The 68,269-nt window shown below is 34.4% G+C and overlaps 10 protein-coding genes and 1 non-coding gene across 18 annotated transcripts in view; 9 read left to right on the forward strand and 2 right to left on the reverse strand.

Annotated features, from left to right (window-relative positions):
- Nucleotides 1-2,556: 2,556 nt before the first annotated feature.
- LOC18044187 (receptor-like cytoplasmic kinase 176) lies at nt 2,557-5,472 on the forward strand. Of its 2 annotated transcripts, none has more exons than XM_024185463.1 (6): nt 2,557-2,955; nt 3,382-3,701; nt 3,857-3,992; nt 4,121-4,266; nt 4,365-4,488; nt 4,943-5,472. In XM_024185463.1, exons 1-6 carry the CDS (start codon nt 2,910-2,912, stop codon nt 5,374-5,376), a joined length of 1,206 nt encoding a protein of 401 aa, XP_024041231.1. In that variant the 5' UTR covers nt 2,557-2,909; the 3' UTR covers nt 5,377-5,472. The 2 variants fall into 2 exon arrangements, with proteins under 2 accessions (XP_024041231.1, XP_006435539.1); XM_006435476.2 differs by having other exon boundaries at nt 2,563-2,955; nt 4,124-4,266.
- Nucleotides 5,473-5,774: 302 nt separating this feature from the next.
- Nucleotides 5,775-9,837, forward strand: LOC18043570 (probable dual-specificity RNA methyltransferase RlmN). The gene is given in 11 exon segments (XM_006435478.2): nt 5,775-6,067; nt 6,163-6,238; nt 6,345-6,442; nt 6,606-6,707; nt 6,809-6,895; nt 7,061-7,177; nt 7,305-7,408; nt 7,965-8,104; nt 9,006-9,091; nt 9,093-9,143; nt 9,251-9,837. Coding segments are annotated over 11 exon segments (1,236 nt in total). The 5' UTR covers nt 5,775-5,869; the 3' UTR covers nt 9,428-9,837.
- Nucleotides 9,838-13,355: 3,518 nt separating this feature from the next.
- LOC18043325 (serine/arginine-rich SC35-like splicing factor SCL30) lies at nt 13,356-18,783 on the forward strand. 2 transcript variants are annotated; one of them, XM_024185719.1, is made up of 8 exons: nt 13,356-13,478; nt 13,821-13,995; nt 14,072-14,149; nt 15,591-15,755; nt 15,887-15,927; nt 17,918-17,996; nt 18,084-18,276; nt 18,401-18,783. In XM_024185719.1, exons 2-7 carry the CDS (start codon nt 13,829-13,831, stop codon nt 18,274-18,276), a joined length of 723 nt encoding a protein of 240 aa, XP_024041487.1. In that variant the 5' UTR covers nt 13,356-13,478; nt 13,821-13,828; the 3' UTR covers nt 18,401-18,783. The 2 variants fall into 2 exon arrangements, with proteins under 2 accessions (XP_024041487.1, XP_006435542.1); XM_006435479.2 differs by having other exon boundaries at nt 18,084-18,272.
- Nucleotides 18,784-19,426: 643 nt separating this feature from the next.
- On the forward strand, nt 19,427-22,395 carry LOC18045250 (elicitor-responsive protein 1). Its single transcript, XM_006435481.2, has 6 exons — nt 19,427-19,560; nt 19,654-19,904; nt 20,216-20,281; nt 20,570-20,708; nt 21,647-21,782; nt 22,125-22,395. The coding sequence occupies exons 2-6, from the start codon at nt 19,838-19,840 to the stop codon at nt 22,176-22,178; spliced, it is 462 nt and encodes a 153-aa protein (XP_006435544.1). The 5' UTR covers nt 19,427-19,560; nt 19,654-19,837; the 3' UTR covers nt 22,179-22,395.
- Nucleotides 22,396-22,686: 291 nt separating this feature from the next.
- LOC18044281 lies at nt 22,687-26,038 on the forward strand. Its single transcript, XM_006435482.2, has 9 exons — nt 22,687-23,612; nt 23,718-23,834; nt 23,907-24,228; nt 24,336-24,717; nt 24,820-24,919; nt 25,016-25,075; nt 25,165-25,248; nt 25,364-25,471; nt 25,570-26,038. The coding sequence occupies exons 1-9, from the start codon at nt 23,541-23,543 to the stop codon at nt 25,906-25,908; spliced, it is 1,584 nt and encodes a 527-aa protein (XP_006435545.2). The 5' UTR covers nt 22,687-23,540; the 3' UTR covers nt 25,909-26,038.
- Nucleotides 26,039-26,148: 110 nt separating this feature from the next.
- On the reverse strand, nt 26,149-33,274 carry LOC18044282 (AP3-complex subunit beta-A). Of its 2 annotated transcripts, none has more exons than XM_024185734.1 (11): nt 32,925-33,274; nt 32,739-32,815; nt 32,375-32,624; nt 31,326-31,949; nt 30,491-30,664; nt 30,082-30,208; nt 29,892-30,001; nt 29,459-29,647; nt 27,915-28,918; nt 26,856-27,125; nt 26,149-26,707 (listed from the first exon to the last, which is right to left on the reverse strand). In XM_024185734.1, exons 1-11 carry the CDS (start codon nt 33,141-33,143, stop codon nt 26,341-26,343), a joined length of 3,411 nt encoding a protein of 1,136 aa, XP_024041502.1. In that variant the 5' UTR covers nt 33,144-33,274; the 3' UTR covers nt 26,149-26,340. The 2 variants fall into 2 exon arrangements, with proteins under 2 accessions (XP_024041502.1, XP_006435546.1); XM_006435483.2 differs by having other exon boundaries at nt 29,459-29,659.
- A 3,954-nt stretch (nt 33,275-37,228) lies between these two features.
- On the forward strand, nt 37,229-42,592 carry LOC18044283 (protein INVOLVED IN DE NOVO 2). 2 transcript variants are annotated; one of them, XM_006435485.2, is made up of 8 exons: nt 37,229-37,572; nt 38,605-39,543; nt 39,769-39,950; nt 40,051-40,140; nt 40,245-40,532; nt 41,081-41,290; nt 41,925-42,166; nt 42,253-42,591. In XM_006435485.2, the coding sequence occupies exons 2-7, from the start codon at nt 38,634-38,636 to the stop codon at nt 42,162-42,164; spliced, it is 1,920 nt and encodes a 639-aa protein (XP_006435548.1). In that variant the 5' UTR covers nt 37,229-37,572; nt 38,605-38,633; the 3' UTR covers nt 42,165-42,166; nt 42,253-42,591. The 2 variants fall into 2 exon arrangements, with proteins under 2 accessions (XP_006435548.1, XP_024041523.1); XM_024185755.1 differs by having other exon boundaries at nt 41,925-42,592.
- A 597-nt stretch (nt 42,593-43,189) lies between these two features.
- LOC18044284 (factor of DNA methylation 5) lies at nt 43,190-48,602 on the forward strand. Of its 2 annotated transcripts, none has more exons than XM_024185756.1 (8): nt 43,190-43,311; nt 43,963-44,098; nt 44,283-44,587; nt 44,957-45,096; nt 45,490-45,684; nt 45,827-46,039; nt 47,284-47,532; nt 48,207-48,602. In XM_024185756.1, exons 1-7 carry the CDS (start codon nt 43,242-43,244, stop codon nt 47,509-47,511), a joined length of 1,287 nt encoding a protein of 428 aa, XP_024041524.1. In that variant the 5' UTR covers nt 43,190-43,241; the 3' UTR covers nt 47,512-47,532; nt 48,207-48,602. The 2 variants fall into 2 exon arrangements, with proteins under 2 accessions (XP_024041524.1, XP_024041525.1); XM_024185757.1 differs by having other exon boundaries at nt 43,231-43,311; nt 43,943-44,098.
- Nucleotides 48,603-51,554: 2,952 nt separating this feature from the next.
- On the forward strand, nt 51,555-51,687 carry LOC112099413. Its single transcript, XR_002906217.1, has one exon. It is a non-coding gene; the product is annotated as a small nucleolar RNA snoR143 (small nucleolar RNA).
- Nucleotides 51,688-52,650: 963 nt separating this feature from the next.
- On the reverse strand, nt 52,651-53,908 carry LOC18044285 (expansin-A4). The gene is made up of 2 exons (XM_006435487.2): nt 53,647-53,908; nt 52,651-53,522 (listed from the first exon to the last, which is right to left on the reverse strand). The coding sequence occupies exons 1-2, from the start codon at nt 53,798-53,800 to the stop codon at nt 52,894-52,896; spliced, it is 783 nt and encodes a 260-aa protein (XP_006435550.1). The 5' UTR covers nt 53,801-53,908; the 3' UTR covers nt 52,651-52,893.
- An 11,071-nt stretch (nt 53,909-64,979) lies between these two features.
- LOC18044612 (telomere repeat-binding protein 4) overlaps nt 64,980-68,269 on the forward strand; it is a 4,972-nt gene continuing 1,682 nt past the window's right edge. The window contains exons 1-6 of one of the 3 annotated variants that reach the window (XM_024185520.1): nt 64,980-65,118; nt 66,393-66,562; nt 66,661-67,477; nt 67,635-67,829; nt 67,907-67,969; nt 68,076-68,155. In XM_024185520.1, coding sequence (XP_024041288.1) covers nt 66,482-66,562; nt 66,661-67,477; nt 67,635-67,829; nt 67,907-67,969; nt 68,076-68,155 — 1,236 coding nt within the window. In that variant the 5' untranslated portion in view covers nt 64,980-65,118; nt 66,393-66,481. The remainder of the gene's footprint in view (nt 65,119-66,392; nt 66,563-66,660; nt 67,478-67,634; nt 67,830-67,906; nt 67,970-68,075; nt 68,156-68,269) is intronic. The other 2 variants (XM_024185521.1, XM_006435488.2) reach the window with 2 other exon arrangements.

The raw sequence follows: 68,269 nt of genomic DNA on the forward strand, positions 1-68,269 counted from the left end.
AACAATAAAATTATAATGTTAGTCAATAACTTTTTGGTTAGGTCAATGAAATACATTCTCTCCTTAATTTTAAGGTGGGGAAATTAAATTTTCCTAATGACAGTGGAAGTGCTGGGCTTTAATTCCATTAGATTTTATACTTAGAGTTGATTGTACATTACTTTAATTATATTGTATATAATGTTAAAGCCATCCCCCTCCCCCCACCCCCACCACCCCAAAAAAAAGGACCTAAGTACTGAAAGGGATAAATATTAATAAGGGCTTTCAAAGAGCATAAGGAGATTCATTTGTCCTTTTCGGTAGGAAAAAAAGAAGAAGAAGAAGAGAGAGAGAGAGAGAGATTCAATTGTCCAGCTATTAATTTACCTTTTATTTTATAATTATTAATGATTCATTTCAAAGAAAATTATCCGGAGATACTAAAATGTGAATTTGAAGATTGACAATTGGTTTAAGCTGTAACTCAGTATTAAATTAAGGGTGGGTTCGAAACTTTTTTTTTTTTTTTGGGAGTGAGTAGGGAGTTGAAATTTTTATTTAAATTTTGTCCACTCCTCTACCTTTTTTAAAAAGAAAATTAAACTAAATAAGTAATATTTTCAAGGTCCAAATTAATATTTTTAAAATGAGTAATGATACAGCCACAAACTCTTGTACAAACTTATTTTGTACAAACTGACGTGACATTAATTCATTGGTTGAATGAAAATATAAATTAATAAAAACAAATCATGTGAGCCAAGTGATATTTAATTCAACCAATCTTATCATGCCACATCAGTTTGTACAAAATAAGTTTGTACAAGAGTTTGTGGCTGTATCATTACTCTTTTAAAATTTACTAATGTAGATAAGACATGGGACAAAGAGATTTTATTTCAACATGTATAAAATATGTATGTATGTAGGTATTGCCACTCTGATCTCTTGATTTCTTTATTGTTTTCTAAAATCTAAATTGATGGGCGGAAAAACAAATAAACAAATCGAATTCAAATCAAATCATGAATGAATTAGGTAAAAACTCTATTGATTTGGATTCGATTCATTTATTAAACAAACTGAAATCTCAGAATTCATATTCGAATAGTTTATTAAATGAATATTTCGGTTCAATTCTTTTAATTCATTTAGTAGAATTAATAAACGAATCAAGTCGAATCTGGATTCTTTTACTAATTATTTATCATATAATGAATCGAATTAAATATGAATTCATTTATAAATATATAACTAATAAACAAAAATTAAGAAAATAAAATATAAAAAAACCACAAATTTGACATCCAACAAAATACAAATTTATTATTATTTATAATTACTATATCAACCTTTAGACATTAAAATTTTTCACACATAGTTAATGATAAGTAAGTAATTTAATTAAACGAATACTAAATGAATGGAGCATATTTGATTCGTTTATGATCCATATATTACACGAATTCTAAACGAATAAACGAATCAATGTCCTTAAACCCGGATTCAATTCATTTAATTAGCAAATCGAATCAAATTCGCCCATTTATTAAATGATTCAATTTTTTCAAATCCAAATTGAATTGAATCATTTATTTGATTCAAACTAGTGGCACTCATGTACTCAGCATATATTGAGAAAATAAGTTCAATCTCTATCGGTCTCCTTCCCTTAAAATAAGGATAGATTTCTTCTTACATATTTCTAGGATTAAATTTTAAGTTTAATGTTCGGTAGACCTCTAGATTACAGTAAAATATTTAAGGGTAATTTTTTCAAACCTCCCCTGAGGTTTGAGGCTGTTGCAAGTAGATGGTGAAAATCATTTTATTTGTAAAAGGCCCCCTACCGTTAGTTAAAATTTTTATTGACTAACTGTTGACTTTGAAAAGACAATATTACTCCCAATATTTACAATTCTAAATATTTACAATTTCATAAGTAATTAAAATAATTATTTTCACCATGATCAAGTTATTGATATTTCCTTAAAATCTTAAAAAAATAAAATTACAAATCTTAAAATAATTTTTTTAAGTTTGTAATAAAATTACAAATCTTAATTATTTGATATAAAAATGTAATTTTTTAAAGTTTGTAATAAAATTACAAATCTTAATTATTTGATATAAAAATATAATTTTTTTTAAGTTTGTAATTTTTTTTTTAAGATTTTAAGGAAATTTTAACTGACGTAAACTATTATTGGGGGTAATATTGCCTTTTTAAAGTCAACAGTTAGTCAATGAAAATTTTAACTAACGGTAAGGGGTCTTTTATAAATAAAATAATTTTCACCGTCTACTTGCAACAGCCTCAAACCTCAGGGGAGGTTTTTAAAAATTACCCAAATATTTAAACCTAGAGTCTAGTAAATTTCAGATTGGAATAAGTTTATTTTTTCAAAAAAAAAAATTCTAAGCAATAGTATTTCTCTGTAATTTCAACTTGCATAAACAACGAACAAGTCAACTGTTCACCTAGTTTTGTCCAAAGCCGAAGCTCTAGAAAAAAGAAGTTTCCCAGAATCCAACCACACACGTAACTCCAAAATCTACCCACCTTTTGTTTTGCCATTTTATTAACGCCTTCTTTCCTTTTGCTTACCCTTTTTCTTGCCATGCTAGTTTAGGCTAGGTTAGCTTGTTTGTAATATTAAAATAATCAGTCAAAATATGCAATTGGACAGTCTTGGTCCTGCCTGACAGCTAACACCTTCTACGTACGTATAAAAGTTTTGGTTTCACACTTGACAATTCTTCTTTTTTTCATTTCACCAGCTATGTATACCTTTCAGCTATGCATACCTTCAATTAAATTAAAAGCTTGCTTCTTCTTCCTCTATTTCTATAACTAAATAACAGTTACTGGGTTCTGTTGGAGGAGCTAGTTACTAAGAAACTTGAGCGAGCTAGCTTTTGCATTCATGGGTTCTTGCTTCAGCGCTGAAACTGACAGTCCTCTTCCCAATGGTATCAATACGATCATCTCTCTCCTCTCTCTTAATGCTTATTTGAGCTTGTTATGCGCTTGTTACCCTTTCTTTAATGTGTAATATATATATACACACACACATACATATTTTAGCTACTTTTGATTGTTGATTTTGTCTTCTTTAGCTTTCTTTCTTTCAACGGGAACTTGTGACTTTGATTGATGCTATGTTATGTTGGTTGCCAAGAAAAAGGAGGAATTAGTTTAAATGAACATTTGGGATTTTGATTTTTGGATTATGGTCATGGATCATTATTGAACCCAGAAAAAATTATGTCTGGAACATTTAATCAGCTTAAGTGCAATATGAATCTATTTTACAAAATTGGCTTTGTTTTTTTAAAAAAAAACTTCAATTGACTATTTTGTTTATAAATAGCTATATATGGCTTTGATATCTATAGGGGCAAATTCAAAATGCAGCAGAAAAGACGGAAATGGTACTAGTGGGTCAAGCAGCAGGGTCTCATCTGTCTCAGTGGTTCCTCGGACAGAGGGTGAGATCTTGCTAGGCTCTAACATAAAGAGTTTCAGCTTCAATGGACTCAAAACAGCCACCAGGAACTTCCGTCCAGATAGTGTTTTGGGTGAAGGTGGATTTGGTTGTGTCTTTAAGGGGTGGATTGATGAGCATACATATGCACCGGCCAGGCCTGGGACTGGCATGGTTATAGCTGTGAAGAGGCTTAATCAAGAGAGTCTGCAGGGTCATCTGGAATGGTTGGTGAGCATCACACTTCTACCCCCTTGCAATGCAATTTTAGTTTTCTTAGGACCTTACTTCAGTGTTTGGACTTTATATTTCCCTTGTTAGTTGAGTGATGTTCCCTCTTCCTATTGATAGTAGTAACTAATTTCTTAGCTCCACTTGTTCTACAGACAGAAATCAAACACCTGGGACAATTGTATCATCCTAATCTTGTAAAATTGATCGGCTATTGCTTAGAGGATGACCACCGGCTTCTGGTGTATGAATTTATGCCCAAGGGCAGCTTAGAAAATCATCTATTTAGAAGTGAGTCTATTAAGATCACCTCTGTTTAGTAATGTAGTCTTTTAATTCAACTTCTCATTGTCTATGAACTAACTTGTCTCTCTTCTAATTGAATCATTACTTATTAGATATCTAAATTGTCATTGAAGCAGGAGCCTCTTACATTCAACCGCTTTCGTGGACCATTCGCATGAAGGTTGCCCTTGGTGCTGCCAAGGGTCTAGCCTATCTTCATAGTGATAAAGCAAAAGTGATATATCGAGACTTCAAAACTTCCAACATCCTGCTTGATTTAGTGAGTGAAGCATATTTAGCTTTTGAATTCTGTGGCTTTTGCTAGTGTCTCATTATGCTTACAGGTGTCTCATACTGTTTCTTACCATAAAATGACAGAACTACAATGCTAAACTCTCTGATTTTGGGTTGGCCAAGGATGGACCGACAGGGAGCCAAAGCCATGTCTCCACAAGAGTCATGGGTACTTATGGGTATGCAGCTCCAGAATATATGGCCACAGGTATCTTTCAACTTGCGCTGCTGTTATTCACATTTGAGTGCAGTTTGTTCCACTTTTTCCTTCAACTTCCAATGTGTGTGCTTTATTTGACTTATGCCCTAACCATATACAAAACATGAAGCTTCCAAATGGGGTAATTAATGTCATTAGCTAAAAACTTTATCATAGTGGCATCATGCGTAAGCTCTATTAAGCCACCCCTCAAGTCATTTTCGAGATTCTTAAATTGGTCATTATTATTGCTTTCTCCTTGGAAAATTCTTTGATTATCAAATTCCAACTCATACAGTTCTCACTTGATTTTAAGCTTTAAACTCTGTCTCTATTAGAACGTTACTCCTTTTTCCTCTGTGCTTATGTGTAAATGTTTATTTTCTGGAATTAGCTTTCTGAATTTATCAGTATGCAGGCATTCTCAACTTCTTCCAATCCTCACTCTTTTCCTTTTTTGAAGGACATCTAACCGCGAAAAGCGATGTGTACAGTTTTGGGGTTGTTCTCCTCGAAATGTTAAGCGGTAGACGAGTAATTGACAAGAACAGACCATCTAGAGAACATAATTTAATTGAATGGGCCAAACCTTACCTTCAAAGCAAACGCAGAATTTTCCAAGTTATGGATGCTCGTATTGAAGGCCAGTACTCACTTGGTGCAGCACTAAAAACAGCTGTACTAGCAATCAAATGCCTATCAAATGAACCAAAGTTCAGGCCTACCATGGATGAGGTGGTAAAAGCATTGGAACAAATTCAAGATACCAATGATGCAGGTGTCTCTCGAGATGAATCCCTCCAGAATTCTGATCGCAGTACATACAAAAGAAAAGGTCTCAATGAAAATGGCCAAGGCAAAGCTAGCGTTCATCATAGGCCATCTGAGAGGAGATAGATAATATATTTGATGCATGCTTTATTTTTTCTATTTGCTTTATGTATGAAACATTGATGTATCTTGGACCAGCATTGTAATAACAAGTCACAATCTATGTACAGTTTTTCTACAGAATCTTAAATTGATATTTGCTTCTTTTGTATTTTCTTGTTTCTCCTCGTATTGTTGTAAGCATTCGTGTCTGTTTGTGCTATTTTACAGCAGCCTGCATGGTAGCAGAAACTTAAAATCACTGTCTGCCGCCGCAACCTGATACTGAATGTACCTTGATGTCACAATGCAAAACAAGTTGGACATTACAGTATATAGTAAAAACAATAAGGACTGAATTGTATTTTTCACCAAGAAAGAAATTCGAAACTGGAGGGTTATTTTTGTCTTTGCAACGGAGCGTGAGGTGCGGAGGTTTTAGCAGGAGAGGAGATAGACGTCGAAGCAGGGGTTTTAGTGAAAACAGAGAGAGGAGAAGGAAAGGATAATTGCCGTTTCAATGACTCTGCTTCGGCAAGTGATCTCTGCTCCCGTAGCACATGCGGTGGTGCTTTCTCGCTCCTGCCTTGCAGTTTCTGTGACCCCGCGGCGCAAGTTATCTGTTTCTTCTTCTTCACGTGCCCCTCGCGTGGACGCCAACGTGCTCCTTGGCATGTCCGAGCAGGAGCTTCAAAAACTCGCCGTCGACCTCGGCCAGGTACAATCCAACCAAATTAAAAGGAAAAACGGAAACATTTTTTGTTTTTATTATTAAATAAAAATTCTTCTTTTTTTTGGAAATTTATAATTTAGCAAAGTTACAGAGGGAAGCAGCTTCATCATCTAATTTACAAAAGAAAGGTCAAAGAAATTGAAAATTTTATTCAACGTGAGTACATTACGTTGTTGCCTTTTTTGTTAATTTTTATTTTATTAATGCGTATTTGGTGTCTAAATTTCGGTTTTTTTTTTTTGGCTATAATTTGTAATGAAAGTGCCTCAGTCCTTCAGAAATGATCTCCAAGAAGCTGGATGGACGGTTGGTCGCTTGCCGATTTTTCGCACGGTCACTGCAGCTGATGGAACTGTTAAAGTACTTATAAATACATCAAATTTACATAATTACATTAGCTGTTTTTTATTTCATCTTTTTGTCCTTGCATGTGTTTTCAGGTAGTTATTATATAAATGTTAATGTATGATGTACATTGAGAAAGATTTTACTTAATTATTTATGCATGGTGCTGATTTTGCAGTTGCTAATAAAGCTGGAAGACAACAGATTGATTGAAACTGTTGGCATACCAGTTGAAGACGAGAAAGGTCCCATGCGTCTTACCGCTTGTGTGTCATCGCAGGTGTTTTTCATGCATCATTACTGACAAATGAAAAATTTTCTTCTTCGAAAGATTATTCCTTGATTGAGCATAAGAAATTGTCTTATCCTTTGGGTATTCAGGTAGGTTGCCCATTGCGTTGTTCGTTTTGTGCCACTGGAAAGGGAGGATTTTCAAGAAATCTTTCAAGCCATGAAATTGTTGGGCAGGTTCATTTCTTCTTTTTTAAGTTTTTAAATGTTGACACATCAAAATCCATATAATCTCATTGGCTACATTATTTGACAATAAAGTGGTTTTAGTGTGATGAGATTTATCCTGTCTTTTTATCCAAGCTAGTATCTGTTTCTTCAGCATGATGCAGTTTGTTTCAGGTGTTAGCAATTGAAGAGATCTTCAAGCATAGGGTGACAAACGTAGTGTTCATGGGAATGGGCGAGCCAATGTTGAACCTAAAGTCTGTGCTTGAAGCACATCGATGTTTGAATAAGGTGCTTCTACAACTATTTGTTCATGTCATCTTGTCGTTCTGTTAATTCTTTTTCATAGTGTGTGCATGTCTTTATGTGTGTTTTGAAGTTAAGCTTATGTGTATTCGATTGCTCTTGTTTTTTGTAGGATGTGCAAATTGGACAAAGGATGATTACAATTTCCACTGTGGGGGTTCCGAACACAATTAAAAAGTTGGCCTCTTACAAACTTCAGTCAACATTGGCTATCAGGTCTGGTAATCTTGTATAGAATTTGTTAACTGATACTGTGGTGTTCATGAGTATTTAGGCTACTTCTGTAGAACTGATTGTTCTTAAACTCATTGAATTTGACTCAACATCTGGCACTTGGCCAGTAGCATGAAACTGACCTCAACTTTTCTCAAATTCATAAGTGTTGAACCCTTTGACTAGCCCATGTATCTAAATGTTCTCTTTCCGCTAAAAAGTAGCTTTTGTCTTTTCACAAGAAAGATTCAGCATCCTGAATATGCGGAAATCTCATCTCAAATAGCCGATGAAAACTTGTGTCCCAGTGTCTGTGGCATTCAGTCTTATGATTCAATAACTCAATAAGTTTCTGAATTATTCACATCTTTCTTCACTAAAGTATAGATATCTTTGTTCTGATGACTCGGCAATTGTTTGTATGGAATATTCTCTCCTCCTTGCTCTGTTCTCATGTTTTACTAGTTTGCCCTTTAGTTTTCTTGAGCTTTTGAAGCAGACCATATTTTCAGTTGATGAGAACTTTATTTTTATTCATATATTTTCTCCTATGCTCCAGCTTACATGCTCCAAACCAGAAACTGAGGGAATCAATTGTGCCAAGTGCAAAGTCCTATCCTCTTGAAGCAATCATGAAGGATTGCAGGGATTACTTCCAAGAAACGAGTCGACGGGTGTCCTTTGAGTATGCACTATTAGGTACAGTGGTTTTATGATGTGTTTATTTCTCGGATTGGGGAATCGGACTCTGGAATGGAAATGATTGATGATGTTTACTTGTTTAAAGAAATGAGATGTGGAATGAAGCATGTGGGGTCCACAAGTTTTGGGGATTAAGGAATGGAACTTGATTTCCATGGGGGGTTGGGAATTGAGTTCTCATTCCTTAAGCTCCTCCTTCTACCCCACCCTCATTTCATAATTCCACTTTTGTCCTCAATTGAAATATTATTATTGTTGTTATTCTTATTTTTATAATGGTTGTTTTTAATAATAATAATAAGAAGAAGAAGAAGAAGAAGAAGAAGAATAACGGCAACAACAATAATAATAATACTATTATGATGATAAAATTAATAACAACAACAACAACAACAATAATGATAATGTTGATATTAATTAAATAATAATAATAGTAATAATAATTTTAACAATAATAATAATGTTAATATTAATTAAATTATTATTATTGTTAAAATAATAATAATAGTAATAATAATTTTAACAATAATAATAATGTTAATATTAATTAAATTATTATTATTGTTAAAATTATAATTATTGTTTTCATTATTATTATTGTTGTTGTTGTTGTTGTTTTTATTCTTGTTTACTTTGACTTGAAACCAGAATGGATTGTTGCAAAATACTAAAATGACCTTCTGTCATTATTTATAATAATAATTGTGATTATTATTATTCAATTAGTGTATGATTGAACGCCTTCCTGTTTGCTTGAGCTCTCCGCTTTCTTGATTAGTAAGCACACCATTACTTGATATGAACTTATTTCCCCTTCCTTCTCTGTTGGACTTACATAAAGGCTGAAAACATGAAAAGTAATGCAAATTGACCCTTTTCTATTATATTTTATTGGCAGCTGGAGTCAATGATCAAGTAGAACATGCAGTAGAACTTGCAGAGCTACTTCATGAGTGGGGACGTGGTCATCATGTGAACCTCATACCCTTTCAATCCAATAGAAGGATCTGATTATCAACGCCCTTACAAAAAGGCGGTTTGTTCATGACCATGCCATATCCCTCGCATTTTCAACTATAATCCTCATCTCCTGATTCAGTCTGTTGTCTATTTTACATAAATTTTTTATATTTCATCTTCCAGGTGCTAGCATTTGCAGGTGCTCTGGAGTCCCATAAAATTACCACTAGCATACGTCAGACAAGGGGACTGGATGCTAGTGCAGCATGTGGTCAGCTAAGAAATGAATTTCAGAAGAGTCCTTTGCGCATTGACTCTAGTAATTCAAGTTCTGAATCAGACATTGCTGTAGCTTCTTGATGGCAAATGTGGATTCTTTCATACCATACACCTCGATTCTCTCTTCCCTATCAACAACAGAGCTTTTCCCCCACCCTCCCGAAAGATGCTTGTTGGTGAAGCTGATTGTGGCACAGCTAGTTTTAGAATGGTCGGTACTCATTGTGTTGGCTGCGAGTCTCTGTGCTTACTTTGTACAGGACATATGCTAGGGCAAAGATAAGAGTGAGGATTATTAATCTTGTCTCATTGGTTCACTTTCTTACGATGACAAATGTATGTTTACCATTGAATGAGTGAAGATTATTGATCTCTCTATAGACACGTCAACAATTGTATTATTCGGTTTGTGTGACTGAATTACTTCTAGTAATTTAGCTTTACAGATGTTGTGAATTATTGCCACTGTAATTGATATGCTTCTTTCTTGAGATGAATTTGAAGTATTTATCTAAATTTGAGGGTGGTTGTAGCCTTTGTTGAAAATTTGACAAATGTTCTTATCTATTTGTAATATTTGAAGATAAAGGTGTATGGAATAAAATTGCATTATGGTAATTATTTGACTTTACAAGGTAGTTTTTTATAGGGATGTTTGCGGATTGGATTTTGCAGATTAGACATCAATCTTTATCCAATCCACGATTTTGGGGATTATAAATTTTTAATCCAATCCAATCTACGGGTTGATGAAATTCAATTCAAATCCAATCCAGTCGTCTGCGGATCAGATGCGGATTTGACTTAATTCATATGCAATTCACTATTTTACGGATTGATTTGTGGGCTAAAAATTTTTAATCATGTCCTATTCGTGAACTAGTTAAATAAAAAAATAATATAAAAATAATTTTACTACTGATTAAATTTAAAATTAAATAAGATTTAAATAAATATTATTATCAGATAAGACATAATATGGTGTTAATGTAACTATATTTTAACTTATTTATTTATTAGTAAGTATAATATCATATTTATAAGTTTAATTTTTTTTATTAAATAAATATTTTTTTATTTTTTTGCGGATTCGTGGATTTTTGTGAATTCACAGAAGTAAATCCATATCCAATCCATCAACTCTAGATTTTTAAATTTTCAATCCAATCCAATCCACCAATTCACGGATCGGATTTCTACGAATTAGACGGATTGAACAGATCGGTCCAACACCCCTAGTTTTTCAATATTTACAAGGAGAATGACCATGAGATCCATAATGTTTTTTCATTTTCTATTTTATACCAATTGGGATTTTTATTTATTTTTTTCTTACCATCTCAATATATTTTAAAACTTGTGATGTCGCATAATGTTAGGACTTAGGGTTGGCAATGGGATGAGGTGGAACGAGATTTATGAACCGTAGTCATGTCCCGTATATGCAATTGGGAAAAAAAATGATTAATTGTCGTCGCTTTACTTTTTTGGGGTAAAAATATATTCTAATCCCGTTCCAAATTATTGAATCTTATCCTAATAGAAAAAATTGTCATATCTACCAACAACTAGGGTTGGTAATGAAAAGGGATAGAACAAGATTTGTCAATCACAATCATGTCTCGTATATGCAAATGAGACAAAAAAAAGTTTTATTCCTGTCTTTTTATTATTTTTTTTAAGGCAAAAATATATCTCAATCTCATCTCAAATGGGAGGGATCCCGTAGAATCTCATCCCAACAAAAAAAATTATCATTCTTATTAGGACTCTTTATGTTCCGGCATTGCAATTTAACGTTTAAAACTACTTATTTTATATATTTTAATAAAAAATAACGCTGGGTAAATATTTTGAAAATGGTTTATTCTATAATTTGTTTTTGTACTATAACTTTAAAAAGCAATATGGGATTGCTTTTTAAAAGTAGTAATAATAACGGGGGAGATTATTTGAATCAAATTATTTTTTAACCCACTTATTAATCATCTTTTATATTACTAAATTATCTTTAAAGTAAATTACAATAAAGGACAAACTAAAATTTATAAATAAAAGACATTTACTCTTTAAACCCATTTAATCTAAATTTATTACATGTAAGTAAAATCTTTTTTTTTTCCTCCAATTAATGTCAAACATAGCTTTTACACTGTGTCATTATTGTTAAATTATCAATCAAATGTCATACTGCACAAATTTTGTTTTTGCAAATTTAGAAAATAAAAACTTGGTCTTGTTTTTTTGGACAGCATATATGCAGTCCAAAAAACAAATTTGGATTTAAAGAATCGGAGAGTAACAACATCACATATGAACGCAAACTCATAATCTTTCAATAAAAAGGTTGTTATATTGGATTTTGATTTAATTTCTCTCTTGTTTGTGAACCAAAATACCGAGCAATGAAGCACTTTGAAGTCTGCATTGTATTCTTTTCATGATACAGTTGAAATAATTTTATATTGATGTTAAACCTTCCAGTTGTATCATAATTAATTAGCTCTTATTCACTTAACATGGATCTATGATTTCCTAGGGCAACAGACGCAGAGAAATGATAGTGAGACAAAATAGTTGTGGGTGCAGATAATAGCTTAGCCAAAGAAAAAAATAAATAAATAAAATGAGAGGATATGTAACTATGGAAGGTTATTTTTGGGATTATGGAGGATATAAAGAGTAAAATTCAGCACTTTTAATTTCAATAATGAGTAAATCGAGTAAGTGGGTTCTAAGAGAGAAATTGTAAGTTTAAATAGTCTCACCTTTAAATACGTAACCATAAATTTTTAAAGTTATTATCATAAAATTTTTAAAGTTATTACTATAACTTTTTTCATAAATTCTACTCTATAAATCACCGGACTACATCATACTTTTTCTTTTACTTAGATTAGTTGATTTTACTTTGGATTTTAATTTTAATTTTTTTTAAAGGGGTGGACAAAACCTAAATTAATTTCCTAGGACTTGGCTAAGTGGTTTTTAAGCAACTTTATTTGGATGGTTATTCAAGTTCGAAAAATTAATTTTTTTTAATATCAAGGTTTTTAGATCCTAATAATATCTTCTTTTTCTCACTTATATTCTAAAAGCTTTTTCTAATCTCTCATTAAGTCCCTAAGGAAATTTTTGTTTAATACTAATATGTTTTTACAATCAGATGCCTGTAGACATAGGGGTGGATATATTTTAACCGAACCGATCCAAACCGACCATTTGGATCGGTTTGGATCGGTTTCATTAGTAAAAAAACTGGTTTCGGTTTATTGGATTGCAAACCGATATCACTCGGTTTGGATTTCGGTTTAGAAGGATTCCAAACCGATTCAAACCGATCCAATCTAGAAATATTAGATAATTACATTATATTTTAAGTTAAGCAATCTAACTAATTATATTTATCATTTTATGCAGATTTTGACAAATCAAAAGTAATTGGGCCATAAATTTTGACGGACAAGATGCACAATATTTTAATTGTCAAATGTTGTTCAAGTTTATTTTAATTCTGTGAGTTTGTTTTGAATGAACATGTTAAGAACTTGTTTATTATGATGTATTATGCTGTAAACTTAGATAGATGTATCTTTGAATTGTTATGTAGATATCAAAATAGATATGAATAATATAAAAAAGGTATCAATTTGGATTACGGACATAAAAAAATAACAAATAATTTAGGTAAAATAATATAAAAGAAGTGAAATTTTAACTAATAAGTTCAAACCGGATCCAAACCGATCCAGTCGGTTTGGATCGGTTTAGTTTAAAAAAAATTTAGGTTGATATCAATTTGAAAATATTTTAAACTGATTAGTTTGGATCGGTTTGAGAATATGTCCCAAACCGATCCAAACCGAATTTGCCCACCCCTATGTGGACATTTATAATGGACTAACCTGTCAAGACTTTTAAAAAAACTTGGGGTCATGTTGGGCTGGGCCTCGAATAATAGGTCCCACTTTCCAGGGCTGATGAAAGCTACGATTACGTAAGGTAAAATGATATTCCATCGGGGCGTAGGGTGCTAGTTCAGATCTAACAAGTTAAAAATCTTCATCTTCTGATCTAACCTAATCTAGTTGCAAAGTCTTCTCTCCTCTCCTCTCTTGTCTTTCTCGTACAGGTAATTAATTAATCAACTAAATTGTATCCGTTTGTCGCACGGTCATAAACATCTGAATCTGTTATTTTCTGTTTGGTTGCTGAGAAATCGCCGGAAAAATAAAAGAAACACAAAAGTAGCTTCTAATTTCTGGGTATCTTCTAGCGATTTTCTCGGATGCTGAACGAAAATTTCTTTATTGAACCACTATAAACTCCCTTCCATTAAGTCAACGAAGTAGTATAATTAGGTTTGTTTATCAATTAGATTTATTTTCTTTCGTTATACATCATGATTTTATAATTATAATTATTAGTTAATTTCTTAAGTTATTATTATTGTTATTATTGTGTGTGGAGGAAGGCTGTGCTATGAGAAGGTACAGTCCACCATACTACAGTCCTCCGAGGAGGGGATACGGAGGCCGAGGAAGAAGCCCTCCGAGAAGAGGATACGGTGGCGGTGGAGGAGGCTATGGAAGACGCAAGGAACAGAATCATGGTAGCCTTTTGGTTCGAAACATTCCGCTTGATTGCAGGTAACTTTATTTTATCTGTGTTGACTTCTGACCCGTGGTAGTGTGCTCAAATATCTGTTGTTGCTATTGCTTGCAGGCCTGAAGAACTCCGTGCTCCGTTCGAGAGGTTTGGGGTTGTTAGGGATGTCTACCTTCCTAAGGATTACTACACTGGGTGAGCTTGCTGTTTTGGGAGTGTGTGTGTGTATGCATGTATATTTTAAAGAGCAGGCAACTTCTCTGAATTTCTGTCTGGGAGTTGATCAAGCCAATACTACTGTTCTGTTTGTTTTTTCCTGTAATCTTTTTGAGCTGCAGTTTATCATCTCTTTTATTAGTCTTTTGCTTATGATGTGGTAAAATCTTTCTTGTGATTGAATTTCGATTGAGCATGAGTTTCACCCTCATCTCAGATGTTAAGTTTGAAACTTGGTTTGTGTACACGTGGTTAATCTCAGGTTTCTTTACTTGGCTAATATGATTTTTGCCCCAGTCTCTGTTTCACAGTTTCACACCTAATTCTCTGTTGCAAATAAGTGAAAGATATACTTTGTGATTAGACTATTTTGTTTACCTTATCAATTTATATTGTTAACAAACTTTAATTTTTTTATACATGAAATACATTTTCAATATCGTAAATGTCTTTGTCCTCCAATTGGGTGAACTGCAACCAACGAAGATGAGCATTAATTCCATTTACTAAGCCTGTCAGGCTGACTGAGAGCGCTTAGGAAGCACTCATGCATAATATTTGATGATGCAGCTGTCACTTCCATACTTTTTCTATAATTGTGCTAGATATATAGAGCATAAATTTTGGGATCAATAGTAGTGGCTCAGGTTGATAATTCGTTCTACTTTTGCTGTTTGCTACTTATGTTCTAAGTTCATCGTAATATCTTCTTATGTAATGAAATTAGGGGTTAATAAAAAAGAAGATGTCCTGTGAATTGCATTATGAAATGTTTATCGGCTCAGATTTTCCTTTTCATCACAAATTAAATTTTGAACTGGTTTGTCAGGGGGTTATGTTGGTTTGAAGTTATGTAAAACAAGCCTGAAGCCCCATATTTGATGAAGACCTACTCTTTATCATGCCTAACTTTTTGGTCTCAAGGGTAATGTTCAAATGAAGAGTTTTCACATTTGAAGACCTACTGTTTGTCATGGCTAACATAGTCGTCTGAAGTATATAAAGATAATTTTCAAATGAAGTGTGTTTCTATTTTGGAGAGAAACTATATAATTACACAACCAATAGAAGTTTGATGAGGAAGAAGATTGAATCTTGACCAGTTGAAGACTACATGGGGAGATTTTAATTTTTTGGGGAAACGTTGAATTCAAGTACTTATTTACAAGAATGTGAAGAATTTTCAAGTGCACTTTTCAAGTTGCCTTTCATTCTTGAGTGTTAAAAGAAAAGGTCAGCCACTAAGCTTGCTTAATACATATTCAGTGCTGACACATATGGTAGTTTGACGGTCTCTCAAATCAAAACTTGGCTGTAACTTAATATGTTCATTTGGGCAAGCAATCGTCTCAGGCAATTTTTGTTTGTTCAGGAACAAACTTACATACTTTAAATGAAGACTTCGTTGTCTTATGTGCAGGGAACCTCGAGGGTTTGCGTTTGTGCAATTTGTGGATCCTTATGAAGCTGCTGAAGCTCAACACCATATGAATGGGAAACGTTTTGCTGGGAGGGAAATATCTGTAGTCCTTGCTGCAGAGTCAAGGAAAAGGCCGGAGGAGATGCGGCAAAGACATAGGTTTAGGTACATTTCGTGCCTCTCTTCCCATCTCTCTACTCATTCCTCTCACTTCCCTTCCTCCTATGGTTAAAAGTTAGGGTTCTTTTTCTCTGTGTCTGTTTAGAATTTTCTTTGATTTGTTTTACGTTCTGTAGAGGAGGGTCGAGCTATGGAGGACCGCGATCATCTTATTATGGTATGCTGTTACTGATATATTACATTTCTTATATGAGAAATAGTATGTCCATTACTAAAGGTTCTGAAGTTCACAGCTCAATTGCACTTTACATTTTTTATTAACTCTTTTCTTTGAAGGACAGAATTAATTTGTATGTTATGAGTTCTGAAGAAATGACGCAATATGATCCATGCCCTGCTTCTAATCTAGCTGTGACTAGTTTCATTTACGTGTCATTTAGAAGACCTGCCACTTGCTTATTTTATGTGAGAATATCTATGATTAATTCATGGTTTCACCTAGTTATATTTATAGGTTACTTTTAGTGTTTAGGGTAATTTATGTATATGATTAAAGGTCTCTTTATTTTTTTGTAGATAGATATAATTATATGGACACTGTACCAGGTCACATAGTCTGAAAGTGTCCAAAATACTTCAGTAAACTAAGGTTTGTTGGCTTGAACCAGACTTCAGTTCTTTCAAATGCTTCTTCTGTCACTAATTAGGTCAGCCTCGAGGTGGTTTTTGTTTCTGGATCATGGCTATTTTTTGGTTTATAGTTCTTGCTGCTATGGAGTTGTTTAAGTTTTTGAACAGTCTCCATGGCAGCAGACCTCATTGATGATTGTCACCGAATCCTCTTACTGCTGTCTTCATGGGTTGATGGGGATCTTGACTTTTAAATTTCAGTGTCATTTTTCTCTAATGATGGTTGCTAATTAAGTACCGTTTTGGTAGCTTCTTTACTGGCCAAAAGGTGCATCTTTTTTATGCCAAAAGGACCATTCAATATATATATGTGTGTGTGTGTGTGTGTGTACATGTGTGTACATATATGTGTACACACACACACACACAAAATTGGAGCCGTTGGATTCAAATCTAATTGTGATAAAAAATCTCCACATTTTGCACCAATTGTATACGTACACACATGTACACACACACAAAATTGGAGCCGTTGGATTCAAATCTAATTGTGATATAAAATCTCCACATTTTGCACCAATTGCAATATAAATTTTTTACATGGTAGGCCTCACCATGTGCAGATTTAACTATAAAAAACAATCCAATAGCTTCAATTTGGCATCCTGTGTATATATATTTACAATGAGGGAATCTCTTACTTTAAGAAAGATACAAGCTAAAAGACAACAAAAATACTTCAATGCAGTGTATTTTATCTTGTGGTGTATTGAAATCTGTGTTTTTCTGCCTTTTAGCTAAATAAATTAAGGGATTCCTTTATTTGAAAATTATATACTAATATTAAGTGGAGCTCAGGTGGGGACGTCCCCATGTCTATATATAATTTGTTTGGTTGTAAATTGAGTAGAATTCATAAAGGACTGCTAAGGCTATTTTTCCTTTACTGAGAGAAGCTCAAAACTTGGGTTTTGAGAGCAGATGGTGTAGAGCTCTTTCAAAGAATTAAATATTAAATGCTCTTATTTTTATTTTCACAATTTTTATTTCACTCTCATAACATAACCTTAAAAAGCTTATCTACTAAGTTAATTATAGAATTTTTTGTTAAAAGCTGGTGATTGACAACCAAACAATCAAAGATTTATTAAAAGCTACACTAGTAAAAGCTGCACTAGACAATTTGAAGAAGCTCTACTATATCAAAGAGACCCTTGAAAGAAGTGCTTTAAAGTTGGTATCTGTCGATGTACGTTTGTGCTTCCTAGGAAAAGTAATTATCACCTTCTTGACCAACATTGCTGTTGTCCTTCTCTAACGTGTTTGTATTAAACTTTTAATCAATAACCAAAGTAATTTTGTTAGATTATGTGGAACTTAGGAAGCTTAAACTTGGAGGTATTGAAGGTTATGAAGCTCTATGCAGATATAATATCAATTTTTTCTATATTTATTTATTAATTTACTTGAGTGACAATGGGTTTCGGATAAATTTGCATGCTTTTCTTTATTCCTTAGGTATATATGAGTTGAATCCTTTTGTAATAAATCTCTTTTCCATACTCATTATGTTCCAGGACGTTATCGGTCCCGTTCACTATCCCGTTCACGTTCCCCTCATCATCCTCAAGGTTCTAGAAGCCGGTACCGCTCTAGGTATGTAACGAAGGTTATGAATTGTCATTTTGTCTACCTATGATTGCTGCTGTGGCTGCATAATTTGTGTGCTGACCACTTTGTCAGATCTTACACTCCTGTCCCAAGACAACACGAAGATTACTCAATTTCTCCTCGGAGAAGGCACATAGAACACCCAGGATCACCAAGAGGTCCTCCACAAGAGCGAGGTGCTGAATACAGTCGTAGATCATATTCTCCTGGATATGATGATTCTGCTGATCGTCGTAACCCAAATGGCAATGGTTATGGGGAGTAAGTGAGAGCCTATTTTACTGATGATATTTAACAATTGGTTCTGATGTTAGCATTTAATATTGTTGTTGATAGCACTTTGAAAGACTGTTTTCTTTGGAAAAGTGCTTAATGCAAAAATGTTGTAGGAAATCTGGCTATGAGGAGACACAGGCTCACTGGAGGTCACCGCCACCTGGTGGAGTGTCAAGGTCTCCCTCTGGATCTAGATCTAGGTCTAGGTCAGCCGACCTGTCGCCCAGACATACCAGATAGGATCAGGCAAGTTGAATGTGAAGGCTAGCATTTTATGTCTTTAGGTTTCCGATGTACCATGTCTCTTGGACTATATCTTGTGATTGTGGTAATGTGGAAGAGCATGTAAATGGATCCCGAAAAGCTGTGTGTTACTTCTAAGGAGATTTATTGCAGTGGAACTTTTTGAAAGAAATAATTTGGAGTATGAAATATTCACATTATTATGGGTCATATTTTCTAGTTCTTATTTAATGAAAGGGGCCTTCACGTACGATATGTAGTCTTATTGCACGTTTTAGAAAGAGCATTGCTCTGTTTTCAGTGATTTGTTTACCGCACTTGGCTTCGGCAATGGCAGGACGGGCGAATCAGTCCAGAAAAAATGAGAGATCCAATCATCCAAAGGCTTGTTCAATCTCTTTATGGTTGAAGCCACACATCGGGTATCCGTATCTCTAACCTTCAAATATGAGCAATTGGTCGATCAGGGGAGAAAATAGCTAATTAGGGTGTGTGTGCTCGGAGTATGGCATCGCATTAATTTATTACCGACCTATATTCGTCAATTTAATACGCTATTTTGTTGCATTGCACGAACTTGAGGTGACCTTGGATTTGTGTTATGTTCCGACTTTTGTCTCAGGCATTAAATATATTTTCATTATATTCTAATTATTATTATAGTAAATAACATATATTATATTTATATATTTTTAATTAATAAAAAATTAATTTTTATAATTAATAATGATATATAATCATATAAACTTTTAAAAACAACAATATTAATATAATACAGTAAAACGTCAAACGCGGCATAATATTATGAATATAAGAAGGAAGAAGCCATTCTCAAAGTCAAATATATGTATAGGAAGAAGCCAATATGGCGTGAAGCCGAATGAGGCCACTATATATTACATATGTTACGTTTACTAACGGTGGAGGGAAGGATTAAATGATAATGAGTTTATTGATTATATAATGTACCACATTTATGTATTTATTTATGTATGAGGAATTAACGCACGAATTTGAGTTGGCAAATAAGGTGATCTTTCGCTGTTCATTCGTATTAGTATAATAATTAGTGAATAAAGAATAATATTGACTGAGTAGAGGTCATTGGTGGTTGGATCATCAGATTCAACCCACCACGGCAGGTAAATGTGAATGTAATACCGTTGATTGATTCAAGCCAAGACAGAGAAGAGAGTCGGAAGACTCTTCCTTCCTTTGATTTGAATTTCAAAGGCCAAAAAGCATCTGTCTGTCTGTCTCATTTTGAAAAGTGAAAAGTGAAAGCTTTGGCTTAGCTGAGGAAGAAGATGGCTATTGGGTTGTTGGAAGTACTTCTTGAGAGTGCTAAAGGTCTTGCCAACACCGATTTCTTAGGTAATTTACTTCTTGCTTGTCTCTTCTGATGCAAAAGGTTTGATTTATTTTATTTTTATTTATTAAAAGTACTGTCTTTGTGAAAAATTGCCTATTAATTTCAGCTGATATAGTTATGTACTTATGTTCATGGAGTGAGTGAGAGTACTTCAAAACTCATTATTGATGATGTGATGCCATTCCATTGTAATTTTACCAGTCAATTCATTGAATATAATGTTTTTGTTGTCTGTTACAACAAAATATAATATGTGAACTAAAGTTTTTTTTTTTTTTTTGGGATATGATTTGCTTGCGATATGTGCTGGTAGGTGATATTGATCCCTATGTTATAATACAATACAAAGCCCAAGAGCGCACAAGCAGCGTGGCTCAAGGTTAGTTCAATTCACACCATTACCCTACATCTATTCTCAGGATTTTTTTCTTTTTTGGATGGGGGTTTTGACACGGGGTTCTGTCAAAAGCACTTATAGATATCCAAAACTGCTTGTCGTGTGCTTTTTGTTTTATGTTTATAATTTACTTGGTGTCAATTCAATATGACTGTGCGCAACATAACTGCAAATGGATTTACTTGTGTTGGAAAAGAAGAGTTGAGGATTGCATAGTGGCTCTAGTTCAGTGTGAACTTCGTCTATAAGGCATATTGACAAATAATGTAGGTCGTGGTGGGAGTTGGACATGGAATGAAAGATTCACCTTCAGGGTGGAGTATCCAGGGTCTGGTGGCCAGTACAAGCTCATTCTCAAAATCATGGACAAGGATACCTTTACTAAGGATGACTTCCTTGGTGAAGCCACGTAAGTCCATGTTACTATCAGTCTTAAAATCACTATATATTTTTTTTTTTTGGAACAAAAAATGAATAAATAAGTCCAAAGTTTTGAGCTTGGGTATGTTCTTTTCTTTCTTTGTACATAATTTCACTACCCAAAGAGAATGTTCAACTTACAGTCACTGCAAAATTTCATTTGTGTTAATCTACTTGCTTTATTCACCTCCTGGATATATAACATGGAGGTTTCCTATATGGTGTTGATACTGATATCTGTCTTGGGTTTTGATGAAATGGCATCTTTCCCCTGTGGACATGTGCACTAAATCCCTTTTTTCAACAAATATGTCTGCTAACTAATTCCAATAACAAGAAGAACCAACTATTTAGCTGAGTAATGCCAAGCAAAAGGTAAAATATAGCTGAACAGAAACTGATTTGAGAGGATCACATAGCTCTGTTTGACCTCTAGATGTTTTTGCGTGTCACAACTGAAGGCAAACTCTTTGTGTTGGATTACATAGTTATCCATCTATCATTTGGTCCTTTAGGATTACCTAAATTTGCTTTACATATGTCAACTTAATAGTTTATCCAAAAATCATTCTAAATCCTTCCCGAAGATGAGATAGATAACTAAGTATCACGCCACTTGAATGATCTATACACTACTCATTGGTGAGGATAACTACTTTTAACTAAACTATTGGTAAGGTTCATCAGACCTCACCAATGTGTCTTTGTCAATATATTTGAAGTAAAATTGATTTTCGTGAAACCACACTAATAAAAGCCACCATAATGTTCAATGAAAGGCTTCTTCACAGTCCTATTTATGAGACTTCCTGTCACAAAAACAATCATAGTACTTATATTGTTGAGAATATATACATTGCCAAACAATCCAATATCTCTCTTATGATGTGACTAAATAGTAGTGGTACATTGATTTTCCGCTTCTAGAATCTATGTGGAGGATCTTTTGGCACAAGGAATGGAGAATGGAACTGCTGAACTACATTCTCGCAAATATAGTGTAGTTCAAGCTGATGGAACTTACTTTGGAGAGATTCAAGTTGGTCTGAGTATGACCCACAAGGTACCTTTAACATTTTCATGATCCATCTCTTTCAAGATGTTGGACATGGCATGCATGATGCATCAACGTATACCATATCCATTTGTGTAGCTTACAATATGGCCATACGAATATTGCATGCCGATTTGACATGAGATCAATTGTGCTGAATTCTCAAAAAGGTGGTTATTTGATTTGACATGAGATCAATTGTGCTGAATTCTCAAAAAGGTGGTTATTTTTAGTGCATAACACACCTTGGAAAATTGAGCTAAAGTGACGGATATTTATTTGGTAGGGTTCTTAATTTTTCTTCTTCCTTTGCTCTCTTGTGGGTTCATATGTTGTTGTTTCCTCGAACAGGTCGAGGTGGAAACTGACAGAGACTTTGGAGGATGGAAGGAAAGTGATTTTTAGCTCTCTTAACTTCTCTACAAGTTCAGATGCTTGAATTAGTTGTGAATCTGAAGAATGCTATGCAACTCTTCTGTTGTTGATCTAAAATCAATAAAGTTAGCAATTTTATGCAGAGATCCCTGAATCTCTTACGTGCCTATATCATCTATGATCTATGTCAAGAAAACTGAAATGCATTTGCTTGTATAATGTGCAATGAACCTTTTTTGTGATTGCATATATGATGTGTCCCTTCCTGTATAAACTCACCTTACGTTGGGAACTGTTAAACCAATGATATAAAATTACCTATGATAATCTCGTCATCGCCAAGGCTTTTTCATTATCGAAAATGACTAATATATATAATTTTTTTTTCCTCGAGTGTGTGTTTAAATTTTAATTAGAAATGGTCCAAAATGGACATTAAGGATTATTAAATCATCGATTCTGAAACGCTGCACATGCTCTGTTGCCCCGTCGAAACTCAGGTGGTGCCTGGTAGAGGGAGGCTTCCAGATTTAACCACAGAAAGACAGCGGATGTCGGATTCTGATTTGCTTCGTTTGATTTGATGTAAATGAAAGTCTGCCAGAATTTGAAAAAAAAAAAAAAATGAAGATTGAAGGCGGCTATGAGAAAGTCTGTGGCTATCCACAAAAATTAAAATGGAAACAAAAATTGTTCGTCATTTATTAAATTTTATTAAAAATGAAAAAAGGCATCCAAAATTAATAAACAAATTGGACGTTTTATAACTGTTCATGGGGTTCACGTCACCACCACCTCCAGAGCAGGGTTCATGTGACGGCCGTGCACTAACTCCAACTTAAATTTCATTTACAGCTCTGATTTTCTCAATTCCTTCCTTCCACCGCAAGTTTAATTCTGTTATATATGAAGCTCATAGTCATGCATGCATGTGACTCTTACAAAATACATATATGCATGCACTTCTAATACCACCCACGATCTTTCATTCCTTTCCTACAAACGACCATCTCCCCACTTTATTATACTTGGTATCTGCTATTACCATGTCCCAACTTCATGCTTAATTTAATTTTTTAGCAGTAAATTTGGTTTCTGATGAATTAGGCGGCATTGACCACTGAGTTCAGCTGAAGTGAGTGAGAGGTTTTGATTTTTATGAAATAAGGATATGATGTTGTTATTCTAAGACAGTTTTGATCTTTGCCCCGTTTTTTTTTTTTGGTTAGATAAGAGTCCCTATTTGTATTTGGTCCCCTCTTTAAGCGTATTTGTTTTCTTTATTAAATTTTTTCCTTATTCGAATTAGGGGGAAAGGGTCTGAAAAAAAATTCAGTTTTTGTCTTTCCTTCGGCTTCCGTTTTGGGTTTCTTTTCTCTTTAATTTGTGTGAATGACGAAATTTGAAGACTTCTTGATTGAAAAGAAAGATGAGAAGCAGAAAAGGCTTGAACTTGAGGAGCAGGTGAGAAATGAAAATTATCGGCCATTTTTTTTACCTGGGTTGTTTTTGAGTTATATATATAGTTGAGTTTACTAATGAGTGAGTGCACATACTCTGTCAATATAGGTTAAGAATTTGCAAGCAGAATTAGATGGTGAAGTGACACTCAATAAAGTTTTGCAATGTGCACTTCATGGGCCTGTCATGTCACATCCTTGTCTTTCCTCATTGCTTCCACCGCAGGTAACAACACTTTCAAAGGTTTAGTGTCAATTCAATGGAGATTACAAAGACTAGGCGGAATTGCAAATGCAGGTTCAGGCACTTCTTGCTGAAATGGCAATGGTGGAGGAAGAGATAATTTGGCTAGAGAGAAAAGTTGAAGAGCTGAAAATGGGACTGTATCATGAAAAGAAACTAACCAAGGAAAGGAAAATGAAGCACCAGAGTAGATTGCCACGAGCAAATCACTTGCTACGTGGACAGGCAAGTCCTTCAGGCCTCACTAAGGATCTCCAAGTTAGAACTAGATCACAACATTATGAAGAATTCAGAAGAGAAAGAAAGAAGAGTTTTCGAAGAGCTTCTGCAGGTTCTGCTGCAGAGCTCCTTAGCTTCACCCCTGCAGCTTCTTCTGGTAGGCTTTTTTCTAAGCTGCTTCGAACAGAAGAATCAGGGGGAAAAAATTGTAACATAATTTTGCTTTGTTTTGTTTTGTTCTGTGGTTTTGGTTGTTCTTAACAGAAGAGTTTTATGAAAAGCCAAGGAAGCAAACCTGTAGAATCCCAAAACATTGTCGTGTTGACAAAGAAACCAGCAGTGAGAAACCAAATGTGCTATCAGAAGAACTGATCAAATGCTTGATAGGAATATTTCTAGACATAAACCAAGCATCACATGATAGAGAAGGATCGGCCGTTGTTCCAAAGCTTGGTCTCTCCTGCATCAACTCTAAAGGCTTTGCTATCAACCAAAACGCATCAAAGCTTGATCCTTATGGGATATTGCCAGATTTAGATGGCAGCATAAGAGACATAGGGCCATACAAGAATCTAATTCAGATCACAAGAAGCTCATTGGATATCAATCGTTTCACGGAATGTAAGCCGGCGCTGAGAAAATTGAGGTTGATTCCTGGTTCTTTAAACAAACAATATATTGTCACTTAAAACATTGATGACCGAAAGGATTCATCTTTATATTTTCTTCTATTTATTTTATGTTGCAGGGTTTTGATGGATCAACTATCTGATGTGGACCTGACATTCTTGACTTATAAGCAGAAACTGGCATTCTGGATCAACATATACAATGCCTGCATAATGCATGTAATATAAAACATCTTGAAGCTTCATTATTAAGCAGAATCAGATAACAATTACATGAAGAAACTTAACAGCTCTCTACTTTTTATCAAATTCCAGGCATTTCTAGAACACGGGTTGCCTTCGACACAGGATAAACAGCTGGCTCTTATGAACAAGGTAGACCATTGCTCTCTCAATTGATCGATCATCAACGAGGTTTAATTCCAGTTCACTTTGCTGATGACCACGAAATTATTTTGGTCCAGGCTGCGCTGAACGTGGGTGGCATAGTATTGAACGCTCTGGGGATTGAGCATTTTATTCTCCGGCATCCAAGCAACTTTGCATCTGTAAGTTAAGACAGTTGTCGGCTACTTTCTAATTTATGCATTAATTCTTCCTGCCCAACATTTTACTCTACAAGCTTCTTTTAAATTAGCTGCTCAATTCTGTTCTTGTTTACAGGATCCTTCATACCAGAAGGAAATGCTCCTATGGCATGCATATGGACTGGGCTATCCAGAACCCAACATCACATTCGCACTTTGCAGAGGCAGCTGGTCTTCTCCAGCCGTAAGTATTTGTACCCCTTGTACCAACGCACTAGGAGTGTATTGCAAGTGTTGTAATGGAAAGGAGTTTTGAATTAAATGAGATTGTCTGAAATGCAGTTAAGAGTCTATACTCCACGTGAAGTAGCGAATGAATTGGAAAGAGCGAAAGTGGAATACTTGGAAGCTTCAGTGGGAGTCACAAGCAAGAGAAAGATTTTGGTACCAAAGCTCCTGAAGTGGCACATGAAAGACTTTTCAGACGACATGGAATCACTTCTGGAATGGATTTACAGCCAATTGCCGCGTTCTGGATCACTGAAAAGATTGATTATGGAGTGCCGAGAAGGAGAAATGAAAACTCCTGTATCAAAAATGGTGGAAACTCAACCTTATGAATCTGAGTTCCGCTATCTGCTGCCCTTTGAAATGACGGTAAGAGAACACCAGAACAAATAACAATCGTCTTTTGGTGACAGCACTTTTGTAAAGGAAAAACAGTCTGGTTTCACAACCTTTGTGTTGTCATAATTTCCACGACTTTGTAACATGGATGTGTTCTATTTGGGTTATATTATTATTCGATTGATAGAGGAGTTTAGACAAATAATACCGAGTAGCATAGACATCGGAAAACCATTAAGAAAAAGAAACTAGACATAATATAATCACATGCAAGTCATTTAATTATAAATAAAATAAAAAGAACACCAAAAATAAATAACACCACCCGAGAAAAAGTAGAGAGTCGATATTGTTCTGCTGCCGTGCTGTGCACCATACAATATAAGAAACAACCGGAAAATTCAGAACAACCGCCATAAATTAACCAACGAAATTATAAAATGCGACAAAATAATTACCAGTATTCGTTTTCACTCCTATTAACGACTAGGTGTTCAAAGAGGATTCGACTAAGAAATTCACAATTCTGTTTAATAGATTTAAGCCGAATACAGTTTCTTCACAATTGACTTTGGCAGAGACCTTCAATGGTTCGGAGCATTTTCCTTCAACGGTAATGGTGATTAAGCAAGGAACGGAGTTGCCCAAGATCTCACTGCTGAACCGCAAGGACAAACCTGATGCATCGTCAAACTTGGCAGCAACCGGCATATCCACAGATACAAGAAAAATATTTGCATTGCTTAGCATCTTTGATGCTAGGCTTTCACATATTACAAGATATTTGTCTTTCAGTAACAAACTCTCATCCGTGTCCTTATCTACCTCCCCAAGGTGGTCAGTGAAGGTGCAGCTGTACAATTACAAGAAATCTAGTCAAGCATATCAAAACATGACAAATGATACCAAGGACAACAGGATTCATGCAGGAAATAAAACGCTAAGAAAAATTATTTTCAGGCTAAGAAAAATAACATTGAGTTCAATAAACAAGAGACCACCTCCTTGCATACTCGAACATTCCTGGTAGACGGGATTCCATTGCTATGAAGGTTTCCATGTCCATTGGAAGGGGTTTTATGAAATATCCAATGTCAGGCCGCAACTTAACAGGAAGCTTCTTGCCATTACAATGTAGGGCCAGCTTTAGAGGCAGTAGATGGTGATGGAAGCGAACCTCAAGTATCCTTTTCAACGTCTGCCCAGGTTCCAGAGATGTAATCTCCTCCATGGGAACTAATGTTGGCAAATCGCTCTGAGGTGTCAAGGAGCTGCAGTATCCAGAGGAGTCAGGAAAATTAGTGTTCAAAGAGGTAAGAAGCAAAATCCTTGTAAAAGTAATTAAGACCAAAGAAACACAGCAAAGACACAGCATCCCGAAGGAAACGCTAACGTGAAAATCTACCTATGTTGAACAGAAAACCAAGCAGGTTTGCAGACTATATTAGCAAAACATGGACCATGACCTGTAAAGTGTACAAAATACAACATCAAATATTCTTCTAAAGGTTGACACAACAACTACCATTGTCATGCAGCATCATAATTGAAATATAAGATACCAACCAATGGTCCCGAAACTGAAGTTCGTTGTGTCACTTAAATTCAGTCAAGTAGATCCCCTCAAATATAAGAGTTTGTTGTGTCACTTAAGTTCGTTGTGTCACTTAAAATATAAAATACTACTTTGAAGATGGATGTGCTCAAAATTACAGCTAATCTCAGAACTCTAACACATCCATTGGAAAGCCAAATGAGCATCTAAATGTCTACCATGAACAACAAAGCAAGATCTTTTTCACTCATCTCAAACTACAAACAAACTAGAAAGACATGCTCAGATTGTCACGATGTCCATACATTTTCCAGGACTGGACTCTGGAAATCCCAGCCAAAGGGTGTGACATTAGATTTGATGCCACTTGCACATGAGAAATGGCACCAAAAATATCCATGGGACCTAGATACTAAAACTTCACAAAACAGTGCCCTTCAACAATTAGACCAAAATTTCACCAATATTGAACCGTTTAAATATATTAAAAAAAAATGAAAATCACCTTGCAGTCGTAGCCAATGTTAGGTCAGCTAAATCTAAGGCTTTGTGAGACTCTTCATCCACCAAAGTTACTTCTGACATGGTTTCTGAAGAGCAGTTCTCAAAGAAAGTTTCTAGACATACAAGTTGAGGAGATATGGTTGAAGCTTCAGATGAAAATGAATAATACACCTTCAAGCCATTTCCATTTGCAGGATCCAAGAGTGTATAGCTTTTAGCTTTAACTTGACGTCCAATATTCCCGATAGAAATTCTTGCTGAAGACTGACGGACTTGAATTTGTTCAGATGCACTCGGGCTTGATGAACCAGGTTGCTCATCCAACCATGACTCAAGAGCCCTCTTTGACATCATTCCCTCCAGATCAGGAAAGCCAGAATGAGAGGCTCCATTCTCATTGCTACAAGCAATTCCAGCATCTGAAATTTGAATCAGTGGATCACAATTTCTATCACCTTCACTTGCAGAATCACCAGTACCACTGTTGTCACTTAAGCCAGGGATAGATTGCTGAGAATCATAGTTTGAACCACTTTCCTCATCCAAAGATCCAGATGTGTCAGGATCATCAGTTCCATTAGAGCTACTGCCAGTCCATTCCTCCCCTAATGCAGTTGTCCTGTCAATCGAGTTTGAGAACTGACCGAGGTCATCACACAGCGAACTACAGGGTTTTGGAAGAGGTTCATATCCCGGAGCTGCATGAAGAACTATTTGCGAAAGAGATCCAGGAAGATAAAACCTGTCATTGATAGGTTCAGAAGCTGCTACGTTTGCTTGTTTCCTAAAAATGCATTCCACGAGTACATGAGGCAGGTCCTTATTTTCTTGTAGAGCATTTGTTTCCTCTGGCACTTGAGAACATAAATTATGTGAAAAAAGTTTCTTAAAGAAACGTGCTCGGTCACGAACATCATAGTTCAGATCACATTCAGCCAGTTCAAGCAGATAGCTGAAAAGTCTTGTAATTGTCCACATATCTCCACCTTTTGCACATAATAGGACCTGTTAGAAAAGAAAGAATAAAGCCATGATTTCGCTTCAGCATCAGAAGGAAACAGCAAAAGATGCACTCTCAAAGAAACATCCTGAATTAACATCTTATGAGGTATTCTGATCTCAGAAGCCAATTGTATTTTTCTAGTCAATACTCCATTCAAGCATTGAACCTTACAATTGATAAAAAAAAGACAATTTTTGCTACCCGCAGTAGCTCTCACAAGCCAGGAGCACTTCAGTTCTCAGAGATCAGAAAAATACAATATACTGCAGAACTTTTACCCAATAAAGCAGAGGTGGAGACCAACATTTAAGCACAGTACATGTGGGAATGGACTAAATATGAAAGCACGGGCACTGCAGAGAAAAAGAGAATCAATTGATTTTTTTACACTACAAACTGACTTTAATAATAAGTACGAATTATAACCAAATGATTGAAACCGTCACTAAAATAAAAAAATAAGGGTAATTTGGGAACGTGGAACAATGAGAAGACCTGAAACACTTTTCTAGTATAATCAAATGCCAGGTTCTTAAGAGTACCTTAATGGTGGTATTGAGAATCTGAAGCTTTGTTTCAACTGCCTCTGATTTGAAGCACCAAGCTAGATACTTGAGTACAGTGGTCAGCATCCTTGGAATTTTCACTCCTACAGAACTGTACTCTCCCACCATCCAAATAATCATCACACGTGCTTCAGGCACCTTGATTGAATCCAAACTACGAAACAACTGAATTATAACCTTCAAAATAAAAGGAGATCACTTATCTGCAACACAAAGCGAAGATACACAAGCAGCACCAGAATATAGAACAAGGGAAAATATATCTTTTTTAAGATAATGTGAAAGCCAAATTTTTTATTCTACTTCTACCCTTTCTAAAGCATTTCTAGGATTCAGGTATTATAAGCATAAAAAAGCCAACTGGAAATGTATAGCAGCAGCTTAACAGATAGAGTAAAAGAGAAGATACCTTCTCATGACAGGATGGATCTTGCTTAATAATTGATTTAATGGAAATTATTGATTGAATCAAAACATCAGCTTCTCCATTCCCAGATTCAATATCACTAGTAAGCAATTCTGCAATTTTGAGCCTTCTCAGGAAAATAAGCAAACAAAACCAGAATAGATCAATACAGAACAAGTCAGTTATGACAGACCTTGTCTAATCAGGGCTAACAGCCCTTCTACACACGTGTTAGCCATTTTCGGAAGCTTTCGTGCACATAAACCTATGGCAGCAACAGTATCTGCAGCAAATCTCCTGTCTGGATCTCTAATATAATCCTACCAACACACTATTAAGATAAGCATGAATCCAAGCACTTGAAACATGTAAATCTTATGTGTGCATGCATGCATACTCTCAGTGCAAGTAAGTGTGTATGTAAGTACATAAAGACAAGTCTAGGAGTTGATCAACAAACACAAAACAGATGTATAAGCATAAAGACATTCACATGTATGTATGTACGTATCCAAAAGTTCCCAGAATGAAGAAATCCATACATAAGGCAGCCAACTTTTTAAAGTAATGAGAAAGAAAACCATGAAAACAGAAAATACTACCTGAAACTCTTTAAAAACAGATGAAATGGATGACTCTGTAACAATAGAAGACAGTATCTCAAGCTTCAAAGCTTTAGATTGATATGAGTCTGAAGAAGATACGAAAAAGTCTTCATAATGTGGCACAAAGAGATGAGGCAGTGCTTTAGCAAACACTTGAATGTTGCAAAGAACCTGCAGCGATCAAAAGTCACAATCATCCTTACCAGTTACCAAATATATACTGAAAATATGGCAAATCCTCAGCAGATTGACCAATATCCAAAATTTAGCGCTGGAAAATGCAGAATGGATTGCCACATATACAAGAATCACAGAATTTTTTAGTTTCATGTGAACCTTCAAAGGACATTCCCCAATATCACACACATCATCTAAAATTTTGACACAGTAACATAACAAAAAGCAGAACTGGGTATAACAACACTCAAAAATCAAAACCATATCAAAATACTACATGCTGATAGACATTTATGGCATTTGTGTATCCAGCTTAGAAAGAAATCCACTTAAATTCTTTTTTCAAATGTGATTTTTGGGAAATAGTTTAAGAACCGCACATTCTGATGTTTAAAAGAACCAAAATATCTTAAGGATTTCTTGTACTCTAATGTTAGGAGCTCAAAAACTAATAGGATTTCTTGTACTCTAGTGTTAGGAGCTCAAAAACTAATCTCTTGAAACTTTGATTTACATAAATTCACTAAAACGGAACATTACAAGGTCTCCTCAATAGAGAGTTATAAATAATGCATATGCGCAAACCAAAGTATGCACCAGAAGATAGGGAATACAAGTTATATATAAAAAATAAATAAATAAATAAAGGAAATACCACATATTTTGAAGCACCAGATGATCTCAAAATGAACAATAGTGGTTTAACAATTCTCTTGACATCCTCCTTTGGAGACATAATCCAGTGTACACCAGCTGCACCAAGTACCACTGCACTATTGTGACTCCATAGCAATGGGGATGTGCACTGAAGTAGGAGCTTCACATCGTCATTAGTCTTGCCAGATGTAAATCGAGCACCATTTAAATCAGACGAACGTGCATTGGTGTCACTTGACCTTGTTAAGTATTCACCTAACCCTTCAATATAAGACCTTGAGACCAAATTTACTAATTCAGAGTCGTATGTCCTACTTGGGATCCCATTGTCTTCGAGTGCAACGTTGACATCAAAAACATCCTTTTCGGAGTGGGAACTCTCTATACAAAGCAAAGAAGACATAATTGATTCTTTTACAAGCCCATGACTGGCAACTACATAACGAAGAAGAATCTCGATCAAGAGTATCTGACCCCACTCTTCCACATCAGGAAGAATTTGGCATAAGTTTCTATAATTTCTCCCAATCAATGTAAAGTTATTTGGACAAATTGAAGCAAATGCAGCAGCAGCAGCTCCAACTACTCCAGGGGAACGATCATTTAGCAAAATCCCCACTATCTGCATAAGATAATGCATTTTATGTTTATCAAGCGAATCAATATTAACAATTCAGGTATACATAATTGTATAATCTTGAATATGCTATACCGGTTCTAAAACATTGCCACTTATGAATGACACAGCAACTAGCAAGTATGAAGCATCCTTTTTAATAAAATATATACTGCTGATTAATTAAAATAAATAAATAAAAAGAAACATTTTCTATGTTGAAGTTAACAAACAATAATGTTAAGGATCTCAAAATTTGAGTCCCAACGCTATGTTCTCCTCATCTATTAAATGATGGATTTCACAACTTATAAAAGTACCTAACCACCATTCGATGGATGAATGTCACATCAGTTGCGGCTCAAATTAAGACTTAAATGTTGGGATGCCTAGAATTGCTCTAAAGTTAAACAAATGGATATTCGCCAGACCTCTTCAATAGCAGAAGTAATTTCCTCTTGTCGTAGTTCATGCAACTTTGGAAGAGCATTGGCGACACATTTTCTAACAAAAACGGATGGATCTCTAGCACACTTTCCCACAGCCACAAGAACAAGAGGTGAAATTACATGTAGACGGATTCCTGCCATGGCACGCAGAGCCCATGCTCTCACCAATGGATTGGGATCCCCCAAATCTTTCTGAAAGCAATTGATCGATAACAAAGCTTCATTGGGGCGCCTAGATAATCAAGAGAACACAAATGCAATTCAAGTGAATCATCTGAAAAAGCTACACAATTTTACATCAAACTGAACAAAAAAGAATCAGCATGAATACTACAAAAGAACATACTTTTCAGCATAATGCAAGAGGTACAAGTAAACCAGCTTCTTTACTTCCAAGGACTGAGATGCAACATTCTTAACCACCTGTCATTTGCAAGTAATTCGAATTATGAAATAAAAGCAAGCAGTGGCAGGGTAACAGAACAACACATAATATGAATGAAACCAAATCAAATAGTCAATGGAGTCAAACCTGAGGGAAGAAATTGGAGACATCGAAGCCTTGAGCAATGAGCGCGAGAAGTCGCTTAAGAGCCTCGCACTTTTCGGAATCGAATCGGCTCTCCAGTAATGCACCGATGTTTACGTCTTCAGGATCGTCGTAGAGGTGAGCATCCGTACCAATTCGGAAAACTAGTGACGACGCCGCCTTGCTTAGTGTCTCTGATGTGCCGGCAAATTGCGGAAACATTCCTTTTTCTTTCTTTTCGCTATCTGCTTTTTTTTTTCCTTTACGAATAAATAATACTTACACGTTGTAATTTGTGAGATGATGAAGTGAAGGTGATTCAAGTCGACCTCAGTTTGTGCCAATTGCGCCGGGTACACCTCCATACTTCAAAAATTATCTCAATACCCTAAAATTTATTTTTGTCAAAATTTTCATCGATACCCTTTAAAAATTGATAAGAAATTACTAAGCTATCCTTATTTTAAAACATTTCAACTCAACAGACAGCACATCTCCCTTCTCTACTGAAGCAAACAAACACTCATCTGCTGCAATCTCCTCTATTATCAAACTCAAACAAACAAACACTGCAATTCCCTCACCGGCATCACCTCTACCGAAACAAACATTCATTCTCCATACATGGTAAATCGAACTTCAACACGAGCAAACTAAGCCTGAGAAGGGGAAGCTGCCACAACTGAGAAAGTGAAGCATAGTTCATCACTACATAATCGCCGGAGAGAGTTGATCATTTGCTGCAAAATTGTCAGAATGTAACTAGTTGAGACAAATAATTCTATGTAATTAGTTTTCTTGTTAATATTCAAGGGAAAAAAACAAAAAGTTAGGGTTTTATATTGAAAAAATAAATTAATTAGTTGTGGGTCTCTCATAACATGTTCGAAAACAAATTTTTAGTTGTTTTGCTGCATGCAAATTGTGAAAAATTAATGGATTGTGCTGATTATAATTTTGTTATGTAACACAAGATTTGGTCGTGTAAGGTTATGTAATATTCAAGGTTGTGTTTTACACGACCTTCATGTATTGCACGATTACATAACCTTCATGTATTGCACGATTACATGACCTTCATGTATTGCACGATTACACGACCTTCATGTATTGCATGTTTATACGACCTTCATGTATTATACAATTATACGATCTTCTTGTATTACACAATTACACGACCTTCAATTCCACATTTTGTTTCTTGTCAATAGAATCTGCACATTACATTTAGTTTAATTAGGCTCACAATAAATTGGAATTGTGCATATACCTTTACCTTGTGAAATGTCATTAGTTAAAGAGATTCTTAATTTCCAATTATAAGTCATGGTAAGTCATGATATGTCTAGTTATGAGTGAAAATATTTTATCACTGCGAATGGTGTTCTTATGTGTATAACATTACATTAATTTCCTATAGCTGATATTTTTTTTCTTAATTGATTTCATAGATTAATTATATGCAGACATTCCTCATGTATGCTTGTATGCTTGGCCAGAGGAAGGAAGCACTTTGAAGATAAAAAAAAAAAAGAAAAAAACTTTTTAAATGGCTGTAATATGTTTAATTGCGACTTTAAAATTACACGAATTTTTCCATTAATCATTAGACTAATTTAGTTCTTTAAAGACTTAATTTGTGCTAAGAATTTATATTTGCTGCTATGCAGAAAATGTCAATGAAAATTATTAAAAAAAGAAGTGAAATTAAATTGGAATCTAAAAAAATTCCACATCATCATTGGTTTGAATTGTAACTGGTGGCATAGGATCATATGTCTTAAGTTTGAACTTCATTGTGATTTCGAATTCCGAAGTATCTATATCAATAACTTCAGTTATCTTCTCCACCAATGCGGCATATGTTGTCGATCGTGGTATCATTATCCCTTTAGCCTTTGAACCTTTGAACTTATACTCGTCATTTTGCTCAATCCATTCACCATTGAAGAGAATAGACACACGTACCAAAACCATATATGATGATACAATAAAAATAATAATATTAAATTTCATATACAAGTAACTACACGACCTACATGACCTACACGACTATATTTCTTACATGACCTACACGACTTACACGACTATATTACTTACACGACCTACATGACTAACTATATGACGTACACGGTATCAAAAGAATGCACGACTCGAAATATTTTTTGCCATAAATAAGTTATATTGCTGAAAAAAATAATTAAACAACCTACATTGCATATATTTCTACGTATAAGAAAAAATGGTGAAAATAAAACATTGTAATGTGAGGAAAATTTCTAAATTTTCCTAAAAATTAAAAAATTTAAAACCCAACAACATTAACATATCTTATTGGGTTGTTTAATAAGCAATGCACCTTTAAAGAAAGAGTGGGTGTTAAAGAAATGAATATATAATTGTATTTGTGTAAGAAGTTATGAGAGATTTTGAGAGATTCTAAGAGATTTTGAAAGAATCGGCAGCAAAAATAGATTTAGGTGAAAGAAATGAGGAAAGAAATATGAAGAAAATTCATTGAGTGCATTTGATGCATTCATTAAGGGTATTCTCGACTTTGTTCACATTTGTTAGGGTATCCATGAAAACAAAAAAGGGAGAGGGTATTTAAATAATTTTGAAACTATTAAAGGGTATTTAATTAAAAACCCCCTCAGTTTCAGTTGTGAATGAACGAATCAGCGAGGAACGGAGAATGAGATGATGCGTTCTGTTTGGTAAGTTGGAGAAGCACGCCCGGATCGGGGAAAGGATGCCATTTCTCTCCGGGTTTGGATATTTTGGTGGCTGCTTGCTGAACTGGATTGGTGCATACTGGTGGGTCCAATGGTCGACGGTCCATTCACTTAAAACTCAAGGCTAACCCATTTTTAGCCCAACGACACGAAGCTCGTCGCTGGCCCATAACCAGAGAACTTGTTTTGGTCAAAAGTCAAAACACAGAGATAGAGAACACAAACTACGATACTGTTGTTGCTTCTGCATGTTGGCTGTTGTTGCAGTCTTGCAGAAGAGAATCTATTTACTATTTACCACGGCTCGATATTAACTCAGTTCCTCCAGCGCGTGCCCAAGCTTAGCTATTTTGGAAACAAATTATTGAGCCTATCATTTAAGACTCCTTTTTATAAAACTTTTTAAATATAGTTTATTTAATTAAAATTTTTGTCATTAGAGTTTTATAAGTGGGATATCATCAACAATAATTTTAATTGTTAGATTGATAAGAGGAACTTTTATTAAAAGTTATTAAATTATTTGAATAAGTAAGTTTTTTAAAGTTATACCATTAAAAAATGAAATAAATTTATTAAATAAGTCAAAGAATAAAATTGTAAAATATATTTTAGATAAAAGTTAAAAATTTAAACTTTTCCTAGTCGAGACAAAATAATTTATTTAATTTTTAAAAACTTTACTCAAAAGACAACCAAACAACGATTAAAATTTTAAAAAGAACTTATAGAATTAAATAAATACTTATACCATTAGATAAGTTATAGATAGGCACTAATTCAAAGAGAAACTGAAACATATCATTTGAATCAAGACAATAAGTGACCAAAATATTATTAAAATACTTTAAAATAAAATAAAATTTTAAATATTTTGTGTTTAATAAAAAATTACATATATTTATTTAGGTGTGTATTTCTATTTTTTTCATATCACACCTTCTCAAAAAAGTGAGGTGAAATTTTACTTCATTATCATATTTATTTTCAAGTAAAACTCAAGGTGTTTGGGTCTTTTAATAATTTCAAGAATTTTGTCATGCACATGAATCAATATTATTTTTTATTATAATATTTAAACATGAATATTAAACTTTTTAAATCAATTAAATCTGTTAAATTTTTATCAATTAAGAGCACAACAATATAGCAAGAGAAATATATATATATAAAAAAAAAAGCAAATAAGAGATATAACACTTAGAAAAGAATTTAATTCAATCTCAAGTATATACAAATAAGGAGATGAGCTCTTTTTTTACAGTCACATAACCATACGAATGAAATAAATGTTTAGTAAATAAATATATAATTAGTCATATATGCTTATAAAATAGTGAAATTTCCGAAAGATGAAAAGTTGTTTAATGAGACGTTAAATGTTAGTTTGATTAACATTCGCGTAAATTATAATTATTCCATAATAAAATCATAATTTTAAGCTATTTGACTTATTTAATTCTAGAAATACATCTTACAAAGAATATAAATGAATTTAATAGTAAAAATAGCAATTAAATGGAACATTTCCAATAATAATAATAATAATATAGAGGGGGGGGGTGGAAAAACACCTGAAGAGGCTGGTGGCGTGCGCGTGAGAGAGCGCAACGAGCATCTGAAGGTAGGGAGACCGAGTCGCAGCTCACAGAATCCAACACACTGAAACAGTAGTGAAGTCAGTGGCAGCTTTAACAGAATCAGTGAAAACCCTAGACCACCCTAGTGTGTTTGAGTGTGTGGCTCGCGCTCTCTCTCCCTCTCCCTCTCTCTCTATGTCTGTCAATTGTCATAACTAATTACACCAAATTCTATCAAATCAGATCTCACAAATGCATAATCTTTTAACCGCTCCAAGCTAGTGCTAGTTACACAGCCCTGAGCTGCTCAACCTCCAACTCCAACTCCAATTTTGAGTAAGTCAGCGTCTCTCTCACTCTTATTTTAGCTAAATTCGTTTTAAATTCATGCATTTTTGTCAAAATGTACTCAATTTCATGTTATTTTGGAAGACTGTCAGCTCGTACATTGCAATTCAGCTAATTCCAGTATTAATACTATTATTTATTATTATATTTTTAATGTTTTTCTTCGTATTTCAGCTGATTTTAGTAAGTTTCTTCAAACCCATTGAAAAAACGCTTTTATTTTTCTAATTCATATTTTTAACATTATAATCTACTCATTTGGATATTAGTTTTGTTTATTTGTTTTTAAATACTTTTCTATTTTTTAAAATTTTTTTACTCTCTTTTGATTTAGCTCACTGTAAATATAGTTATTTGTTAATTCGCTATTTAGGAAGGAAATTTTAGTCAGTGCAGGTATGTGTCTATGTCCAATGTCTATTGATTTTTTTTTTCCTTTTGCTATTTATTTTGGTAACTTTAGATTATTCATGTGATTATTGGAGTTATTTCCACAATGACATTGCTATTATTCAACTTGCAAGCATTGCCCAAATGTTTCGTCTTTTTATTAAGAAAAAAAATGTATTCACTTTATTTGCTGGGCAGGTAGTGGGATCAGTGAATGATCATTCTATATTGCGTTGTTCATGTGGAATGTTTCTGTGAAGTTTTTGTATTTTTGTCTCACGATGATTTAATTTATTCACTTGATGGAAAATTTTGCTTGCTTTATTCATACTTTTCCTCTAGTACGAAAAGTTTTGTCTAGGGCAGTTTAGATGGTTGTTATTTAGAATTCCTTGTATATTCTAGTGAATTCTATGGTAAGTTGTTCTTATGCTTTCAATCTCCTCCCTTGGGGAATGACTTGATTGAATGATTTTATTAATTCTTTATGGAGTTTGTGTTTTATATTTAATGGCATTAACATAAAATCTAAAGAATGTAAATTGTCTGGATAAAATGTTGTCATTTTGTTTCTCGGTTCCTTAGGCTCTATGTGCGCAGAACTCAGTTCTCAACTATATTGTAATTCAGGTGCCGTCTGAGATTCAACACGAAGTTCAATGGAACACAGCTCAGAAGAGGATTCAGACATAAGTGAATCTGAAATGCTCAAGTACGAAGATAAATCTTACAAAAAATTAAAGAGTGGAAACCACAGTGTGAAAATCTCAGATGAAGCTTTTACTTGTCCATACTGTCCCAAGAAACGAAAGCAAGAATACCTTTATAAGGATCTCCTTCAACATGCTTCTGGGGTGGGCAATAGTACTTCAAATAAAAGAAGTGCAAAAGAAAAGGCAAATCATCTAGCTCTGGCAAAATACTTGGAGAAAGATCTACGAGACGCAGGCAGTCCTTCAAAACCTGTGAATGAGGGTGATCCTCTGACTGGTTGTAGCCATGATGAGAAGTTTGTGTGGCCTTGGACAGGTATTGTTGTGAATATTCCTACTAGAAGGGCAGAGGACGGGCGGTCTGTGGGAGAAAGTGGATCCAAGTTGAGGGATGAACTGATTAGGAGAGGGTTCAACCCCACAAGAGTTCATCCACTGTGGAACTTTCGGGGCCATTCAGGATGCGCTGTTGTAGAATTCCACAAAGATTGGCCAGGGTTACATAATGCCATGTCCTTTGAGAAAGCTTATGAGGCAGATCATCATGGAAAAAAGGATTGGTATGCTAGTAATCAAGAAAAATCTGGTCTTTATGCGTGGGTTGCCCGTTCTGATGACTACAATTTAAAAAACATCATTGGAGATCACCTGCGCAAGATTGGAGACCTTAAAACCATTTCTGAAATGATGGAGGAAGAAGCTCGAAAGCAGAATCTTCTTGTTTCTAATCTGACAAACATGATTGAGGTCAAAGACAAGCATTTGGAAGAGATGAAGGAAAGATTCACTGAGACTTCGAACTCTGTTGAGAAGTTAATGGAAGAGAAAGATAGGCTTCTTCAGTCATATAATGAAGGTCGGTTGTCATAGAATTTAATAATTATCTAGAAATAATCATGAATATCCTAGGACATTAAGTAATTAATTTTTTAGCCATTCTATTTTTATCACTATATCTTCTTTGACCATTAGGAAGAGTACATGAGATTCTTTTCTTTTGAATGTTACATGTACTTGTTATTTTTGATACCATGAAATTGTGGTATCATTCACTTATGCCCTTCTTTTTATAAATTCAAAGAGATAAAGAAGATACAACTTAGCGCACGAGACCACTTTCAGAGAATTTTTACTGACCATGAAAAACTCAAGTTGCAATTGGAGTCTCAGAAAAAAGAGCTCGAGTTACGTGGCGAAGAACTGGAAAAGCGAGAGACGCAGAATGAAAATGACAGAAAAATTCTGGCCGAGGAAATTGAAAAGGTACTGATGCTGTTACTTTGAGTATTTGTTTTTTGGTCTTATATGTCATGTCGGAAAAAGCTAAAAGGTGTGGTTGTAAACAAATTTTATTCTCTTCTAGAATGCCATGAGAAACAATTCGCTTCAATTGGCTTCATTGGTACAACAGAAGGCTGATGAAAATGTTAGGAAGCTAGCCGAAGATCAGAAGGTTTGTCTTCCTTAAATGCTCTGGTTGTAACCACAATTCATGCATATCAATTACTCAAAGCCAGACAATAGATGACTATCATTGCAACTTTTAATCTCATACAGAAGCAGAAAGAAGACCTTCATAACAGAATAATTCAACTGGAAAAACAACTGGATGCAAAACAAGCACTGGCACTGGAAATCGAGCGACTGAAGGGCTCATTAAATGTGATGAAGCATATGGGAGATGACGGTGATATAGAGGTTCTGCAAAAGATGGAAACTGTGCTTAAAGATTTGAGAGAAAAGGAAGGAGAACTTGATGATCTGGAAGCATTGAACCAGACTCTAATCATAAGAGAACGCAAAAGTAATGATGAGCTGCAGGATGCTCGTAAAGAATTGATTAATGTGAGTATTTGTTCTTCCATTAGTCTAGATATCTACTCCAGCAGTTAGCCGTATGATTTCCATTTAGATGGTTCCCCTAATCTTGGGAAGCTTACAAATCGTGACAATTTTTAATGTACTCTTGACCTCTTTCTATTTCTGAATTTATTTCACTTACCCGAACTGATCTTTCACAGTACTGCAGATGATAGATCTGAACTGAAGAAATGAATTTGAATAGATCACTGTGCTGTATCTGTTCTTGTGCTATTAGATAATTATCTGTAATTGATGGGAGAAATAAGTGAGGTGACTCAGTAACTCATGAGTGAATGAGAAAATCAGAAAACTCTAGGTTTTAAATTATGATTATGCTGGAAGGATTTTCACTGTCAGTAATTTATGTAATTGCCTTCTTTGGTGTATGATGAGGTCCAATGTTCATCTTTAAATGATTTGTGAATGCTGGTTTAAGACTTATTATTGGTTCTTTAAGTCTGCTCAATGCTTTTTAACCCTCTCTACAAGTTTCCCTAGCTTGTGAGGATGCTGATCGACTCTTTTCATAGGCCTTAAAAGAATTAGCAGGTCGTGCTCATATTGGTCTCAAGAGAATGGGAGAACTTGACAATAAACCTTTTCTTGAAGTAATGAATCGAAAGTATAATGAGGAAGAAGCGGAAGAGAGAGCTTCGGAATTGTGCTCATTATGGGAGGAGTATCTTAAGGATCCAGATTGGCATCCCTTCAAAGTCATTACAGCTGAAGGGAAACATAAGGTGTGCATTTCATTGATCTCAAAATTTGATTTGTCCATGTTCTAAGTTATTTTTCTATTTATTTCCTTAGGTGTTTAGCAGAGTATCTCTCCAGAATGCTGGAATTGATTTTCCAAGCATATTAGGGAACTTTTATTGTGTTGTAACACTGTACTTTTATTTTCAAGCATTTGAGAAGAGATGAAACTGTCAGAGTACTTGTATCATAGTTTCAAAGTTTTAGTGATCTCTCTCTCTCACAGTGTTCCGTGTATTTTCAAACAAAATGCACAAAAACATTTGTACCGAACTCTTCTTTGTATATATTTGCAATGATGATTGTTCAAATTTGTCTCTTGTTTCAAAAAATTCAGCAGTTGGACATTGTTATGGCTGTGCATTTCATTTATGTTGGTTCTTGACATGCTTTGCCTGGTTAAATGTATTTATGGATGGATATCCATGTCTTAGATGGCAAAGTGTGCTTTGATATATAATTATGAAGAACTGCTCTGGTGAATTTAATGAGAAAAATATTTGATTGGTCCAAATTCAAGATATATTTTAATTTTCTTTATATGCCTTTTCTTGTCCAACATCACTTTCCTTCCCTTTAAATGTGCAATAGTTTTCATAAAGTATGCTACTCATTCAGGAAATAATAAACGAAGAAGATGAAAAATTGAAAGGTCTGAAGAAAGAAATGGGTGAAGAAGTGTACATTGCAGTGACCACAGCTTTGGTAGAGATCAATGAATACAATCCAAGTGGGAGGTATATAACCTCGGAGTTGTGGAATTATAAAGAAGGGAGAAAGGCTACTCTACAAGAGGGAGTAGCATTTTTAATGAAACAATGGAAATTATTAGTTCACCGCAAGGGAGGCATCGCTTGAAGGTTTGCATGTTTCATTTTAAGTATTATACGGTGACCAAAAAAAACTAAATGTTTTGACATTATTTTCATACTGACTTTGGTTACAGGAAATGAATTTTTTCATTTGCTCAAATGGAGCTTTATACCTGGAAACTGGGGAGGTATAGCGAAAGCCCCATTGGGTCATGTAAATTATTGTATCGTGTAATGGGATTTCTTTAAATAACTATATTCATGTTTAGCATGTATCTCTGAAACTCTATGGTGGTATTGGGAAAAAAGTGTAGGTGAAAGAACCATCTGACTGTAAATTTAATCATTTTATTTTTCATATGCTGATTGTTAATTTAATCCAAAAAGATGTTAAAATTTGGACAATGAAGCAGAGGCAAGGATTTGTGTTTTGTTCTCACCTACAAGATTCTCATTTTATGCTTGTCGATGCTTATTAATCGTGCAGAACTCTACAATTACTTGAGTTTGATTAATCAATAATCTTGGACTTGGGTATTTTGGGAAGTGATTGTATATTTATTTGCTTTGAGTAACATTTTGTCCAAACAAAATCACTATCGTTTTTTTACTTTGCAGGTTAATTTTACCTTATCCTTATTTAAATCTATACATTTTAAGCCGCTTCCAACTTGTAGTCGGAAATTGATCAATTTGCCCCTCTTCAAAGGGGTGGTGAATTTTGCACAAGTAATTCAATCTTGAGTTCTTTATTTACAACTGATACTAATATATGATGAGCACTCATTTGTATGCACTCTATGTAGTTGTCTTTTACCCTCTGCGGTGGGTAGAACTGAAGTCTTTTTCCTCTGCTGTTAAAACAATTACACGAACTATTAAATGGGTTAACAGTAAGCCGAGGACTTGCGTGAATAATAGTTTGAAAATTAGGAAGGACTTTATTAACGAATTCTTAAAAAGAGATGGTTGTTCAAATTTTAGATTAATGTAGGGACTTCGATGTAAATTAATGTCAAAAAAGTTTTGCCCGTTCAACTGAGCAGCTCAGTACTGGCGCTCTGAAAAAGACTCAGCTTAGTACTCACTCGCACACCATTCTTGTGCTTGTGCTGCGTTTCACATGTTCATTCAGCATTTTGATTTTGAAAGTTCCAATCTTTTAATCTACTCAAAGGTCAAAGTTCTTCAATGTAAGCTCAGTTGCCCAATCTTTAACGTTTTTTGTGTCTTAATTGGCCTTTTCTTTTTATGCATGTTAAAGAAATGTGGGTTTGTTTTCATGGGTTTCTAATTTCATTGCTTTTTCGAATTTTAATGGACCAAATGTTGATGTATGTGAACAATTATAAATATAATACGTGATTTGTCATGCTTGTCTGTAACAGATACATATTGTAGGCATTTTGTGAGCCTGCTTTTGGCGTTGCCAAAAAAGTGCTTCCTATGTAATCATATTTTCATTATGCGCCCAAAATCCCTTATAGACTAAATATGTAAAAGGTTAATGGTTATATGAACCGATCCAGAGGACAAGTTCTGACGATGGGTTTTATTGGTAAGGACCAAGGGTAAAAGAGCTTTTTATGCTTATGGAAAAGCTGTTAACAGAATATTTTTTAGACTTCCTACAAAATAATAATAGTTTTACTCTTATTTTCACATACATGAAGAATTGCACTTAAAGTTGATGACTTCCTGTTAACAATATAATAATGCCGATATCTAGTTTTTTTTTTCTTTTTTTCTCTTTGCTGATATCAATTTTTACTTTTCTTTTCTTAATATCCATTGATCCTTTTAACCACTTTCTGTGAATTGAAGACTTAATATGGACAATCCAGATTGTGAAGAGGAGATGAAGAATGTCAGCCAGCTCACGAGTCTTAAACAGGGAATTGACCACAAAAACCAGCAGTTGTTTAAGATGGAACATAAGTTGAATGAGGAAAATGCAATGATTCGCAAACAATCTGCACGGTAGATTACTCAAAGAAAATGTTAAGTCTTCCTCTTATTTCTATATACTTGAAGAATTGCACTTAAACTTGATAACTTTCTGTTAAGATACAAATGGTGATAATCATCCTCTTCTTCTTCTTCTTTTTCTTTTCTTTTTAATGTATGCATTTAATCCATATAGTTAATTGCTTATGTATTGAAGAGTTGATATGGATGATCAACGATATGAAGAGGAGCTGACGAAAGTCAGCCAGCTTGCAAGCCTTAAACAGGAGATTGATTCCAAGAACCAGCAATTGTCTGAGATGGAACAGAAGTTGGATGACACATCTGCAGTGGCTCGCAAACTTGTCATTGGCCTTATGGAGAAGCTTATGAAAAGTGACAGAAGATCATTGGAGTTTGAGCATATGTATTATGAGTATGAGAAGATGTACCGTGAGAGATCCGCAACTGTGGAACAGTTGATGAATGAGAAAAGGAAACTTAAAGAAGAATATATTGAAGGTATGTTTGCAAGTAATTGTTGATGTTTAGAGATATTGATCTGTAAAGTTCTCTTTATCATCCCATCTATTCTAGAATCAGACTCAAGCAATGCAGCCTTATGGAGTTACATCTTCCTAGATTAATAAAAGATTAAAATTGCCAAGCATTTAGATTGATTTTACTATCCTTTGTTTGGACAGTATTTTCTGAAAAATGCTAAAGGAACTGGCTGACAGAGTGCAGATAGAAACAACAGTGACATGTGCCCACTTTATCTGTAGCTATTAAGTGACTAAAAAATGTTTTTTTCTGTCTGAATATCACTGCTTGTATTTTCCAGACTTCATTCAACTGGTCCTTTCACATATTGTGATCATAATTTGTCAAAAATCAGAAAGGAGAAGTCCATCAATATCAAGCTGCAGATGTATCAGAAAAAAGAGCTTGAGCAGCGAACCAAAGAATTGGACGAGTGCAAGGCCCAGAATGATTTGGAGAGGAGAAGGTTAATGGATGAGATAGAAGAGGTTTGTAAAAAATTTCTGTGCCTGAGACATTCTTGGAAATAAGTCATTTCTGTTTATATCTACAATTATAGCAATTACTAATACTCTTTCAGTTATTCCATGCAATGTCAGAATATTGGCCTGTTCACTTTTCAGTATCGTGGGGAGCCACTGTGTGTGTACAGCATGAATCACGCTTGCTTAGCTGCTTGTGACTTACTTTCAGTTACCTGCATTTTAATTATCTAATATTGCTTATTTGTAGCTTCTATTTTTCTCCATTCTTTCCTCTATATTAATAGTTATTGATGCTTTATTCTGAATCTGAAAATGAATTATTGCTTGAATTTTTATCATAATCATAAAGATGAAATTCTGTGAAGCAACCCACCATTTGGATTATTACTGATGCAGTTAAAAAGGAAGTTGCAAAATCAAAATCCCTCAGAAGATGCTAGCAATTTGAAGGCTCAGATCTCAGCACTTACTAATCAGTTAAAGGAAAAAACAGAAGAGTTAGAGGAATCACAAAACCTGAACAATGTCCTTACAGTGAAAGAGTTGACCACCAGGAAAGAGTTGCACAATGCTCGCAAAGAGTCAATAAGTGTATATTAGTTCAATTTTCATGTGTTACTCAGTAAAATTTGAATTTATGCTATCATTTTCTATAAATTATTTTCTACTTGGCTAAAATGCATCTTCAGTCAAGTAGTAAATATTAGATGCTCAATAAGTTTTGGCCTTACAGGGTTTGTTGGATATGTTGAATAATCGCTCAACTCTTTTAGTTAAAAGAATGGGGGAGATTAATAGAAAAGCTTTTGATGATATGTGCTCAGAGAAGTACTCCAATGGAGACTGGCAGGAGATATCTGCTGAGCTGTGTTCGTTGTGGGAACGATATCTGGGGGATTCTAACTGGCATCCTTTCAAGCGAGTGAAAAATGGAGGCATATGGCAAGTATGTATATTCCCCTATTTACCCATACCATTCTGAAACTTTAACATGGGTCTGAGAATATAAACAAGTGCATGATTGGTGGAAGGAATTTCTTTTTTTCTTTTTTTTTTTGAAAGGAGATCAGTGGAAGGATTTTGATTGAAAAAATATAACTAAAACAAGGATAGAGGGAAGAATTTTTAATTGGAACCAGTCTTGTACCTACAAGGTGGATGAGCTAGATAGTCATTGGCTTGCTATGCAAACCATACCATCATTAAGTTCTTACATTGCCTGAAATGCCGACAATTAGGTGACTCCTAGCTATTCTGTTGGAAAAAAATATATAATTAAATAGGCAAACATTCAATGAATGAGTGGTTGAAATCATTCTTACTTGACAAGTTTATAGGGCCAGGAGTAGTCACTTGCCTGACATCATGAATTCAAAGAACGAGAGTAGTGGGGGAAATAGTATTTTGTCAACTGTTTGCTGGGTCAGGAAGCTACCAGAAAAAATAAAGACAAACTCACAAACAAAAGAAAAACAAAGCAACGCAATTCAAATCTTCCCCTTTATTTAGCTATCGATGCTAGGTTCTGTGCCATTTTTCCCTCCAACAACTGGTACTGTGAATAACACTATTTTGGACCATATTATACTGCAGCTTGTACTGGAAATATTTCATGTTGACTTTGAGAAAAGGAAACAAAAGGGAAATAGAAAAATGAGTTGACAGATGAGTAGTGTGCATGGGCTTGGAAAGATGAGTAGTGTGCATGGGCTTGGAAAGATGAGTGACAATATATGAAATTGTTAGCCTTTAGTGAATTGAACTCCTGCTATTATAATCTCTTGTTAGGGTTCAAGAAGGATTGAAGATAACTAGATACCTTTGAAAGACTATGAACCTTTTATTCTAAAAAAATTGACTAGCTCCAAATGCGCCTTGCATAAAATTAAAAGTATAATTTTCTAGAATGTATCGTGTGAGGGGAAGAACTTGCCTTGCTTTCGGGAATTTGGTCGCCACCAAGCAAAACTTAATATACAGTGTAAAACTTCAGACTCTGAAGTTGTTTAAAATTCTTAACTGTTTATTATCGTAAGCTCAATGAACAATTTACTAATTATGTTGCATTGAAGCAAACCTAGTCATCAGTCTTCACAGATGCTGCAGCAAAGACAGTGGAATAATTTTGTTTGCCTGAACCACTTATCAGAAATATGTGTCATATTTTGATTTAATTCCTGATAAATGCAGGAAATAATAGATGATGAAGATGAAAAATTGAAAGAACTGAAAAATGATCATGCTGAGGTATATGAAGTTGTAACCAATGCATTGCTGGAATTGAATGAATATAATCCAAGTTCACGGTATCCTGTCCCTGAGGTTTGGAACAAGAAGGAGAGGAGGAGAGCCACCTTGAAAGAAATTATTCAATATTTATTCTCGAAATCAAAGCGACCTAAGCGTAAAAGAAGTTAAACCTAATGCTGGCACCAAAATGTAAGTATATGTAGTTAATTAATGTCTACTTTGGACTTGCATGTTCACTTCTAATGGCTAAGAATTATTGTTTTGTTTAGATCTGCAGTTTTAAGTATCATTAGAAGTAAAATTTTACTGTAGTATTCGGAAATTACAAAAATATCTGGAACTTGAGACGTGTAACTGCTGGTGAGCTAATAAAGCTGCAGTTAGATCAACATTTGGCATCATGTTAGGTCAATGTGCCATAGAAAAACGTATATGTTTCTACTCATATTTGAGGAGGTTATTCTTTAAATGAATTAGCTGTGTTGCCCAAGTGAATTACAGAACATTAGATTGGTCCTATGAAGAGAAGTGAAGAGAGCTACAGAAACAATAAAGAGTAGCAATTATCTGAAGTGAAGAATAAATGAGATTAAGAAAGATGAAAAGAAATAAGTTAAGCTGGATAGTTAATGCATTGGCCTACGCTGGAATCGCTTGGTTTTGTGTCATGCTGTATGTGAATAAAGGCAATGAATGGCTGCTGCCACTTGGTTGGATTTGAAGGCAAGGCCATTCAGGCTGACAACTGAAAATCTTAAAGTTAGTTTTGAATTCAATTTTGATGCAGATCACTGCAAAACTATGTAACTGCTTCCTAGGATTTTTGGTCAATTATGTTCTACTAACTTGTCATTTTTATCCAGGTGGCGACTCTGCCAGAAGTTGCACATTTATTGGGCAGAAAGCTTAACAAAGGAGAAGCAACGCTAGTATAAACTAGAAAGATATAAAGACCTTTCACCTTTCAATTAAAACATCAAGTATATAGGCATTTTCCTGTTTTAAGGGTCGCAGAAGATTTAGATGGGATTTTTCCTAGTTAACCTGCTTCTTTTGTGCCTGAATATGCTTTCCAGTGCAGGCAGTAGCATTCTATATAATACGACTGATGTGCAAATGCAGATAGCACGTATAGTCTTGTTAAGACTTGAAGCTGAACCTGTATGTGCTTGTAGCTAAAGATTGTTTTCTGCTAATTGCCATGCTGTGGATATTGATGACGCTAGTGTTTTCCAAGATTGTGTAAGCTCTTTTGGATATTTCGTTGACTCATAGCCGTGCCGTTCCCATGCATATGCGTATGAATATTGGTCTCCAAAACTTATAGTTGATTGATGCTCCACAAACAGCTAATGAATTAGTAGTATAGTGCTGTCTGGTAAGCATACCTGCACCACCACTTCCCCGTTGAAAAATCTCAAATTCTCGAAAAAAAAAATCCCATGTAATAATATACCCAACGGTTATGAATATATATTGTTTATCTCCCACTTTATTGGTTGATATATTTTGTAAATAAATAAATATAGAATTCGGTTCTGCTCTGCAAAATCAGTAGAGAAGCTTTGTAATTCAAATGGCCGGTACGGAGCAGATGGAGAAGATGGCCGGTGATTGTTCTCCTCTCAATTTGTTCGTAAACTGGCACTGGAATTGAAATACAAAAATCCGAAAAGTCGTTGGCTATCATATCGTCTCGGCTTTCTCCTCTCAAATTGGCTTCTTTCATTTGAAAGAATAAGAAAACCATTATTTGCATGACTTGTTTCTCTTGGTCTCGTTTTGTTTGGGTAAAATATTAACTCTCCAGTAAGGGTGGGCACTAAACGGCCGGTTCGGTTATGTTTTTAAACCGAACTAAACTAAATTGAAACTGATTGGTTCATAAATATATGAGCCGAATACAAATCGAATCATAGATTCGATTCGGTTTGGTTTAATACTATTTGCTTTAAGAATTTTGATTATTTTTCTTTTATATTAACTAAAATTTTGGATTTTTTTACCTAAATTTGAATTTTTTTTTCTTAATTCAATTCAATTGTAACCATTAATATTGGGTTAAAAATAGAATAGGCGCAGCGAAGGGCCAAATAAATTTGGTCCCTATTAAACCTATGAAGAGATGGACTGCGTTTATCCTAGGTGGAAAGATTTTAAGGCCGAAAAGTTCTGAGAATAAACTTTATAGGTTTGAAGGACAAGCCACTTAAGATAAACCTTCTAAATTCTAAGGTTTTTATGATCCCAAGATCTTAGGAAAACAACTTAATGGTGTGTTTATTAATCAATAATCGGAATTGATTGAAATCGGAATGGAGTGGAATCAGAATAAGAAATGAGAATCAGAATAAATTATTTACTTTAGTTGTGGGAATTTGAATAAATAGTTACAAGTTACTAAACGGTCCTTAGTTTATTATTGTCATAACAACAACAACAACAACAATAATTATTATTATTATAACATTAATAATAGCAATTATTATTATTATTATTATTGTAAACTATTATAATTATTAATCATTATAATTAATATTAATAACAAAATTACTATAATAATAATAATCATCATAAAATGAGAATTTTAAGATTTAGGTGGAGGTAATATGGTTAATTCAGAGAATGAGATTCTCATTCCCATCTCCTCCAATGGGAATGGGAACTCTAATAATCGTTCTCAATTTTTATGTAGGACTCACCACTTTCATTCCCATTCAATCTCTTATTTAATTAAGTAAATACATCATGTATTCTCATTCCTTGATTCTTATTTTCATTCCTAATAAGTAAACATCGCATAAGATTAAAATGCTTCCTCCTTTGATCCGTAGATAAGCTTGCATATTCATGTATCAATTAGCATAGGCACAAGAAGACAAGTGTTGCTAAATGACATAAAAATAATGACATTTGTCATTAAAGTAATTAGAACACAAGTCAAATCAATTTGACTTATAAATATATACGTTCTATTTTTATTGAAAGATGAGAAAAAACTTATTCAAGAGGGGAAATGTTGATTTTCTCTCTCTAAATTCATATTTCCAAAAATTCAGTGACTACCTTGACCATTAGATAGTTTACATCGGTGAAACTAGCCCTCTGATCGTTTTCTTATGTTTGTAAAGTATCATCGAAAAAAGATATCCTCATCTACTAAGGAAGTGGACACATAGGAGAAAATTTAAAGGCCCAGTAAAATTAGTTGAAAGGATTAATTCATTATTGCTGGATCCAATAAAGAGAAAGCCCAATTCTAAGAGGGTCATTCTTAGTTGGAATTATCACCTAGTAAGTTGGGATAAAATTTACATCATAACTACCATTAATGATTTACATAAAAATATTAATGTAGAAAAATTTATAATAAATAAATATTATTCTTATAGATAAATAATATTTTTTTAATTTTAAGCAGTGAACTGATCAATTCTTTAATTCGATTTAATTTTAAATCAAACTAAATAAGAACCAATTAGTTCTTAATCTTTTCAACTATTTGATTTTTTAACTCGGTTTGATTCTACAAAACCGAACCGAATGCCCACCTCTTACTTCTTATATTATCCAGTCATAACGACAATTAAAACATTTTGCTCCGAAGTAGCCAAGAAGTGACATGTCGTCCTCATATCCAAGAACCGTACGACAAGAGTTGAGCAATGGAGGTCATGGATCATTAGAAATAATGGGCTTGCAGGATATAACCCTAGCCTACCATTCCTCCATCCTCTTCCTCTATATAAAACCTCGTCCGCCAAAACCCTAGTAGAAAAGAGTCTTCTTTTCGCACATCGAACGGCTTGGTCATCTAATCTAAGAAAGCTTCAAATGAATTTCCTCTCTGATTTCTGAAATTTTGTTTTCTTTGTTTTTGTTGTCACTATTTCAGTGATGGAAGGGTTGTGGGCAATGATTACAAAGAGAGAGGACTCGAGTGGGTTCAAAGTTTTACGAAAACAAGAAATAAAAAACCCAATTCAATTTTGTTGGAGAAAATTCTTTTTTTTCCCATTTTCGATTTGGGTTTTTTTTTTTTAACCCACATTGAAAGATATTATAAAATTCTTTTACACTTGATATGAGCCCCGTGATTTTCTCTTGTTACTTGCTTAGCATTTGTTGTGTTTGTTGCGAGAAAACGGATTTTGATTCTGATTTCTCGCTTGAACAACGGTGCAACATTGAAAGCCTGGCCACTAGTTGGTTTTCTAGTAACAGATTATTCTGTTTTCTGGAAGTAAGCTAGTGATCAGGCAGCGGCCAGACAACCGTAGTGATGGATCCACAGATGACAGGTTTTTTAATCCTGTTTTTATCTACTGATTCCATCTCACATTTTCTTCTTCATTTACTTATCTTTTGGGCGGGGCTGTAAATGTTCTGCGATTTTAGTTTAGACGGCCTTGATTGAAGAGAATAATGCAATCTGCTACTAGTAGATAGTTGATGCAGTTGCCATTGCTTGAGGGTGGTACCTATTAGTATTGCTGAATCAGTGGCTTGATCAGTTCTTAGCTTTGTGCAAAGCAAACGCCCGTTGAGAGTTATTGTGTGGTCGTTTTGGTGCTTGGGTTAAGTGGTTCCAGTGTGCAGTGTGTTGAAGCTCTGAATAGAAGTTGGATTTGGAATAAGCAAACCAAGCTAACCCTTTGATTCTGCCATACTTGAAGAGCTCAACGGCAACAGTGACCATCTTGGAGGATTCCTCATCAAACAATGACCTTAGCAAGAATGGTTGGAATAGTTTGGCTGATTTGAAATCCCATGGTTGAACTTGTGCTTGTGGGTTGCAAGCTCAAGTGTAATGTTGACAAAAGAATAAGCATTCCCAGTTACAATATAAAGCAACCTAGGCATTCTTGATGCGATTTCTTTGCATTTTTTGCTAGTAATTTGAACTGAAACCTTCATGGACTCATCAGAACAAGAGAGAAACCTCATAATCAGATTAGAAGAACAACGAGCCCCACCCTCACAGCCTCACCTCTGAACATGAGTTACCGTCACACACCTTCTGGCTTTGTAGCTAGTGATGAACTCATTTCTTGAAAATGAGAAAATTATTACAATTGTAATCTTCTTAAAATACCTGTAAGTGCAAGTGAATTGAGTAGATGTCAGTGGGCAATGGCCTGTGGTCAAATTTGGTTAGAACTCTGAAAGAAAACACTTGAAACACTTGCACATCACCAGTCATAAATTCAAACAAGAATAACTTATGAGATTAAATTAAGACACTTGTACGTAGATGATTATCACTATCATGTGAAGTAAACTGTAAACATATAATATAAAACCGAATCTATTTAACTTGGAAGCTGCGGGCTCTCTATTACTTTGAAGCCACTTCAGCTTTTACATTTCACTTCAACCAAAACAGAAACCAAACCCAGTCCCCAACCAAATCCGTCAAAGTCAAAAAGTTCACACTCACAGGGACAGAGTTACACAGTATACTTTCCCTCATTTTCTTTCTCACTTTCCGGGATAAAACAAAAAAAGCGAAAAAACAACAAAACATGGAGTGGGGGAAAGTGCTTGAAACTAAACCCTGAAATTCTTTCCGGTGAAAGTTTGACCAAATTGCCAATTAGCAGGGACAATGTTCCAAGAAGTGGAAGTACGGCGGTCACTGCCAGTGACCCTGAAGCTGAGAGACTGACCAACCAAAACAGAATTAGACTGCCAGTTCTGTCCCCAGTTCCTGCTCAAGCTCATCCACCCAGTCCTGGAACCTTTGACGCTAGCCTTGACAATATCCCCAGCACCAGCAACGTTGGTGATCAAGACCAAGTTGAAGTAACGGAAACCGTTGATGGTGAACCTGATGCCGCCTCTCTTCCTGCAAGGGACCCTGCGGTAAGAGACAGGGACAATTCCGGCGCGGTATTCGGCCATCTTGAGGAACATGGGCATGGCGAGATCGAAGTGAGGGCGAGGAGGGTTGCACCACCCCCCATTGTCGCTGGGTTGAGCGAAATTCGGAGGGCAAAAGTTGGTGGCAGTGACGAAGATTGAAGGGCTCCCAGCGTGGCACCATTGAGGGTCATTCGCACACTTAATCTCAAAACACGCACCGCAGCTCAACCCGTTGTTGAACAGTGCTGTGCTTAGCGCTGCCGTGTTAACGCCGTATCCTTGACTGTAGAGATTGCCGTACCCACAAGCACCTCCTGTTTGTTAAATATACAATTACACACAACCGAACAAATCAGAAACAGTTGACTGGTGGTAAATAATCATGTATGTTGATGCAAAACGCAAATAAATCACTGTGAAATTTAAGTGCACGCGTACCCATTGTTCCTGAGGCATCATTGCCTCCATAGAATGTAGCATGAGCGCTTTGCCATGCCTCGCCACCGTAAACGCCGGGGATTCTCGCATCAACACTAAGGGAGGAAAATGTAACAAAAGTCACAATACAAATGATGCCCACAGCGACACCCATTTGGTTTTAATTTCAACCCAACTAATTAAGAATAAGATGCTCCCCCAAGAAAAACAAAATTAAGACTTGGTGTTGTGGGTGACAGTGCGAGTGTGAGGAGAAGGCAAAGAGTTTGGAGTGGTATTTATGGACGAGAAGCAAGGGAAATTTTGTCAAAAAAGTTGAAATATTATTTTGGGGTTGGGGACAATATTTAATTTAATTATCACCCTTAATTGGTGCTGTTTCTAGTCGTGATTAATTACTAAGTTTAAAACTAGCGGTAAAAATAATTCAATCCCGTAGCCATGGGCCATGGGGTGGGGACTTGGGGCAGACATGAATGCCCTTGAATTCTGACCATTTTAGGGAAAATGGATAGTGGGGTTTAGGGAAAGGTAAAGGGTATGAAGTGGAATATGGATGGGGTCGGGGATGTAGGACACATAAAGGTGAAGAAGCTTTGAGGCTGATATCGATATACATGAATTGAAATTGCTTTGCTTCATTCCCAAGTTGAGGCATCAATTACAGTATGTGCTCCACCCCAAGAATTTTGTTTCTTTTTGTTTCCTTCCTTCTTCATTTTCCCTTCTTTTTTTAATAAGATTTTGGAGGGACTACCAAATTGTACGGATAGGACAGGACGCAAGGTGTACTTGCCCCCGATGTCCATCCAATGTTGGACATCGATATCATTTTTGGGGCTGTTTTGAAATCAATATATAAACAGGCTTTCTTTTTTTTTTTTTTTTGAAGCATATTTAAATTTACCACTCACTCACAATATTAAGAGTTGAAAACTAATTATTTATTCCACAAAAGCTTCCTTGAAGTAAGAAATTTGAATGCTCAAATTGTTGAGAAACTAATTTTAGATCAATTGTAAGTTAATTACATATAACGTAACTTAACAGTTGCCTCTGCCGTGTGTTTATGTTTAATAAGGTATGCAGCTACACATGATAAAAATCAAATTAAATAAGATTAATAGTGTGTAAACACTTTAGAGAAGTACTAAGAAGACTCGACTACACATGATAAGAATCAAATGAAATAAAACAGTGTGTAAACAATTAAACATTTGAGAGGGGCTTAAAGGAAAAGAACTAGTGTCGAGGAAAGGAATGAAACAGAGTGGCGTTATTGACTTCCTTAATTAAATGAAGTGAAAAAGGGAAAGGAATGGCGCCGTAACGAACTGACGTGCAAAAGTTGTAAAAGAATCCGCAATCAGCGGTCCTCGTATTACGCCGTGCATTAGCCGGATGTTTTAGTTAATTAGTTGACTGCTTACTTACTTACTACTACTACTCTCTTTATATCATATTCTCATATCAGGTCGATCTAATCCTACGACAAGGTCAAGCTTTATGGCTCGAGGGCATGCAGGCTCTATGACTATCAAATCAAATGAATTAGGTGGCGTTGCCTTGCCTTGCCTTTTACTTTTACAGGTCTACTGGCGCATTGAAGGAATTTTGAGGCAAACGAGATTTTATAGTGCAGGCAAAGTGGAAATTAAATATATAAAATAAAATCCAGGATCCATGCAGATGAGATGCAGATGCACCCCACCAAACAAATCTAGTAAACCCACCACGTCATCGTTATAATTAAGCTGTTGCGCAACAACACCTCACCCAACTCTTTTGCTGATTAATGCCTTGTGCATGTGAGGTTGCCACCAACACCATCAAATTAATTAATTAATTAAATTCAATAATCTTTCCCCATTAATCTTCACTACTTAAACTAAAGATTGAAGATTTTTTCTTTTTTTTTAATCACTCTCAAAATCTAGGGAGGAGAGGCCATAGAACACCTCCACTCCTGGATTGATGACTAAACAATTATAGGAAGCAAAGGAGTATTTACTTGTCTTCAAGGTAATTAATGTCAACATAGACTGGGCAACTGTCGTGTATATATGTTGTGTATCTTCTGTTACGTGATTTTGATGATGTTAGAGGCCAACACCTGTGTAGTTTGCTTCAAATGGATGTTTTGATAATTCTATGATCAATCAATTCATGGCTATATATATATATGTAGATGATTGATTAACCACAAAATTATCACAACAGTTCTCCTTTCACGACTCTTCTTGTTCAAGTTCTTAATTCTTGTTTTCACCGTTATCATAAGTTCATGGTCAATCATGTATACAGATGCTGCATTGATCATTTGAAGTAAATTATACGGTAAGTATGGATTATTAGCTAAATTACCGAGTTAAGTACGAAATAATTTGAAATTAATTAAGCAGAAACAAAGCTTTGGTATAATTACCCTACTTCAAAATAACAATAACCTGATACCTTTCTTGTTAACATGAAAAAGATTATTAACTAAAGGGTACCAAGAAGAGCATGAATTGGGTTGAAGTTCAAGAAATAACTAATAACCAACATGCCCAAAGTCCATATACAATGAAAATATATAGAGTTCGATGGGATGTTTGATATCTTCGAATAAACGTTAAGAATCTACCTATTCGTTATGGTAAAATTTGTAGCACTGAAAATCAAATTTTATTAGATATTTGGGTACATAGTGATCACTTGTGCAATCACCAAACATGGCAAAAACATGTAATTAATCATGAAACTGATCAATGGTTGGTTAATAAAAATAATTTCGTGCGATCATCATGTACAGTGATTCATAATTCAAGCGTGCTTTACTTGAAATTTTGCCTGATCTTTATTAGGCAAATTTTGATCAAAGGGGCCATTTTCCTTTTCTTATGTCTGCTCTTTAGACATATATGAAACATCAAGACATATTGTAACTAGATATATAGGTCCTATTGAGCTGGCTTTACGCAATCCCCAAACTAAAAGAAGGTTCCAAGTTTCTTGAGCAAGCAAATTCGGTCGGTATCATCATATCTTCATCAAAAACTTTCTCGGCCCATACACACAAGCTTGCAACTCTGCTTGCTTGATTCTTTAAGCTTTGATGGATTGGAGACAGAAGATCCATATCAAGTTATCAACTAACGTAACTACCATTTTAAAAAAAGGGGGTCGAAAGAATTATTTTCCAGAGATTTTGTGCGATGTTATCGGGGCCTATGCATGTTTTGTTGGCTTACTTTTTAACGGCACACTAATGCCTTTGCTTTGTTTTGCCGCACATAGCCTGGGATTCCAAATCTTCCTTTTCTTCTGCATTGCTTTTAAACGTTTATGGGATCATCATATGGTTGCATTTGAAATTTGTAGCCTATCGATGAATTTTGGCTAGTACAGTTATTTGTATGGATTCATATGTGTATGTGTGTGTATAAATGTTTCAGATTTATTTCTGATGAGGCCCTTTTTTTGCAAAATGAATCCTCGTCTGTTTGCTAGACTGTGATGATTGGGAGAGCCCAATTACCAACACTACGACCAGTAAGCAGTAACCCATCTGTACAGTGAGTAACATTAATACACACAGGAAATACAATGACAAGGGTTGGTAATGGGACAGAAAGGGATGAAATTTATTAATTTCAGTCCTGTCTCATATATATAAGTGGGATGAAAAAATGTCTCATTCCAGTTTATATATATTTTTTTGGGATAAAAATATGTCATAATTCTATCCCAAAAGAGATGAGATCATACGAGATCCATCCCAATTGGAAAAATTCTCATTTTTAGTTAGCAATGAGACGGGATGGGACGAAATTTACCAATTCCACTCCCTTCCCGTATATGCAAGTGGAATAAAAAAAAATCTCACTCCCGTCCCTAAATTTTTTTATACGATAAAAATATATCATAATCTCATCCCAAATGTAATGGGATCCCGCATGACCTCATCCCATCGGAAAAAATTACCACCCCTAACAATGACAAACAATTAATTAATTATTACAGTGAAGTAGCTGTGGGCCTGAGCCAATCCAATTTAATCTTCGCGACATCAGAGCGCTTTGTTTTGTTGGGTCAGGAATATTGAATTATATGCATTCGAGCTTTCGAGTGTTGGATTGGATTGGTATAAAAAAGTGCAACTAAAGGCTTTTCACAATGGCCCAGTTTATTTGTTTGCTTCGCATTTAACTTCTAATTCGCATTTGTCGCTACTCGCTAGTAACCCTATTAATATTATCACCGCAAAACCTCTATCGATAAGATAAATGCAATCGAATTTAGAGAACTAGTAGTAGTACCCCTTTGTTTTCAGATTTTCATCATCTATTTTTATATATCCCTTTTTATACACGAATAAAAGAATTTTTAGGTGCAATTATCCGTTATTTTTTTTAATACTGTATTGTTGCTATGTACAACTATGTCTAAGCTCCTCAATTTTGTATTTTAAAAACTTCTCGACATCAGTAGTCATCAATACGACACCTTATATGAAAACAGTCTCAGATTAATCAAAACATTATAAATTAAACCATGAAGTATATGTATGTTTTTGTAAATTTATAATCTAACAGAAGCGAATTAATAGGGTAGATAAACACTAGATATTGTTTTAGTACAGGACCAAATCATCGTGATAAGGTTATGCTCTAACTGAAATGAGATTAGATGACGCTTTAATCCAAACGACTCTATAAAGAGATTTTTGAGATTACCCAAAAGAAAATTATAAAAGAGGGGTTATTGATGAACAATTAAAGTTGTAGTTATGAAAATAAAAACAAGACTTCCCTATTTATAAGAGATTAAACTTATTTCCCAAAGTTAACTTAAAAACGAAAACTAAATCATAATTATACTAGAAATAAATGATTAAAGCACATACCAAGTGGACTCTAATTAAAAATTAAAAAATATATATCAAAATACCTAAAATAAAAAAAATTTAAAATCCTAAAATAACGTCCTACATTAATCTCCCCCTCTTAAAAGAAAACTTTTTCTCGAGTTTATTTGGAGTATAGAACTTGAAGCAGAGCATTAGTGCATCTTGGAGCTTGAACTTGTAGTCTTGCTCATCAATCGTGCTTGAAACTAGAAATTCTCCATGCTTCATCTTTTTTTTTACGCTTATGAGTAAATCTTCGAGAAAAATTAGTCTTGTACTCACTCCCAAGCCCCTTTAAGTCCTTTTCTTTCCAAATCTTGCTTAATATTCTCTCCAATTAACTTTATCTTTGTAGCATTTCCAAATCTCACTCAATATTCTTGCCAATTAACTTTATCTTTGTAGCCAAATCTTCTTCAAGAATAATCTTTTTGTCTTCAACGTGGATATGCATAATCATGTCAATTGTTGTTGGGACTCTTCAACTTGATTTTACTACGTAAACTCGATCACACTATTAGGCTCAATACTCAAGTCAATAGTAGGTTGTATCTCTTTTTGAAAAATCTCAGTTAGATCAATAATCTCATCATCTTCTACTTTTATCGGTGTAAAAAGAGATTGTTTGAAATCATCACAATGAACAAAATGGTCTTTCATCAATTTTATCATATTAAATCATTCTTTAATTTCATCTTATCCTTGTCGAATAATTGATTCTTGTGATTGTTTCCACTAATCTAAAGCATCACTTGTCAACTTAAATATTGTATAAGAAACAACAACTACCGATGAGACTGTTTGAAGAAAATCATCCATCATACATATTCAGTAAAAAATATCATTAGAATTACCATCAAAATCTACGATATCTTTAAACTCAAGAAGATAATATGAACTTTGATACTCCATCTTTATCATTTTTTTTCTCAAATTAAAAATATAACTAATGGTAAAATTGTAAATAAGGCTTAATTCTCGAGTTTGGTTTGGGTGGCGGCTAAAGTTTTTAATTTTGAGATTTTTTTTTCATTTTTATAGTGATGGTTTTGGTAGGAATAAATGTGGGTAGTAAGAAAGTTGTGCAACTAGCACAAAATTGCTCTAATACCAAGAGAGGTGTGGTAGAATCGGATTGATAAAGCAGATAAACATTAAATATTGTTCTAATACCAATTCAAGCCAACGCGATAAACATTAAATATTGTTCTAGTTTGTTAGTGATTATAATCTACAATTTATTTCTCTAAGTTAAACTTAAAAAGAGAACATAAATCATAATTATAATTTAAATAAAAGACTAAAGTACAGATCATGATGAACTCTAATTAAAAAATAGAAAAATATCAAAAATATTAAGATAATAAAATTCTAAAATCTTAAAATAACATTGTAGATTATAATCACTAACAAACTAAAAGAACGCACGTTATGACCTTTTAAGGAACTGCATATAATTGTATGATGCACGCAACATTATAAGCAACTCTCCAAATACACTATTCTATCCGTTTGATGATTTTTTTATTTTTTTTATTTTTAATGCCGAGAGAAGATTTCGTTAAAAGATTAAAACAAGACATATCTCATGTCGCTAAAAAATTACATCAAATTAAAGAGCTCAAATTAGACGGAACATGTTAACTCAACCGACATCAACACAAACCGTTGTCTGTTGTAAAATAATGGAAGACTCCAATCCCTCTAGCAAAGCACTCAAGAAAAGAGGTGAAATACGACCAACATCTATCATTCTCCCACAAAAAGACCGAAAAATGAATAATTATATCATTATGATTGATGAAGATAAATTTTAAAAAAAATTTAAGATAAAAAAAAAAATTCTATGATTTCTATTAATTTAAAGTGCCAAGTTCTACAAAGCTTTAGTTATAAAAATGACAGAAATTAATTGTAACTAAACTAATCTTAAGTTGCAAATTCTTTTTCTTAATTACAATTATATCCCACGAGGCTTTGTTCTAAAATTCTATAACTAATTCACCGACTTCATTACTTTTTTTTTTTTTTTTTTAATTGGAGTTTTTTAATAATGTATTCCAACTGTTCAATTGCGTGTACGAAGTGCATTCCATGGTATTTGAAAGGTAAAGACAAAACTATATAGGATTAAAAAAATAGAGATTCTTATTAAAATGCCTAAAATATAAATAAGATTCTTTAACATCATGCTGATCAAGACACCCCAATAAAGTTCAAACTGCTCAATTCCCACAAACCCTAAACCTTCATATTAAAAAGAATGTTAGATCTAGAATTTTGCATTTTAAAATCCGAATGTATTATTAGTTGGATGAATTGGGTTACAATCCCATCAAAAAGAAAATCACAAACCCTCAAAATGCAAAAAATATCACCTTAAAATTTGTTTTTTTTTTTTAAATCTTCGTTCATACCAAAAAAAAAAAAAAAAAACTGAACGTAAACACTGTATAATTTTTGTATAATCCAAATACAAATTTGGTTTTACTATCCCCAAACGTATGTACTTACATTACCTATGTATCATAATTATCCCTTGATCATATTACACGGTCATCATTAAGAGAAAATTAAGCAATAATTAATACCCATCTCATGATCTTTGATATATCAGATTTAGGTGGGTGTGCGTATATACATAATTAAGAAAAACTGATTTTTTTTTATTAAAGAATAAATAAATAAATAAATAAATAATCTTTTGCCGCCCCCACAAGCAATTGCATAAACTGGCTTTGTGATCTTTTCAAATTAATTTAATTTTGCATCTCTCTCGTGAGTTAGAACTTAGATGGCAGGACATGCAAGCAAGCTCCTCCTAGCTTAGCATATAGGCACAAGCAAGCAATCACATGGGTGTTTGTTTCCGGACTTCAAAATCACAAAAGGAGTCTAATAAGAGCGAGCGCATGTGTCTTTGTTGACATTGGATTTTAATCCAACGACCTTGTGTGTCATTATTAGAGCATATGCTTGCCTAGCCGTATTCCCCAAATTAAGCTTTGTTAATTTGATCAAAATTTAGGTAACATGCCTTACCATTCCATCTCTCTCTCTCTCCCTCTCCCTCTCTCAACTTCCATAAATTTTTACATTTTCAGATTAAAAATTATATGTTTTAACAATAACAGTTGTATGTTTTTCTTTGGAAAGATTACGGCAATAATTCATGGAAACAATCATGCCCTTGCGTCAGTGTGGCATTGCATCATCCTATGCTTATAAAATCAATTCATTTGTCAATGAAGATATATACGTACCTAAAGGAAACCAACCGCTTCGCTACTGGGATACTCTAAATAAAACTCTTTATTATTGCTACAATGATAGGAGTCAAGAAAGTGCGACAAAAATTGGCACATTTGTGAAACTTAAAATACACATTTTAAAAGGTACAAACGATTGCACATGACTTGTAGGCACCACATTTTTTTAAAATATAATTTTGAGTTTTCATAAAGGTGTTAAGTATTTTTACACCATTATAAACGGTTGAAAAAACTATTTTACAATGGTGTAAAAGCATCTAACACCATTGTGAAAACTCAAATCCACATCTATCTTTACAAAAAATCCATGCATACCGCACTAAAAAAATATTATATATAATCATTTTTAGGTGCAACAGCAAGCGCTTGTATTTTTAAAAATGAGATTTGAATTTTATAGTATTATAAAAGACTTTTACAACATTATAAACCACTCAAATTATTTTCACCATATAGAATAATAATTTTCTCGCACTTTAATAAATTATGGAACCCTCGTGAAATTTTTTCATTAAAAGTCCCTCTTTTTATACACAAATTTTCACACATGACCTTACCCATCAATCCCAATAATTTTGATGGCTAAGATTGTTTTTTATAGAGATTAGTTGTGAACAAATAAAGTCAATTAATTAATAATAGATCCCACAACTATTATTACCACCACTCTTATATATTTTCTCTCCTATTTACTCTTAACGGATCTTTATATATTCACTTCTCTTCTTCCTGCGACGTTGTCTCCTTCTCTATTTTTAACGTCCATGATGATGATGATGATGATGAGCCGTTTTCTACAGTTGTTGTTCTGTATGTCTGAAAATTAAAAAGATTATCTTTCTATATCTCTCTTCCTATATATATATATATATAGAGTTATTTTCTAGCGTGGATGTTTGTATATTTTAAAATATATATTTGTTGTACGTATTAAATAGCGTAATAATAAATTCACAAGAAATTTTGTATTTAGATATTTATAGGTGAGAAACTGTGTCTATGGATAATTGAAAAAGTGAATAGTTTCCACATTGTGTATCAGAAACACAGGTTCTTCAAGTTTTGAGGGATCGAGTGTTGTGATGATGCACGGACCATTAAAAATTTCCCAATTTTGCACTCAAATCGAAATAAAGTAGAAAAGAAAATTTTCTTAAATTAGCCATCCATCCATCCAGGCTGCAGGAGCCAGCAGTTTAAGACTCGTGGTAATCCACGCCTTCCAGTGGTTGCGGGAAATTACTTACACGGCTTTAAAATCGTCGGTCGTATCTTTTCAAAAAAAAAAAAAAAAAAAAAAAAATCGTCGGTCGTATTGTCCGTGTTGAGAAGTAAAATTCATAAGCGAGTAAATTTAATTTAATTTAATTTATTCCGCCAAAATTCCTTTCCCTGCATACGTGCCTCAGAATTGGAGCCACCTCCTATCTCAGACCAGACCATTTTCCATTTTGACGTGCAAAGTGGAATCCGACCACGAATAATCAACGAAGATTATTTTTAAAAACCCAACGTAGTATCCGACACGTGTCAAAAAGCCCACTGAGATTGACACGTGGCAAAGCGTGCGAAACAGGGAACCTTTATTGACTTTGGGGTAGATAAATCCTCCTAATCCAAACTCGAAAACAAACGGCAGTTAACCGCTTTTCGGCCACTCGTTTACGGTACCTTCTAGGCCACACAACGTCACAACTCAATCCCCGAATCTCCCACCGGCAACCCGAACAATCCTTTATCATATTAAATAATAATTATAATTACGAAATAAATAAAAAAGTTGCCAGTATTTTCTTCTAACTGACGCCGTCAATTTTTCCCCTCTCAGTCTCTCTCTTTTCCGTTATTAGATTTGGACTAAACGCTGTCAACGTCAAATTAAATTAGAACCAATAATTAATGGAATTTTTAATGTTTAATCGATACATTAAATTGTTAATTCTTTATTTATTTATTTATTAGTGTTGATTGTATAATCAATTTGCTTATCCTTTAGAAAACAAATAATTTAAGTAAATATAATAAAAGGTGAATTACACGGCTTCCTTTTTTTCAAATAATTAGATTTTAGTTGCAAATACAGTAGACCGCAAATTTTAGATTTACATAAAATAAGCACACGTTTTTTAAGTTGTCAAGAAACTCTGGTGTCTTTGGTCTCTTCAAGATGCGTTGGGAGTTGAGTAGCCAAACTTTGAATACGCAATCGCAATCTACAGATTTGCCTTTCTTACCACATTTTTTTTTGTCGTTTATTTTTTATTTTTTACCTCTCTCATATTTATTTATTTTTTTTTTCCAAAAATAATCTGGTGAATAACTGCATATATGGCGTATCGCGATTCATGTTAATGATATTAAAGTTGTGAATTGCTAATTAATGTTCACTAAATCATAGTCCTATATATTTTACTAACAAAATTATGAAATATTAATGGTGATTTTCTTCAAACATTTTAATATTGGTATGGTAAATAAATGGTTGAAAAATATTTGAGTTCTCAAATGTAATGGTGATTTTTTTTTGGATATATAATGTAGTAGATTTTAGTTTATGATCATCTTATATATCTAGGATAGTGCCATCACAAATATGGTTGGTACAAGAGGTTGTAATTTTTTGAATATAAATAAATTTGTATGTAAAATTTAAAAAAAAAATAACAATTTTTACGACAACAATTATCATCAACTCAAGTACAAATAAAAAATTTATCTAAAGAAGTACACGCAGTGAACAAAACATGATTCTTATTATGATGTGGCCGAACGATGAGAAGATTGGATCTCAAATATTCTTTGTTTACAAAGCATCACCAGCTCTGCAAGCCAAGGGGCATATCCCATAACATATTCCATCCGATGTGGACCAATAAAACAAAGAGCACACGAAACTAACCAACTCACACCCACACCAAATGGGTTCTTCGTCTTTTTCAGTTCAAACAAGTAAAATTCCACATCGATTTATCTTATCCTAAAATAAGAAATGTGCCCTGTGACCAAGGCTTTCATAGAATGAGCTCATTATCAAACGCGTGTCAAATCTACAGAGTTTTGGTAACCGGATATTGCCGGTACAACAGTTCCCTAAACCTGCTGATCCGGTTTTGTGGCCAATAAAAAATGAAAAATTATAAATAAAAGGGGGGGTTTTAGCAGTTATTTCTTGTGTGGGGTTTTTCGTTTATGTCCAATTTCTAGAGAGAGAGGGAAAATAAATAACTGAATTTTGGAGAGAGAGAGAGAGAGTTTGAATTTTGATTCACTCTTTGTAATAGATTTGAATTTGATCGTTGGTGTTTACAGGTAAGTTGAAAGCATTCGGTTTCATTGTTTTGATATTTTGATTCGTAATTGTGGTGGATTTTGTGTTCTAATGCTGAATCTGATGATCATGTGATAAGAATTGTGATGAGAAGTGAATTTCGATTTTGATTTGTGATCATGATCCGATCTTCAAGCTGAGGTTTTGTGGAATTCGATGAGTTGATCGAGAATTTTGATTCTGTGGGAGTTGAACGATCCTGATTTCGAATCACTTTTTTCGTAAATGAATTGCTCATTTTTGTTTAAACAATGATATGAAACTTTTCAATGTGTTACTTTCATGATTTTTTTTTTTTTGAAAAACATGAATTTTGGTGGGAATTTACATTGGATAGTGGATAATTTCATTAATTTTGTTGGTTTTGGAATTTTCTTTTAACATAATTGATCTTATTGTTGAATTGCTTGTTATGATCGGGATTTCATGAAATTCAAGCTCAATTCCTTACATGTGATGGTTATGGATTTGGAAATCTCAAGTGTATCTGAATGGTGATCAATTGCAACTTTAGTTTTTTCGGTTGATGACTGATTGGGCTTTGGGATCTGCTTCGTAGATACCCATCGAGGATATCTTATTCATATATATATATATATATATATATATTTTTTTTTTTTTTTTTCCATTTTGGTTTCTGCTTGTAGTGGTCTACTTGAAACGAGATTTGGTTCTGGGGTTTAAGTTATGGATCTAATTCAGCAGCAAAGAATTTGAGGGAAAATTTTTAGAATAAAATCAGAGAAATGCATGCATGTTTTTATTTTGAAAAAACATTATATGGAACCTCTTTTTTCCAGTCAAATTATTGGAGTTTGGATCATTCAGACTCACTGAGGAAGTAATGAGTTGAATTGGTTCTGTCTGTAATTCATGATTTTTTGGTTCTTTCTGTAATTTATGATTTTATGTACCATACTTAGGTTATTTTGTTATATAGTGATCATTTTACAGGTCTCTAAAGCATAGGTTGGGGTGAATTGGATCGTTTTAAAATTTTCCCTTTCTCAAAGAGTGATTAAAATTGTCATGCTGGCAACAATTTCTGGCTTTGGCATTCATATAGAGTTTATATGAGTGAAATGCTTTATTTCAACCTTTGTTTTTGTGGCTGTATGTTTGATAATATTCCTTATGTGTTAGCTCCATTAAACAAGTGGATTTGAGGAACCCCATTATTATAAATTTATTCCAAATCGCTCAAACCACCATTAAGATTACACTGACACACGGTTACCTTTTGGACTAATAACAGTGAAGTGGAACCAGGGGATGCTCTTTTGTGTTTGATGAGCACACTTCTGTCTGTTTCATGAGTTATCATTTTCGTGCGTTGTGTGAAATATGAAGTCAAAGAAGAGGCTTGATTCTGGACTCAAAGGTTTCCACGTTGCCACTATTCCTAAGGCTCCTCGATCAATCAGGGTATATATCACCTAAGGTCTAGGGCTTTCTTCATTTTTATTAGTGTTTTATGCTGAAAACTGTTTTAACTCTTTTATTTTTGGCTATTTTGGTTCTAGCAGAAGGCCCAACTGAAGAAGCCAGATGAGGACATCTGTGCATTCGAATTACTGGCTTCCTTAGCTAAAAAGCTACTGCAGGAGAGTGAAAGTTCTTCTGCTTCTAGTAATGCATCTGGAAATGATCATGTCACCATTGTTAAAGATGCTGTTAAAGACGGTCATCATTATGAATGTAAACCATTGAAAATAGAGTATCTTGATCAGGGAACCTCTGAGGTGAGTGCTGTTGTCTCAGAGTCAGCGTCACAAATTTGTAATCAGAAGTGCTCAGTGAATGAATTTCCACTTGTTGAAGATGATGAAATCTTGGAACGAACTTCAAAAACCATGGATTCTGGTTTCTCAGGAAAAAATGCTGGTGATTTGAAATCTGCTATTTTCAATAGCATTAGTGCAAATGAGAATAGACCAAGCAAAGTGGAGCTGGAGGGTGGTTACCCTAATGTTGGGGAGTCATGTTATAATGGCATGCAAAATAAATTTGAAGAAGGGTTAGAGACTAAGGGTCTGGAGTCTGGAGATCCAACAGAATTGTGTGTAACATATGCGGCATTGGTCAATTCTGAAAAAGATGTCAAATTGCCATCTTGCAGGGATCCTGTTCCTTTTGCTTCATTTTCAAGGCAGAGGAATGATGTTAAATTAGGTGTTAGAGATGATGACGATAATTTAGTTAGGAACACTAAATCTAGCAACGTGTCGAAAGTTTATAGGCCTATGTCACGTATTGGAGACCGAAGACTAAGGAAATTGCTGACTTCAAGATACTGGAAAGTAGCTCCGACATTGAAGGATTTTGAACTTTCTAGAGCTGGTGAGCAGGATCAATGGCTTGAGTTTACTGTTTGTTACATCTTTTGTTGTGCATGGGTGTGCACATGTGTTCTGCACATGTAATTAAAATATATTTGCTGGTTCTTATTCAAAAGCTCATTTTCTTCTATTGAAAAATTTCTTTCTATACATTTTAGATGGTGGAACAAAACCTCCACATCGCAAGAGAAAAAAATGTCACAACCTAGAGAGATGCCAGCATGATGCTTTTTATAAAAGGAGGAAATTTCACAACCGAAGCTTGTTGGAGACTTTTGACGGTAGTTTTAGTTGTGAAAGTGTTACGAATTCACCTGAGAAAGGTAGGAAAGGGAACAAAATGTTGCAAGGAGGTCCGTCCTTACTCATTATGCTCTTTCCCTCAGGGTTTCTGTTGTTTTCACTAAATATCTACAATTATTCTGTGCAGCAAATGGGGTGGCATCTTCAGCTGGAGGTCATCAAGCATCCCTCCACTCCAAGGATTCTAATGGTATGAGACTAGAGCGTTTGACAGATTCGTTAGGAGCATTTTTGTCTGTGCTTCATTGCGTTTTGCCATATAGCAGTTCTCACGTGTGATGTATTCTCTTGAACAGTGAAGTTCAGCATTAAATCTTTTAGAGTTCCAGAGACATTTATTGAGATCTCAGAAACTGCTACTGTGGCTTCTCTGAAGGTATTAAAAGAGGCAATACTTCTTTTCATTTTGATGCCCATTTCTGAGATGTCTAATCCAAGATTGATGCTTCTGCAGAACTGTATTAATTTTTTCTTTTCTTAGAGATCTTTT

The sequence above is a fragment of the Citrus clementina genome, unplaced genomic scaffold (assembly GCF_000493195.1).
Source record: "Citrus clementina cultivar Clemenules unplaced genomic scaffold, Citrus_clementina_v1.0 scaffold_4, whole genome shotgun sequence".
Taxonomy (NCBI): domain Eukaryota; kingdom Viridiplantae; phylum Streptophyta; class Magnoliopsida; order Sapindales; family Rutaceae; genus Citrus; species Citrus x clementina.

What these genes read in the sequence shown, in the direction of transcription:
- LOC18044283 (XM_024185755.1), top strand. Translation starts at nt 38,634, where the DNA reads ATGGAACACAGCTCAGAAGAGGATTCAGACATAAGTGAATCTGAAATG. An exon ending in TCTTCAGTCATATAATGAAG is followed by an intron (nt 39,544 to 39,768) that starts GTCGGTTGTCAT and finishes ATAAATTCAAAG; the next exon opens with AGATAAAGAAGATACAACTT. An exon ending in AGCTAGCCGAAGATCAGAAG is followed by an intron (nt 40,141 to 40,244) that starts GTTTGTCTTCCT and finishes AATCTCATACAG; the next exon opens with AAGCAGAAAGAAGACCTTCA.
- LOC18044284 (XM_024185756.1), top strand. Translation starts at nt 43,242, where the DNA reads ATGTTCATTCAGCATTTTGATTTTGAAAGTTCCAATCTTTTAATCTAC. An exon ending in TAAAGAAGAATATATTGAAG is followed by an intron (nt 44,588 to 44,956) that starts GTATGTTTGCAA and finishes ATAATTTGTCAA; the next exon opens with AAATCAGAAAGGAGAAGTCC. An exon ending in CTCGCAAAGAGTCAATAAGT is followed by an intron (nt 45,685 to 45,826) that starts GTATATTAGTTC and finishes TTGGCCTTACAG; the next exon opens with GGTTTGTTGGATATGTTGAA.
- LOC18044187 (XM_024185463.1), top strand. Translation starts at nt 2,910, where the DNA reads ATGGGTTCTTGCTTCAGCGCTGAAACTGACAGTCCTCTTCCCAATG. An exon ending in AGGGTCATCTGGAATGGTTG is followed by an intron (nt 3,702 to 3,856) that starts GTGAGCATCACA and finishes CTTGTTCTACAG; the next exon opens with ACAGAAATCAAACACCTGGG. An exon ending in TCCAGAATATATGGCCACAG is followed by an intron (nt 4,489 to 4,942) that starts GTATCTTTCAAC and finishes CCTTTTTTGAAG; the next exon opens with GACATCTAACCGCGAAAAGC.
- LOC18044281 (XM_006435482.2), top strand. Translation starts at nt 23,541, where the DNA reads ATGACGAAATTTGAAGACTTCTTGATTGAAAAGAAAGATGAGAAGCAG. An exon ending in GGCTTGAACTTGAGGAGCAG is followed by an intron (nt 23,613 to 23,717) that starts GTGAGAAATGAA and finishes CTGTCAATATAG; the next exon opens with GTTAAGAATTTGCAAGCAGA. An exon ending in AGCTGGCTCTTATGAACAAG is followed by an intron (nt 25,076 to 25,164) that starts GTAGACCATTGC and finishes ATTTTGGTCCAG; the next exon opens with GCTGCGCTGAACGTGGGTGG.
- LOC18044282 (XM_006435483.2), bottom strand. Translation starts at nt 33,143, where the DNA reads ATGTTTCCGCAATTTGCCGGCACATCAGAGACACTAAGCAAGGCGGCG. An exon ending in CTGTTTTTAAAGAGTTTCAG is followed by an intron (nt 30,209 to 30,490) that starts GTAGTATTTTCT and finishes GTGTGTTGGTAG; the next exon opens with GATTATATTAGAGATCCAGA. An exon ending in TTCTCAATACCACCATTAAG is followed by an intron (nt 28,919 to 29,458) that starts GTACTCTTAAGA and finishes CTTTTCTAACAG; the next exon opens with GTCCTATTATGTGCAAAAGG.
- LOC18044285 (XM_006435487.2), bottom strand. Translation starts at nt 53,800, where the DNA reads ATGGGTGTCGCTGTGGGCATCATTTGTATTGTGACTTTTGTTACATTT. An exon ending in TGATGCCTCAGGAACAATGG is followed by an intron (nt 53,523 to 53,646) that starts GTACGCGTGCAC and finishes TTTAACAAACAG; the next exon opens with GAGGTGCTTGTGGGTACGGC.
- LOC18043325 (XM_006435479.2), top strand. Translation starts at nt 13,829, where the DNA reads ATGAGAAGGTACAGTCCACCATACTACAGTCCTCCGAGGAGGGGATAC. An exon ending in AACATTCCGCTTGATTGCAG is followed by an intron (nt 13,996 to 14,071) that starts GTAACTTTATTT and finishes TATTGCTTGCAG; the next exon opens with GCCTGAAGAACTCCGTGCTC. An exon ending in ACCGCGATCATCTTATTATG is followed by an intron (nt 15,928 to 17,917) that starts GTATGCTGTTAC and finishes ATTATGTTCCAG; the next exon opens with GACGTTATCGGTCCCGTTCA.
- LOC18045250 (XM_006435481.2), top strand. Translation starts at nt 19,838, where the DNA reads ATGGCTATTGGGTTGTTGGAAGTACTTCTTGAGAGTGCTAAAGGTCTT. An exon ending in CACAAGCAGCGTGGCTCAAG is followed by an intron (nt 20,282 to 20,569) that starts GTTAGTTCAATT and finishes CAAATAATGTAG; the next exon opens with GTCGTGGTGGGAGTTGGACA. An exon ending in GACTTCCTTGGTGAAGCCAC is followed by an intron (nt 20,709 to 21,646) that starts GTAAGTCCATGT and finishes TTCCGCTTCTAG; the next exon opens with AATCTATGTGGAGGATCTTT.